The following is a 71551-nucleotide window of genomic DNA, read 5'->3' on the forward strand; positions in this document are numbered from 1 at the left end:
ATACGAATTGTGAGATTTGACCTCATTAAACGCACAAGTGTGATTCAGACTGTACTTCTGCCGCTCTTTAAAGTCCAGGAGACCAAATAAAACTGTGAATTGTTCGAAGCACCACCTGGACACTCGATTTTTCATTGATCCAGTCCTCGGTGTCCAGACGTCTAACCGGGCTCTGATACCAGACACCACCGAACAGATGGTTACTTCAGAGATGTCAAATTTGGGCCAAAAATGAAAATGGAACGTTCAGAGAGGCTTCATTTAGATGAGGACTCACTATTTGGCAGGTGACATTTATCCCAAATACACTTTATCGACATCACAACATAGCACCTAGGAGAAGCATCGTATTATAGATAACATCTCTCTTTGAAGCATAACTTAAATAAAATAAAATAAAATAACGATCTTTGACCGGGTGCGGACGATCTATCACTGAGCTACAAAATGTAATTTTTCTCCCTCTAAATGTTGAATCTGTTGGGATTGTCAGGTTATACTAGTGAAGAAGGGGACATTTTTTAAATAGAAATATTAAATTTCGTGCAGTGACATCTCATGCTTTATTTATTTGCATATCTTTAATTTTTTACCTTAAAGCTGCCCTCAAAGTTGAGATTCGGAGAAGCAGCCACTGCTTGTCGCATACGAAGATCACCTGATCATTAGCATACAGCTTGTTTAGGCAATATTTTGGAGAGTTTATTATGTTAAAAACATAAAGTTTTTATTAAGAATATTTAAAAAAAACACTGTTGTTATCTTAAGTTCATCATATTTGACGGTTTATGACCATGTCTGCTATTCATGTTTATGTTTTAGCTACGGATTCATTTAACATCACCGCCTTTTATCAACAGTATTGTTAACATTACTTTGGAGTTGTTGAATAGAATTGCATAATACAAAATAAGAATATATTTATATGTTCATGTGGATTCCTGCCATCTTACTTTTAACTCACTTTTTATTTATCCTATGTTTGTTGTCCCTTTAAAAAAAGGGGGGGGGCATGCTAAAGCTAGCTTGTTGCCCCTAAACTTTTTTAGTTTTTAAACTTGGTATGCGACAAGCATTTTCCATGTTCTTGCATAATCATGTCTTGTTCTTCTACTCCATCTAATAATTAAAACTGTATGGACTGTTGTTTGTTTGTAGTAGTTAAATGTGTTTTCATGTGTTTTCGTTTTCTACATGTATATATTCCCTGAGTGTCCAAAAGGCAACTTCAAATAATAATGATTATATTACCTTAGCTGGATCACAGCTAGTTAGGGTGAGAGACAGGGGGCGCTCTGGAGAGGTGTGAGGTCTGCACTCTAACACTGGGAACATCTCGTGGGAGCAGGAGGTGGTGATGGTCTGATGAAGCTTCATGAAACAGTGTCATGTTGTTTCGAGGTCAGTAGGTGGCGCCATCTGTTTAATAATGATGTGATGTTTCATTAGAACAGTTTCTCAAAACAAAGGAAAATAGTGCAGAGACCGCCATCTAGTGGGCTCTGAAAATAATGACACTGCTTCATGAAGCTTCATCAGACCATCACCAGCAGGAGGCGATCAACTCTCAGCTTGTGTAAACATCCCATTGTTAACATTTCTTGTCGTGGAACTGCAGCGGCCTCTCACCCCCGTGTCAGCGTGACAGCTTTAATTGCTGCACGCTGATGTTTTCGTCGAACCCTTGGAGACTCATGAAAGTTTCATGAATCCTCTGTCAGCGCATTGATCAGAGCTCGACGGGCTTCACCTCCAACAGGGTCCGTCCCGTTTGTCCAAACGTCTCATTATGTCGGACTTGAACGCCTCAACTCAAGATGGCTCCGATCCAAGTGTTTCTTTTCACCTCGTGTTTCTCCTCGACTGCTTGAGTTCCATTAGTCGTCTCAATACACCTGAACCTGTGGGTGTTTGCTCAAGGTATATGTGGATCGATGCCTCCAAGTTCACTTGTGAGTGAGTCGGTCCATAGCAGAGTGGATCCTAGGACTTGCAGGATCCTGTATATTTTCATTTATATTTTTTTTGAAACAAATAAATCACATGTCACGATAAATAATCTACAAATTCACTTGAATCACAAGGTGTCAATTTAGTGATTTTACGTGGCCAGACGGATGGTTGTCTGAAATCAAAGTGGATTAATGTTCATGTTTAAGGTAAGATAAGGCATGTAAATTATGAATTTTAACAATAATACATAGACTTCTTAATTAATTAACTGATGGAGAAGGAAGATTCATTCGATGATTGTGTTTTGATAAATGTTGACGAACAAATACTCACATTAAGTCAACAATTCAGATCACCTTAACAACACTAAATCATGAACCCTCAGTATGTCACAAACTAAACAAAATGATTTCTTTTTTTCTCCACCACAGCTGAAGCCGAGGCTAATAAAAGACTCAAGATGGTGACGGCAGCGGAAACTGATGTAAAGTAATTGCTGGTTGCCGGTTTTTAATTAGTGCCGGAGCTTATTGTGTTTCTCTGCTGATGGGTGTAAATCCACACACTCCACGAGTGATCTTCATCTCTACTGTGTTTTTTTATGGGATGTTGGAGTTGATTACTAAGAGGTTAATCACTGGTGGAAGATGTTTCGATGACATCCCACATTTGTCTGTTCTTACTCGTGAATATTCATCATGTTGAACGTCCTTTACCCGAGCAGATGTTGGGATCTACACCACAAACGAGAGCAGATGTTGCTTCACCACAGGACTGTTGTAGATACAACCAGTTTGAATAAATCTATATTCGTTATGATGTTTTATGATAATGAAACAAAAGGAAACAACTATTTTTCTTACAAAAAAAAAGTGTAGACCCAGATAGAATTACTCTCTTTTTTATTGAATTACTCTGATTTTCATAGTCATCTCTGCGTATATAAGCGTGTTCTGTTCTTCTGTTACTTCTTGCCGAACCTCTGAGGCACAGCCATGCTCCAGATCTGACCCGGAGGAACCTCCAGGTCGCGGGACTTAATCTGTTCGTCGGGTACCTGCCCTCGGTTGTTGCGTCCAAATCTGCAGAAGACAAACAGGATCATGTTCCAGGTCTCTGAGAGCGCAGACCCCTGCCAAGCAGCAAATAATTTGATATTTCTTTCCTATATAACAGAAACAAATACCTTGTAACCTCCATGTTGCTATTAACATATATATAAGGAAGTAATTCAGTGCCATTCAAATATTAAATGGTTGAATTCAGTGCTTCAAATGTTGAACATTGATTTTTTTATTTATATTCTTACACATAAAGTTTGATGTTATTATCCCAATAATTTAAAAATAAATCTTCTAAATTCTGTATTTTTTAATTTGTAGCCTTTTAAATTCAATATAAAAATGTTGGGATAAATATTTTTTAGTTAAAAAATATGTTCAATAATTAGAATAAGACCATCAAACTCTATGTCAAAAATAATAATAATAATAATAATAATAATAATAATAATAATAATAATAATAATAATAATAATAATAATAATTATAATAATAATAATAATAATAATAATAATAATGATAATAAAAATGATGATTAATGATTCCGAGAATAATTCAAGGCTTAAAAAATATATTTCAATAAAAATATTTGAAATATTAATTTCATTTTCATTAAATATTCTGATGGCACTTTTAACCTTCCACAGAGTCGACTTTTAAGAAGACATTTAAAACGTAACAGTTGATTATAAAACACTTCTACAGCTGAAATAGTGACTCAGCATCTTTTACCGACTGACTTCTTTATCGACTGACGGCAGATCAGAATTAAATAACTGAGACGACAGAATGATAAACTCAACTAAATCCACAAAAGTGATGAGATCATCAACTCTTCCCGAGGCGCCTACTTCTCCGGCTTTGTTTTTTTCTAAGGATAAATGGAAGCATTAAAATGATGAATATGTGGACCGACCTTTGGGGTTGATGGAGGACAGAGTTCCTGGTTTCTCTCTGAGGTCCGAGCAGCAGAGCTTTGAGCAGCGATGGCAGCAGACGATCGTAGGCGTCGCCGTTGATGTGTTCGCTCTCCTGAAGAAACAGCCAAATGATCACATGTTTATTCTTCATGTCTTCATCTCCTCATTGGGTCACAGGGGGCTGCAGCTACCCAGGGTAAGAGGCAGGGGCACACTGAGACATGTAAACAGACAACATGTCATGCACACACACACACTTTAAGACTTTTTAAGTTCCTGAATAATGTGTGTGTGTTTCGGACTGTGTCGGGAAATCGGAGTACCCGGAGTAAACCTACGAATACTGAATCAAACTACATTCTTACTGTGAAGCGGAAGCACCTACGACTATCTCACAATGATGCCCCATTATCATTATTTATTTTAGTTTATTAACGTATTTTCCTTAAAAAAAAAAAAAGAAAACAGAACAAAATTAATGTTTTTAAGGAAATATTTTTTAATTAATAGTACAGTTAATCAGGAGAAAAAAATATTACAAGTAAAAAAAATCTTATTTAAATATACATGAATCTATATAATGGTTTTAATGTTCATTTTTGTTGGGAAATAAAGAATATTAAGAAAAAGTTATTTCAGGTGTAGACATGTAGCTGCAGAATATTTCTTAAAAACACTTTTTAAACTGCTTTTTTTGTTGAGTAAAACCTTTTGTGGCACAAAATAATTCCAGTTAATTATCTTTTCTTCTCAAATGGACGCCTTTATTGTGAAGGGGAAAATGATGATATAGTAAAAATGTACTAAAAAAGTAAATTTTTTTGAACAAACCAAACCATCGACAGAATGTATTTTTATATTCCCACGACCTGAATCCATCCCAGAATGACATGTGTTGCATGTAGAGCATGAATTCTTAATGTGTGTTGTGATTTATATTCCTCCATCACTCGGGCTTTGATAAATCTGTCGTGAAGATCAGTGGAATTTGTGAGCTTAAGTGAAGCGTCGCTGCTGGTAAAATTATTTGACTTCCCTTAACTAGGTTACTCTGATCCAGGCTTTATAAATAAACACATGGCAGCAGTGAGTTGATCAAACTGCTCAGTGCTTCAGAAGATGTTTTTGAGGGAATGAAAACGTGACCTAAAAATGTATTTCCTTCTTAATGACTGAACATCAACCAACTTTTAAACGAGTAAAACTTAATGTGTATCTTATGCTGTCACTGAGTGTGTTGAGTCCAGTTCTGCTAAGGTTTCTGCTTCTTTCTAGCCACAGTTGCGGTGCGACAAATGCGACCAAAAGTCATATTCAAGTCATATTCACTCTCACCATCCCCAGCAGGTGGTCCAGCGCCGCTTCCTCCGAGCTGCCCAGAAGAACCTCATTCTTGTCCAGACCGTTGTGGAGGTGAAGCGCTTGGCTCGCGCCCGCCAGAGCCATCATCACGGCGAGCAGAGTCACGGCGGCCGCTGCGTCCATGTTCCTGACGGGGATCTTTAAAAACGGACGAGGGTTTTTTTTTGAGGCTGGAGTGTCGTGTGCGTGAGTCCAGGTCAGATCTAGTGGAGGACCCAGTTCCAGGTCGGCCTTTTATACACCTAAGAGTTGCCGGTTCGGAGGCCCCAGGAGAGCAGGGGGAGGATGGAACCAGGGACACGACGGGGCCATTTAGCAGATCCAGGGCATTAGTGATGACTGAGCGCTGGGGAGGGTCATTAGGGCGTCCTCTGGGTGGTTACACTTCCAGTTATTAAACGGATAAATCCCTGCAAATGGTCGCGGATCCACCCGTCTCCGAAGTCCAATCTTCTACGATGGATGTCAAATAGTTTACTAATGTTCTTCTAGTTACTTCATTTGCAGACACAAACTGAGTTTTTATGAATAGTATAAATTATTATAGTGTAATTATGTGAGAAACAAAGAATATTTCTGAAAAATAAATCAAATTATTCAATTTAAACATTGTAATAGATGAGATTTAAATTTACATAAAATGTAATGAAAAACTGTTAAATAATTAATAATTTATTTAACATTTATTTCTCAGCAAACATATAATGAAGTAAAAAATACTTAATTTAATGATGATATTAACATTAAGAGTTTGTAAAGTTGCAAACTAAAAAGTATTTATATATGTATTTATTTATTTTCCCAGGTTACCACTGTAGACACTTCTGAAAACATTTTATTAAAAATAAAAGGAGGGAAGTAAGAGCATGATTTGATAGGTTGGTTTTATCCTTTACTCAAATATTCAGACTCAAAGCTTTTTATAATACACACGGAAAAAACAGCTTTTTGTAAATTTTGTATCCATTTATTTTGGTTGAACGATATTATTTATTAACAACAGCAGGAAACTGAAGTTATTGTGAATCTAAAAGCTTAATCTGTTTTTATCGGCGTGTGTTTGTGTGTGTGTGCCGGAGTGTGTGTTGGGTGATAATGAGTCACTTTCCACAATAATGGGGGAGACGTCAACAGATTTGTCTCATCAAAGAAGCTAATGGGTCAGAATCCGCTTAACACCGACCATCGCTGTTTTAGTTGTCGTGGCAACCAAAATGACGTCTTACAGCAACATGTAACAATTAGTATTTATACAGTATTTTAGAATCTGTTCCGAATCTAGACGCAGGATTTACCTGGTGTTTTAAATCAACATGTGTTTGCAACAACCCAACACATACAGTATATAAGAATAAAATTAAACATTAAATTATCTCATGAAAGCTAATTATTGTAGTAAAAACATAAAAGTAACATACTATAATACAAAATAAAGTATTTAACCAGATGCTATCAGAGTTGTAGCTGAATTAATAACAATATAACAGGTAACGAGAAAGAATAATATCTAATATGAAATGGTTTGTGTTTGCAAAGTAATAATATTAAATCAATTACAGGAAAACTACGTTTTTTAAATTTTTATTCCATAATTGGTCCTCAAAAACTCTGCTAAAAATAAGCTTAAATGATTCTATAAAAGCATTATAGAAACATTATTTATTATTTAAAATATTAAGAAACAATAGATATATTTTTACTGTGTCAGATCACTTGCTCGGTTTTATCCTGCCACACACTTTAATAGCATTGTTAAATTAATGGGAACGTATATGGATGGATGTTTTAAAAGACTACTAGACCTACAGGACTCCGAATCTGACTTAAATTTCCAATTTTATTAATGAAAAATAATTTTAAACACGTTTTGTTTCCCTCTATTGGTCACTACATTGAACTGCACGACACTCGCAGTGGGTTCAACATCATTCATCATTGTGTTTCTTCATTTTATTTACAAGGTTAAATCAGTGCAGCCAAACAAAATAAATAAAACACAGAGTCAATGAAAACGGGGAACAAAAAGCGCCATGCAGCTAATACAAGATTGTCCAGCAATAACTTCAGTAGAAACGTCCTCGTGCGTCATTGACCCCAATATTTTAGTGTTTTGAAACATTAAGTGGCTCTTGTGAGTCAGTGTTCTTCTCAGCAGGATTCAATATCAACTCAAATGTCTTGTCGTCAGTTCCGCTCGTCTACTCTTGGATGCGTAAGGCACTTTTTAAAGTAACTACAACAGTTTTACAATATGGACATTGTGTGTAAAAAAAAAGAAAATATTACAATCATGAACTAAATGAGCTGAACAAGTTTGAAAACAATAGTTAAATCAATCTATTTTTAATGTATTTTGCAAATTGTATTCACTTGAGTGGAGAAATTAAATTATATTTTTAAATCATCATTGTTATTTTAAATTCGATTTTCTTCTTTTTTAAGCATATCTGTATTACCTGAAATAGCATATTCTTTATTAAACAGCCATTTGAAGATAATTATTTTTTGGTTAATTCTAATATTAACATCTTAAGTTAAACATTTTAAAAGTTCAATAAAAAATCTCAAGTTACTAAAATAACTTTGTATGTTGTAAAAAGAAGAAAAAAAAATCAATTTCAAGTGAATATAATTTGCTACCAAAATATTTCCTCTGAATTCTTACTTCATCCTATATTTAGATTTGTTTGGTTTTTCATGCTTGAACAGTTCTGCAGTCACGGCATTCTTTCGCGCATTTTTTTTTAACATTCAAGTGTTCTTGAATCAAACATTTGACTTTCAAGGTCATTGAAAATCTCTTTCCATAGTTTACAAAAAACATCCGTTTCAGCCACGAAGCGTCACACTGCTGTGTATTCTACTCAAATAGTGTTTCTCGCCGTTGCTAGCTAGCTCTATTAAAACCCCAAAATATCAGTCGTGTATATAAAAAAAAAGTGTCGATCTTTTCGAAGTTAAGGGCGAAAACGCTCGTCTTCTCCATCACTGTCCGGTCCTCCGCCGCTCTCCTCCCGTGATTGTGCGTTCATGCATGTCGTCGAAAAGCGTCGCCCCCCTGGAACGATCGCCATCGCCGACCCATCAGTTTTTCTCGTCGAGCAGCGGCGTCCAAAAAAATACAGTTCGGCAACTTCTCAAAAGTCGTCAGCAGGCTACGGTGTCGGGTGGTACAGCGCCGCCTACAGGCAGGTGCCAAAACACATCTCAGATGTGCGCACGAGAGTTTGTGTGATCGGGGAAAAAAAAAGAAAAAGAGTCAGGTTACGAAGTGCCGTCAGTCCAGTGCGTGGCCCACTCTTTCTTATGTACAACTCCGGACTTCTCGGTGTGGAACTGCGGTCGGTCCTCGCGAGGGATCTTCACGGCGTGGTACTGAGGAAGCTTGTCTTTGATGTGAGCGCGACGGAAGAAGCCGCACTAGAGGAGGACGGAGGAGAACGTTAGCATTCACGCCGTCCATCATCAGTTCAGAAGACTTTTGTGAGGAGAGAAGTTCTTTCTTGGTTAGACTTGTTGCAGTCTGTGTGTGCAAACATTCACTGGAACATTATCTGGCATCGACCGTCTCACTTTATTGACTTTAGTTGCATTAGCTCGTGTTAGCATAACAATGTCTTTACTAAAAGTAGTTAACAAAACACTTCAAAACAATATTATGAGATAGAAATAGTTCTTATGTAAGATGTAATACTCTATTTACTATATGCATTTACTAAACACCACTATTTTATTTTTTAAACTACTTAAAATAGCCATGGTACTCAAACTAAATAAATTAAAATTGGTTATATTTAAGCATCGTTCAACAATAAGGTAACGTCATGTCAATATTATTTCTTTGTTGTTGTTGTAGTTGTTTGAAGTGAAGTTACTATTTTTTAAATAAAATCTTATCTAAAACAATTCACAAACTTTATTTATAAAACTCACCTAAAAAATGCTTCTTAACTGTGATTCATGTTTTGTACGTCAGTCGAAAACAACTGTTTTATCCTTAGTGTTGCCTTCTTTGGTCAATATTACAATAAATAAATACATTTGCAGTGGTTGAAGTCGTTCCTCTTGACACAAAAGCAACACAAGGGATAAAACAATTGCATTTGTTTTTGGGCCCTCAGGCTACCGTGACCCTGTGGTAACACAAGTAAGTAAGTAAGTAATTTATATTTATATAGCGCTTTTCCAGACCAGGGTCACGAACGTTTAAACAATCAAAACAATACTCAATAAAATATATATATATAAAATATATATTCTTAAAAGGTCAAGATAACTCTGGGAACAACACAGGAGTCTCAGAAAATTAATATATATATTTTAACTTCTGTTTTAATGTTGTTTCCCACTGTTTAAATCTGTCCATGTGAGGATCTTGAATGTTAAGAAATAAGTCTTGAAATACAATGAATTATATTATTGTTATGAATCATCTCACTAAGATTCTCAATAGAAGACGTGAATCATTTCTATTTTAATAGTGACTACTGGTAAATAAGTTTATTGGCACTTACTTTAATAGGTGTTTAGGGAAATGCATTTTAAACTACATCAAATGCTGATTAATAAAATAAACACATTTTATAATGATACAAGATTTTCTGGAACTCCTGTGTTGTTCTCAGTATTATCTTGACTTTTAAAGTATATATTTTATTAAGTATTGTTTTGATTGTTTAAGTGCTTTGTGACCCTGGTCTGGAAAAGCAATCTATAAATACAAATTACTTACTTACTTACAAATGTATTTTAATTGGAATGAAGATAAAATAAAAAATAAAAAGTACATTTTAAAAAAGTGACAAAAGTAGCAAAGGAACAAATCCACTCTGCAAAAACACTGCTTTAGACGATTGGTTTGAAAGCGGCTCATGTGTTAATAAAGGTCATCTCTGCACTCGTGCACTACAGTGAGTCTCACACCACAGCAGCGACAACTTTACCGCTCGGGGGGCGAGGAGGGGAGAGCAGGCCGGACCGTCGGGTCATTATAGCTCCGAAGCCTGCTTCTCCACCTCCGAGGGCTGGACCCCCAGGTGGGCCCGATAGTACTCCGTCTCATAGTGCGGGCGCGGCTGAGTGCGCTTGAAGAACCCGCACTGGGGGGAGTGAGCGAGAGAGGAAGTGAAGATTGGATGCGAGAGGAGGAAGAGAAGGAGGGAACGTTAGAGGAGGGAATGGAATGATGGCGAGGACAGTTAAGAGACTGAATGAACATGAAGAGAGGATGGAAAGTGTCGCCGGGCGTCTCTTTACCTTCCACAGTAAGCAGACCAGCAGCGTCAGCAGAAGGATTCCTGCCAGGACGGCGACGATGATGATCCACCAGGGGATGGAGTACTGGTCCACGAGACCGGGCTCTGGATAGATCATCACTGGAACCTTAGAACGGAATCATGGTTTGAATAGATGAACGGCAGCAAATAGAATACATTTTCTTGATGTTCAGGATTACCATCTGGATCCACAAACCTTTTGAAGAATTTATCAAGCTCTAAATCAAGCTCGCTATATTCTTGGTTTGAGCTTCCATCACCACTGTTTCAGCATGCTGCCCTAATATTGTTAATTTTTATTTAACTTATATTACCATTTATAATACATATTGTACAGCGTTAAATAAACATAATGCTTAAAAAAAATTATCAAATTATATCTACAAAAAATCTATATGACAAGGATGTTAGAGAAAAACAAGAGCCATTTATTTTTAGGATTTTTTTGTAGTTTTTTCGTACACAGTTTTAAGTGCAAAATAAACTAATTGCTTGAAAAATTATATGAATTATATCAATAAAAAAACATGCACAGAAATGATGGGTGGAAACAAGTGACTTGAAGAGGACTAGACTCTCTCATGCTTTTCTTTGTTGAAGAAAAACAAGAACCAAGGTGAAGGAATTTTGTTGGGTTTTTTTGTACACAACTTTAAGCACTTAATAAACACAATGCTTAAAAAATATCAAATTATATCAGTGGTAAAAAAAAATAAAACATACATGATGTAGAAAAAAATCAGGTTGACTTGTTCGAAAATATAGAGCCGCTTTTCTTTTAGGATTTTTGGTAGTTTTTTTCGTAAACAGTTTTAAAATGTTTGAAAAATTATCAAATTAAATAGATAAAATACATTAAGGAAAATTGAGGTTTGGAAACAAGTGACTCGACTCTCTTTTCGGTCTTTATAAGTATAAGTATGGGACGTCAGCATAGGGATTATTTTATTGTAATTCAAAAGATGTGCAATTATATCGACGGGCCAGTTACAATTATATTGTGGGCCAAATTTAGCCTGCAGACCATGAGTTTGATATCAATTCCAACAAGAAATCTATTTCACTTTGAAGTAAATTTTATTTTGATGTTTTTGTTGCATCAATAAAAACTAAAACGTTGTTTTAAATAAAATAAAAATGTTTCTCTTTTGTACCTATATTTAATTCAGTCGTCAGAATTCTAAATGTATTACAACAGCTGACTTATAATACTATATAATATCTAATCTAAGTTTGTATTCTTCTTGAGCATGTGTACCTGCGCAGCAGCATCTTTCAGGACCAGATGTTTGATGCTGGACTTGACGGTGATGTTCGCTCGGACCAACAGCTCCAGAGCACTGACGGCTGGGAAGTCCTGAAGCACAGAAAAGAAGATTTTATTTTAACGAACCAGTTTGTATCGTTTGCCACAAACGTTCCAGATGTTTCACCTCGATGAAGCTGCTGTTCCACAGTCGGGCGTGGATCTTCAGAACCGCCTGACCGGAGAAGCTGTGGAGTGGACACTGGATGAGGAAGCATCGAGCCGATCCCAACAAACAATCCTGCGGAGAAACATGACGAGAATCTCAGGAGTCGAACGAAAACAATCACAGAAAGATGCAACTTTATCGTATGAATCAGTGATTCTCAAAAGTGTGGCTTTTATTTAACTAAACTGTTTATATTGTTCTACATGTGAGGTTCAAACTTTATTTTCTTTCTACAATATATTTTAATATATTACATTTATTTGGGTCACATCTTCTAATTTCTAATTTTGTGGTTTCAGAAACCAGACCAGAACCACAGATTATTTTTCTGAATTGGAAGTAAAAGTGTATCAGTACTAACTATGAATATATATTTTCTTAGGGTTAATTAAAAAAAATATATAATTTCTGTATTGAAAGGTTGAATGTGTATTTTTTATAAATAACTAAAATAAAATACTTGAATACTTTCTAATTTGTTTTTAAGTTAAAGTTTGATGTTGCAATAGTTTAAAAATATTTATTCTAAATTCAATATCTTTAAATTCGTAGTATTTTTAGTTCAATATAAAAATCTATTAATAGTATTTTAGTGCCACCAGACAACATTTAATTAAAAAGGTTATGAATTATAAAGTATTGAATTTATGTGTATAAAAATAATCCTTAAAATATAATTAATTACTATCATTTAATATTATAAATATCATTTTTAATTTAATTGTATTATTTAAATCAACTTTTTACTTTTTAACATAAATCTTTCAATTTAAAAAATCCAACCTTTTAATATTAAAAAAATAGATATATTATTGAATTAAATAACAAAAAAACAACAATTCAATGCCTAACCCTTGTGTTATCTCTTGGTCAAAGTGACCCTGAGGCCCAAAAAACAAATGTGTTTGAGATATCCCTTGTGTTGCCTCTGGGTCAAGGTGTTTTTCACCTAATGGAAAAAAATGTCACAAAACTCTATGAGTTAATAAGGATTAAGGTTCATATTTCATTTTGAAAATGTTTCATTTTTTAAATCAACAGTATATATTTGTAATAAAACTTTTCAATAAACAATGTTTAAACTAAATTAAATTAAATTAAAAACGAATCCAGAATTCAATAATACAAAATAATTGCTTAAAAGCTTTAAAAAATATAAAGTTTTTAAAAACCTTTAACTACAATTTGAACATTTGACATTAAATTAATCAATTAAATATTCCAATTGTACTTATAATATATAACTATTATATTTATGTATTTTTTAACATGCTAAAAATGCAGTAAGTGTTTGTGTTATTAACTCACTAGCTTGCGAGACTTCCTCCTCTCTGAAGCCGCCACAGCCGGAGTGGTTCGTCCATCACTGTCCTTGCTCACGACTTGACCTTCGTCGTCCGGGTGGGAGCGTCGCCTCCGGCCCCCCTGCTGAGAGGATGACAGCGTCCACAGTGTGAGGATGAATCACCCGAGCGTTTGGTCGCCTTTCCTGCTGCTGACCTGCACGGACGTCGGTGGTGGCGTGGGCGGAGGCGAGTCGGGCAGCATGAGTGAGTTCAGGGCCGGGGAACACTGAGCCCCCGTGTGACCTTGGAAGTTCATCCTGGCGGGGTACAGGAGCCACTTCCCGTTGGATAACTCGTAGGGCCACATGATGTTGAGGAAGGCGGATCCGAGGGTCTGCAGAGCTTGACCTGGATTGGACACCTGCAGGTAGAGATGACAGATGATTTAAAGTATTTTTTAAAAATACACTTTTTGACTCTGATTTCCTCCCTCACCACAAACTCAAAGTCCACGGGGCTGCCCACGTCCTCCAGGCTGGTCATGGCACTCTCGCCTCGCACTTCCCCGCTGAAGAACAGCTGGTGAGGGTTGGTGAGCCTGAGAAAACACAAACTCAACATCATCATCATCATCATCATCATCAAAACTGTAGCCAGAAGCGCTGCTCACCCGATGACCGACAGGGGGAGCTCGATCACCACTTTGGCGAAGGCTGCCACAGGAAGCAGGTCCGACTGTTCGCTGATGCTGAAGAGCAGGTTCAAGACAGAAGAACATTGAAGGTTTGAAAACAAGTGGTGGATATGTGTCATAACTTACGTGCTGAGAAGAAGATCTGCCGTCAGCTCGGTTGTCTCTATGGTGATGCCGATCGTGCTCAGGCTTATTGAGAATTTCAGCTGGAATGAAGCAAAACTATCTTCAATAAAAAGATTTTCAAAAGTTCCCATGAGCGAATAAAAGTGTATAAACATAGAATTTAGATTTAAAAAATGTATCTTAAAGTTACAACATCCGGATTTGAACCCCCAGCACTTGAGAGTGACCCTGTTGTCTTACAATTTACACAATGTAACAACCTTAAAAAATTAAATAAGCTATGCCCCTGCAGGCCGAAGGTTAGCTCTTGACAGGCCAAATGTGGCCCCCGAGCCATCAATGACGTCAGGTTATTCTTCATTGTATTGTTTTACATTTCTTCATTTTAACCTCATATGTTACTTTTTCATTATAATAATTGTACTGTAACTTATATTACTTCACGATATTAAGTATATATTTAAGGGGTGTGAGAAAATATCGTTATACCAATATTTCACAATATTTAATTTCACAAGTTTTTTTTTCAAATCATGTTTTATCTTGATCATATGTTTATGGTTTTAGATTTCAAGGAAGTGTGTGTAGTGAATATTTTGAAATTGTTTTTCTTCTATGTTTAAAATTTCCAATCAATATTCAATTATTTACGGCGTTAATTAATAATTTTTGCGTTGCAATTAAAACTTCGACCAATAGATGGCAGCAGTCATTAAGTCTCTACAGCTAAATAAACAATGGAATTCTTTGAGAACCCAGTGATGACTGAGGACTAGAGGATACAGCCGACTTCAGCAGCTTTTAAAGCTGATGTTTGGACATATTTTGGTTTCAAAACAAATGAAAGCAGTTACGACCTCATCAAGAGTCATGTGGTCTGTAAATTCTGCAACACCAGAGTCAAGTACTCGACAGTACTACAAATATATTATTGTTTAAACATTATCAGGATCTATATTTAAGATCATGGCTGAGGATGGATTCAGTTCTTACCGTGGCGTCTCTTTTCATGGGGTTACCTAAATCGCATTCAACCGCCGAACCATTCTGGTTCGCTTGACACCTCATCTGAAATCAATTGGTAATTATTGTTAATAATAATCTTTTTTAGTCAGAATTCATCAGTTCAAAAAAGTCCCTTCATTCCGAACCTGTGGTGGGATCCTGGAACCAGCGTATGATAGAGTTTTGGGAAGTGAAATGAGCAGCTGAGCAGCATGTGCGTCGTCACCGTCCTCGTCTGGCCTCTCGGGGTCAGAGGGCAAGTTGGTGACGGTGATCTCCAGGACCACCACCCGCTGGTCTTTGAGCGAGAAGACCTGGACGTTGTCCTCGTCTCTGCATCACAAGGGAGTATTTGAGGAAACTTGGCATGATTTATCTTGAGTTTTAACTCTTGCAAACTGCACGTCATTGAATTTTGAATCACTGAATATCCAAATAACATGTTTTGGTTTTTTTTAACATGTAATGTAAAAAAATGTATATTAATTGTTAAAAAATAAATAAAAAAGGAAAATTTGGTAGTTCCTTTTCATTTAATTTTCTTTTATATATATATTCACATCATTTGAAGCCTTTGTCTTTGCATATTTATGTAAGATATTTAATTCTACTTTTAACATGTTTTTTATATATTCTTAAATGTTTTGTAGTAAATTATTGCATAGAAGTATATATTATATAATTATTATGCAAATATTTATTATATTTGCATTAATGTATATATTTTCTTTGTCTTTTTTCGTATATGTGACTTGAAATGTATGTTTTTTTAAAACTAAGTACTTAATTTATCATTTTCTTATTAATAATTTTCTTAAATGGTAATCTGTATAAAATGTTTAAAGTATTTAGTCTATTTTTCAAAATAAAGATCAATTAAAAAGAGATTATTAGAATAAACCATAATGTCAGTCGAGCACAGATTAGCATAACTAAATGTATTATTGACATCACAAATAAGATTTGTATCGGGGCTATTCGTCGCTTAGCAACAGTCACGCAGGCAACCGTTAACAGCATCCAAACCAGCTGCCGGCACAAACTGAGCAGTGTGTTACTAACTTTGGCAGAGGGGTGAAGAGGTCAGAGGTCAGAGGCCGTGTTCCAAAGCGGTAGCTCAGCTTCAGGTTGCTCTGACAGATTTTGTCATCACCGCATCCCTCTCGCAGGAAGTTCACCTTCAGGGAGGCAAACGAGACGTTAATAAAATAGTGACTCGGCAGGAAGTTCAATAGACTCAAAAAATCAGTTTGACAACATAATCTCGTATGAGTATGAGGAACTCAAGTTTCCTCCCACCTCAGAGTGCAGCGTGTTGGAGGGAGACACGTTGAGCACAGGCGGAGTTTTCTCCAGATGTTTGGAGTGACGGCGAGGAGGGACGGGTTTGATGGTGTGAGTGATCGCTAAAGAGATGGGCCGGAGTTTGTCACGAATGTTCTCCTGCAAAGAGATGGTAAAAGATCAGTACACATAGTCAACAGAAATATTTTGGTTTTTTAAGAATTATTATTAATACATATACAGATTAAATGTAAAAGGAATTGAGTATATAAAAACATATAATCATAAAGACTACAATCGTGTTGCTTAATAATAGAAACGGTTTAATATACTATAATACACAGTTTATATACTAATAATATATTAAAAGGAAGAAAATGTTGAAGAATAAATTAAGTATTTGGTTTTGTAAAAATAAATATGTCGAGTAACATATGCCTTAAGAAGAATATATATATTATAATACAAATACATTTTAATAGATAAGAATTCTATACAAATATTATTAAACATATTATAATAGTAAGTAAGTAAGAACGTTTTTTTTTTATTATTGTACAGCGTCCTTTGAAGACCAGGGTCACAAAGTGTTTAAACAACAGAACAATACACAGTTAAAAATACTTTGACATTTTAAAGGTATATATAACAGAAGACAATGGATTTTTACACCATGTTTAGTAATATATTGAAATGAACAAAAACAATTAAGTATTTTGTTTTCTAAAAACAATTTTTTGAGTAACAAATGCCTCATTTGAAAATTAATATACATTTAAACATTTGAACATTTATAATACGTTTTACAAAAACGCTTTTAAAACCCTCTAATTGTTTTATAATATTTTCAATTGTATTTCCATATATCTTTTGCATATGTTTGTTCACTTTTACTTTTTCCTCAATAAATTCGAACGTAATCATTTTATTTGATACAAAAAATATACATCTTTATTTTCTTTCATTTGGAAATACAGTTACTGGAAATACTTATTTTTGCTAAACAAAATATTGTATTCTTTATTGTTTCCTTTTTTCATCTAAATGTATTATTAAACATGGTTTTAAATAGGCTGGTCTATATTGTTTTATTCTTTATGAATGTTGTTTTGTTTTAAGATGTTGTAAATAAAAGGGTGTTACTCACATGGAGCTGGAATACTGCGGTGGTGCATCTGGGAACCTGCTGGTGATGCAGCTCCACTTCCTCTGTCTGAGTATATTCCGGCTCCAGGGAGCTGCGACCCAGGAAGTTGACGCGATGAGGAAGACCCAGCTTCCTGCGCTCAGTGTCAGCTTCAAAGTGGACCACGAGAGCTACAGAGGAGAAGACGGGAGAACAAATCTCAATCAATTTAACAATAAAGCATTTTTTTAAATGGTGATGTAGGACGGTTGAGTTTCAGCTGGAGTCAAACCTCAGTACAGTGTCACGCAGCTGTTGTTAAATCCTAATAAACTGTCTTGTTGCCACCCGGTTTGTTTTACTCCGAACTGTAAATAGAATATGAGCCAACAACGATCGTGGAGGGACTTACTAATGTGTGGAGAGTAGTGTTCTGGGTGGGCCGTGAATGCGAAGCAGGCCTTGACCTCCACGCTAAAATAGTCAGCAGGTGAAGAGTGACACGAAACAGGTCTTGTGTTATTAAATATTTTCATTCAAATAAAAAAAAAAATAATAATTATCATGCAAAAGATTTCTTTCTTACCAAACTCCGTCTCTTCCCTTGCAATTGTGCTGCTCCAGATCGATGTGTTGTGGCTCGATGGATATTTCTCTGAGGACGTGGATCACTGGGCGAGACCTTCAGACATGAAACTCACAAATTAAAGATCATAGAAACATAAAGTTTTTGACTTTTGCACGTGAATATTTAGTTGTTCTATTTATATATTACTGATAAGAGAGTTTTCGTGCTATTTAACACTCTCCAGATAAGACGTTTTGATCTAGTATAATGTGGCTTGAAAGTGTACAAGTCTTTTAAAGATATAGTAGCTGAATTACCTGAATAAAACCACAGAATTGTTGAGAGAGCCCACAGCAATATCTGGATATTGGTTTTCATCAATATCCAAACCACCTGAAATTGAGTATCCGAAGCGCGTCACGTCAAAGTCGCGACCGTCCAGCACCTGATGGAACGCAGACACGGTAAAGAGTCAACAAATATTCATGTATTCATATCATATATTTCATACATTATACATAATATCCGTCTGTCTGTCCGGAAAAAAAAATACTCGAAATACTCCAGTTTACCATCTGGATCGAGGGATCATTTGAAGGATTTGTCACTCCTTTATAGAGAGTGACAGCGACACTGTTTTTAGTGTGTGTTACGTGAGCAGGTTACAAAAGGCTGTCCATTTGAGATCATTTTTACCTCAACAATGAATGATGTCAAGTTTATAATAAATGTTTGGTAATGCTAGGTCCAGTTTTGTACTCACCTGAGCTGGTTTCGTTTCGATTCCAGACTCTGAGCCTCGGTAAATAAAAACCTTTCCATTTTCATCAAACGGAGCTCCGACTGCAATATCTGACAAAACAGAAGGATTACTTGTACACGATATATTCATATAAGCTGTTGAATTTATCTCGATCTTCATTTTCTTGGTTTTCTATGGATCAAAGATGCTGCTCTGACCTCCGTATCCATCTTGGTCCAGATCTCCAACGTTGCTGACGGTCATTCCGAACATGGAGTCGTAAGTGCCGTTGAGACGAATGGGTCTGGCTTGGTCGTCCCAATGTCCGAACGGGTTCAGGTAAATGTAGACCGCACCGCCGATCTCGGCCTTGCGGTCAAAAAAATTGGGTGCTCCGACGATCAGGTCGGTCCAACTACGGAGAAACAGTTTGCACCAGAAAATGAAATGATTATTCTTGTAGAGTAGATAAGTACAGCCAGTCCCTTTAAATGCATTTTGAAGAATTAAAGTTGTTGTAAGCTTGTATAACCAACTCACTGCATTACCATAATAATCAAGTTTTTTATCGAACCTAAATTCTTTACAGAGACGACACAAATTTGCAAGATGACTATGAACATGTTGACTAGGGATGATGTGTCAGGGTTACTAGGGCGGATGTGCAGGATGACTAGGCCAAATGCTAAAGGTGATAATGAAGACTGTTCAAGGTTATAAGTGCGGTTGGCAAGATGACTAGAAAAAATACGAAAAGGTGACCACATGACCAGGGGGGATGTTCAAGGTTACTTGGGCAAATGTTCAAGATGACTAGGAATAATGTGCAAAGGCTGGATGTTCCAGGTTAGAGGGGTGGTTGTGCAAGATGACTAGGAATAATGTGCAAAGGCTGGATGTTCCAGGTTAGAGAGGTGGTTGTGCAAGATGACTAGGAATAATGTGCAAAGGCTGGATGTTTCAGGTTAGAGGGGTGGTTGTGCAAGATGACTAGGGATAATGTGCAAAGGCTGGATGTTCCAGGTTAGAGGGGTGGTTGTGCAAGATGACTAGGAATTATGTGCAAAGGCTGGATGTTCCAGGTTAGAGGGGTGGTTGTGCAAGATGACTAGGAATAATGCGCAAAGGCTGGATGTTCAAGGTTAGAGGGATGGTGGTGCAAGATGACTAGGAATAATGGGCAAAGGCTGGATGTTCCAGGTTAGAGGGGTGGTTGTGCAAGATGACTAGGAATTATGTGCAAAGGCTGGATGTTCCAGGTTAGAGGGGTGGTTGTGCAAGATGACTAGGAATAATGCGCAAAGGCTGGATGTTCCAGGTTAGAGGGATGGTGGTGCAAGATGACTAGGAATAATGGGCAAAGGCTGGATGTTCCAGGTTAGAGGGGTGGTTGTGCAAGATGACTAGGAATTATGTGCAAAGGCTGGATGTTCCAGGTTAGAGGGATGGTGGTGCAAGATCACTAGGAATAATGGGCAAAGGCTGGATGTTCCAGGTTAGAGGGATGGTTGCGCAAGATGACTAGGAATAATGCGCAAAGGCTGGATGTTCCAGGTTAGAGGGGTTGTTGTGCAAGATGACTAGGATTAATGTGCAAAGGCAGGATGTTCCAGGTTAGAGGGGTTGTTGTGCAAGATGACTAGGAATAATGCGCAAAGGCTGGATGTTCCAGGTTAGAGGGGTGGTTGTGCAAGATGACTGGGGATATTGCACAAAGGTAAGTAGGGAGGATGTCCAAGATTACTATGGCAAATGTGCAAGATGACTAGGGTTACTTTTCAAGGTTAGTAAAGCGGTGGTGCAAGATGACTAGGAATAATGTGCAAAGGCTGGATGTTCCAGGTTAGAGCGGTGGTTGTGCAAGATGACTAGGAATAATGCACAAAGGCTGGATGTTCCAGGTTAGAGGGATGGTTGTGCAAGATGACTAGGAATAATGTGCAAAGGCTGGATGTTCCAGGTTAGAGGGGTTGTTGTGCAAGATGACTAGGAATAATGTGCAAAGGCTGGATGTTCCAGGTTAGAGGGGTGGTTGTGCAAGATGACTGGGGATATTGCACAAAGGTAAGTAGGGAGGATGTCCAAGATTACTATGGCAAATGTGCAAGATGACTAGGGTTACTTTTCAAGCTTAGTAGAGCGGTGGTGCAAGATGACTGGGGATATTGTGCAAAGGTAAGAAGGGAGGATGTCCAAGATGACTATGGCAAATGTGCAAGATGACTCGTGGTGATGTTCTAGGTTAGTAGGGCGGTTGTGCAAGATGACTAGGAATAATGCGCAAAGGTAAGTGGGGCCGATGTGAAAGATGACTTGGGTGGATGTTCAAAGTTACCTGGTCGAAAGTGCAAGATGACGCGGATGGAAGTGCACGATGACTAGGGCTTTTGCACAAGGTGACTCGTGAAGCTAATTGGAAACCGGGTTGCATTTTTAAGGTGGATTGGGAGGATGCTCAAGATGACGGGGAAAGCTTAGCAACATGTTAAAAGAGTTGTGCAAGGATCTGTACGTTGGAGTTGGAAGTGAGTTGTTCGAAGGACATGAAAGTCAAGAAATTTCCATTTCTTCTCAGATCTACACATTCCTCTCTGACACGCTTTCCTCACCCGTCGTTGTTGAGATCTGTGGTTGCCAGCGAGTAGCCGAATGAAGATGCCAGCTCTTCTCCCCAGATGATGTGTTGGGGCACCAGCCGATACACGTTGTCCTTCCGGAGCAGCACCACGGCGCCCGTGTGATTGGCCCGAGGCGCCCCTGCCAGAAAGGTCAGCTCTCCAAGGCTCATGATCCCCATGGCAGAGTCCACAGAGAACCCTGGGAGAGGAGGGAAGGCGCGACAGGAGAAGGTTGAGGGTTCAGTATCGACGTTGAATCCTCTCAGTGTAGCGTGTGCTGATCATTCTCTCCCTAATGAATTGCATGTCTGAAATGACTATTGATTTTGTGTCCAGCTCATGATTGGTGTATGTTTCCCGCAAAAGAGTGGGTGTCTAGTTATGATGTTACTGAAGGAGATCTATTACGTTACGTTTGATTACTCAAGAGATTCCAGAGTCCACGGCTCGATCCGCCCGACATAGCAACAAGACATTAATCTGATGTATTGCCTGAAGCATCTCCTTGGTTGTGTGCTTTGTGCGTCTCGCTATGTGTGTGTACAAGAATGTCCCTGTGTATAAATCAACAGGCTACAAAGACGACTGTGGAGGTGCCTGAGTTTTTTTTTTGTTTGAATGTTTGTTCTGTGAATTTCCCTTTTACAAGCTGTGAAAAATGGCACAACGTTGAGACATTTCACTCTCAGAAGCAGACATGCATCAGTGCAACATGCAGAAATAAAAGGATTCAAAGAGATCAAACAAACTTATGTGTTATTCCAGCATGCAGACAAAACAGAGACAAACAGCTCCACGGTGGCGGGTGTGGAATGCAACATCGCAGCTGCAGTAAAAACTGACTGACGGAGACAAGGTGCAACTGTTGCCACACATGGAGGCTTTGAGCAGTAAAACCTGAATGGGAAAAGTCGCCCCAGATTACAATAAAGCGGGGGGATGTCGGGTCAACCTACTTGTTAAACTGTTTGCTTTCACTTTATGGAATTAGTCTCGACAAATAAGTGCGGTGGAAAGGTTCTGTTCTGCGTTTAGTAGCCAAACTTCCCTTCAACCGCTCGTGGTGTTTAGTGCTTTATAAAGTTTATGACATTTATTTAGAACTTTGGAAGTTAAGGAATGAGATCCAAGAATGGTTCATGGATGTTTAGAACCGTCTTCATTGTGACTTTACAATTCAAAGACCAGAAATCACGTTATTCACGAGATGACATAAACATGTTTCAGTTTTAATGCCGTGCAATATAACCAGACTGCATTTTTTAATGTGCGGTCATACTGCTGTCATTTATATTTACCGCGTCCACAATCTTCATAAAGCTGATAGATTTTACTTTTGACACTGTAGGAATTATGTCCTTAATTTAACCGTGTTTTTAAATGAATGAGAAATAAATATAAATACATCGGAAAATGTGAATTTCTCTTAAAGGCGAAAACATTAACAGAGTTAATTGTTAAATTTGGCATGTGCTTGCAAGTGTTTTTTTTTACGGCTGTGCATCCAAGAGATGGTTTTCTTAAGTTTAAGCAGCAAATATATATAAAAGATTTTACGCGAATGAGCACGACTTTGTGATGATTTTCAAAGTAAAAGAAACTGGGCTATGACGTTATCAGTCTCTAAATGTTGTGGTTTTGGTCTAAAAAGTAAAAGTTGTGAGTCCAGTGTCTAAAAAAAACACTCTTTGGACTGGCTCTTATCATCATGAGCATATTTAATCAAGGTTGTCATTTTTTATTTAATTAAAAAAAAAAAACAATATATCTTTCCTGGTTGAGGAAAATAATATTTTATTGACATTTGAAAAAATCCAGTGGGCTTTCTGTTTTTGCTGTGTAAAATGGTTGTGTAAACATGCTAATGTGTAAGTTATTGTTAAGGATCAATGAAAACATGTGAGCGTTAGAATGAAGGCTAAAATGTCAGGAGGGTATTAGCGTTGTCAAGGAGACGGCTCTATATGGCAGGGGTTAGAAGGCAGAGAAGGTATGTGTATGAGGAGATGCATCGTCTACACACTCAGTGGGCAGAAAAAGCCAGAAATATTCAAAAGCAAAAAGAGGGTTGTGTTATGAAAGGCTAGGAACACTTGACTGGAAACAGATTAGTGACACATCGTCCGTCAAAACTTCAAACATATAACTAATAACCCGGATACTCTACCCAATGTTAGTCGGCCACTACTTAAAACCTCCGAAGCTATTCAGGAGAAAACTAGCCCGAAGAAACCCCAAGGAATTTTTCTCAGAGAAACACATGCAAAGGACAGACCAAGAATAGACAAACTGGACCATGAAAAGAGACAGCTATCGATGCCAGGAAACCATCATAGCTGCCTCTTAACACTTGAAGGTCATAATGTCTGTAAATATAGATCATTTAAATCTATATTGTTAGGTACAAAATCAGGAATAACAGACAAAGACAGACAGGAAGGTTCCACTACAAGCCCAGTCCGGTTGAAACAGTAACACCTCACGCCTACAAACCTAAGTAGCTATTATGAGCTACATCCTCAAAGGGTGTAGGTCGACTGGACGGCTCCAGAGTTTTGTACAGCAGCGCGTCCTCAACGGGGCTAGCCATGAACAAGAGCCCTATGGCCCAGGGCGGCAACAAAAAAAAAAAGGGTAGGAAAGAGAGATGGGAGGATGGTAGTGGAGGGTAGTGAGGGGGGAGGTGAAATGGTGAGGGGTGAAAAGAGAGGAAAGAGGGGAGAGGAGGCGCAGGTGAGACAAGCTGTGACTGATTCGTGTTTCGCCTTTTCAGGTGACAAAGTCGGTTCTATCTGCATCAAAACCGTTTGACACCTGCTGGAGGGACGACGAGTCGGGCTCAGACCGGCCGCTTTAAGAATTGTTGGGTAGGATTTGGCGTCAAACATTGGAACATATTTGGGTCTGAGCCCGGGTGTCGTCCTCCAGCGGCCCTCTCTCTTCCTCGCCTGTGCACAAGCAGCAGTGAGCGAGGAGGGCGAGTCCTACCCAAGTAACTGTGGTAGGGCAAAGGGATCAGCTTGGAATTGAGCTGTTTCTGATCGGCCACCTCGTAGGGTCCGTCGTCATAGAAACCCAGGTCGAGGAGGGTCTGGTTAAGAAGCTGAACACGCATTTCACCTGGAAAATAAATGGGTGAGGCAACAACATGGTGATTGACATGCACCGGCGCGCCACGAGAGAAGTGGGAGATTTTATTTTTATAGTTATAGGAATTATTTAGGAGGAAATTTTAGTAGTTCTGCAAATGTTTTAACTTATAATTGCCTGCAACATCTATTTTATGTTGTTTTAACCAACATCCGGTTAAATTGTAAACACGCTAACTAGCTAACTTAGCTCCAGTCCTAACAAAGCTAAAAGCTTTTCCATGAGTTGTGGTCAATTTTAAAACAAGTTGAGGTTTATTTTGCTCGGAATAATTTACTAAAACTATAGGATTTACATCTAAAAAAAAAGGAGGTAAAATAGTTATTGTTTTTATTGTGAAGCCCAAAGTTGCATAAGATTGGGTGACCATATCTCCTCTTTTAATAAGAAATGTATTTATACATTTTAAAAATGGTTCTGTTATCAAAGAACATTGTATTCATGGTAAATAAACCATGTATACATTTGAATGTATCTCTTACGATCTGCTATTGTCACCAGCAAGGCTAGCTAGGCTTGTTCAGGCATTATTTACATTTTCTGCATTGCCATGAAAGACATTATTTTGAGGAATGGTCTAAAAACACATTTTCAAATAGGCTACTATTTATTTTTTGTTGTTTGTTTGCATTATTATATATTATATATATCGTTAAATAATGGACACAAGAGAGGTTTTTTCTGAAGAAGGTACTACATCAGTTTTTCCTGGATTAGCTAGACGGGAATAGAGATATACAATTATATTTTGTTGAAAATCAGAATATTTATACAAACCTATTACAGACCATGATTGTGCTGAAACTTGTTGTAAAATGCTTTAGATAAATGGATATATTGTCTAAAACACAACTTTGTTTTCCTGATTAAGTGTCTTTTTGGTAGTAGTGTGCTGATGAAACTTCATGAAACAGTGTCATGTTGTTCAAAGGTCAGTAGGTGGCGCCATCAGTTTGTAATTATGTGATGTTCCATTAGAATAGTTGTTGAAAACAAGGGGAAATAGTACAGAGACCACCATTTTGTGGACAATAATGGCACTGCTTAATGAAGCTTCATCAGACCATCACTAGTTTTTGGGTATTCAGAATATGCAGAATATTGCCTCGGTTAGAAATGCAACTACACTCAACGTAGTAGTGTCCCCTTTTAAAGATTGGTCACCATACATTAGAGTTATTACCTATCAACTCCAACAGGAATTTTTCATAATGGAACGACCTTCACACAAAGTCAAAAACAGAGGTCAATGAAGAAGTGGGAAATACTGTACCTTTCCAGTTGTATGTTCCAGGAGCGCCAAACAGAATGAAGTTTTTGTCTGGGGTGAAACTGACTGAGAGACCCTGCTGACAGAAGCCAAACTGCTCGTGTCCCTGAGGGCGACCCTCGCAAAACTTCCACTCCCCTCCATCGAGGTCGTCTCGCTCCGTCAGGTCCTCGCTCAGGACGTAACACCGGCCGATGGGGTCCCGCGTCTCCGAAGGGAGATTTACCCGCTGTCTAAGCTCATAGAGGTGAGCGCAGGTCTGGTTCGAGGCGGAGAGATTGTCTTTAGTCAGTTTGTCTTTGTAAAAAAAATACATTTTTAAGTGTCAGGACTCACCACCACCTTCCCACCAATGCCCTGGCTCTTGACGGTGACGCCCAACCACTGGTTGTCTTTGCTCTCCCGACTCAAATTCACTGTAGGGGAAAACATCTCAGTGAGCTGATCAAGGGATGAACATTATACAACAATTTAAAAATAAAAGGCGTGATCTTGACTCTTACAATCCCCGTCGATGTCCACTCGCTCACAGTCGTACTCCTCGGGTGTGATGGGACACTTGAACAAGGCTCCTGGTCTCGTCCCCCTCAGCAACCCTCGTCCCGCCGCCCGCGGCGCCCCCACCAGGATCCTAGAACCACATCAGACATATTAACCGGGGTGTGTTTTAAATCCCCGGTGGAACGGTTTGTGGCAAAGACAAAAAAAATCTATTTGTTTAGTGGTCGGAAGTCACCAACGGGTTTCATTTCCTGAGAGGCAGAAGACAATCCATCACAGGGGTCGCTGAGGGACGGACCACTCACTTTAAACAATTCATTTAAATGTATGCTCTTTGGAAATGACAGGAAACCAGTGTTTGCTATGAAACAGGTTCTGACCCCAGGCATCCTTATAAGGGACCGGATTTTCGGCAACCGGGCATTTTCCGCCGAAAATTGCCGAAAAGTGTATTTTCGGAATTCCAAAACCCAAATAATCTTATCACTGAAAAAACACGGCCGAAAAAAGGATGTTGTAATTACGCAAAACCGGATATAACAATCCTGTTTCACGGGTGCTGGTCTATTCGTTAATAAGTCAACACTGTACTGTAATCGTACCTGAGTCACATTATACCTTCCTGGCACCGGGTACTTTTTATACAATACAATTCAATTTTATATGGTGCATTGTTGGAATGTCAGTGCCAAATAAATGTTTATCATTTGGTAATTGAATTATTCTTTAGAGCATTTTAAGTCATTGCAGTAACTTGGTTTTAGTGTGGTAAGTACACGGTAATAGCCGTACGTGGAATTGAACCAATTATTTCAGTTCTTAGCCTTGCTTACCTGATTTTGATTGATGTCTTTGCATCCCTAAGACTAAAAACATACATTTTCTTTTGCCTTGTCAAACAACAAACATAATTTAATTGACTTCCTATTTCCATAATCTCAGTTTAATTGAAAAAATAGAGATAAAACTCAAAAAACTTAAATATATATATACTATATCGATGTACATTGAAGTACATCTTGTTTTTTCGCTCACTTTAAATGAGTATTGCATCCAATTCCTGAGCCAGCTGGACACGTTCAAAGATCTTGTTGAACATATTAAACACGTCCTTGAGGAAGAACCGTTTGCTGAAAGCGATCAGAGCCTGGAACAGAGCTGTTGGCCGACTAAGATACTGCCGAGACCACCTGCAGTTGCTACACACACTGTCATGTTATCTTGATTTAAAACTCCACGTCAGCGCCACCTGTGGTATCTCAGCCGAGCCGAGTCTCTGCAGAAAACACTAGCAGGGGTTTCAACGGCACATTAGATACCAGCGGTGAAGGAAACACTTTCTTCTCGGAGCGGCGGTTGCTGATATTTCAGGGCTGGAGTTACTGCCCTCGGCCTTATTAGGAGTGGCTGATTCCGACCAGGATGCTATTTAAAAACAGAACATTCCACCTCACAGTGTCAGCCACGGCCAGTGCACAGGAGCCGCAAGCAACAGAAGAGACGGTGGTGTCGAAAAATCATTGTGTTTTTATCGTTTAGAACGCACTAATGAATATGATGAAGGCGTTCTAAGAAAGCTCGACGTGTTGCCGTCCGGCACCGACTTCCACCTTCGTTCTGAATGTGAAGACTTTCAAACATCAGCTCCGGTCGCCTCTGGGAAACTATTCTTGCCTATTAATACGAGAAGGGAAGCTGATAGCAGAGGAACCCAAACAGAAATGTGGACACATAAGCGCTCAGACAGGCCTCAGTCAGCTGCACTGGAGTGGGAAGCAGCAGCCGAGTGACCTTCATGCGCGATGATGGAGACGAGTGTGATTGATGCAGAGCATTATTTGAAGCTTATTCAGACTCGAGACTTCAAACTCAAGTGCAGATGATAATCCCAGCAACTTAAACACTCAAAGAAATATTTTAATTGCTGTGTTTATTTTTGATATCAGAGAGAGAGTTATATTTAAGGTCCCTTCCATAGCCATGTATTAGCCTTCCTTCCATCCATCCATCCGTCCGTCCATCCATCCATCTATGCATCCATCCATCCATCCATCCACCCGTCCGTCCGTCCACTGACCCATCCATCCATCCGTCCGTCCATCCATCCATCCATCCATCCATCTGTCCGTCCATTGATGCCCAGTCATCATCCATTCATCCATGCAACCATCCATCAATCCATCCAGCCGTCAATCCATACATCCATCCATCCATCCATCAATCTAATCTTCCATCTATCCATTCGCCACACATCCATCTCTCCATTCGCCATCCACCAATACATCCGTCCAACCATCCATGCATCCCTCGATATCCATAAGCCCTACATCCATCCGTCATTCCATCCATCCATTCATCCATTGATGTTCATCCATCAGGAAAAATGGTTCATAATGCTTGTCCCAAGCTGCTTTCATGTTCTTGTTTTTTATTTCTTTAAAAAAAAAAAAATTAAATGAAACAGAATCATTTTTGGTCTTTCTGTTTGTTGTTTTAGTTTTGAGGAGCCACTTGTAAAATTTCTCACAGGATAATTGACAAAACATTGTTCATATTATTCCCCAACGGATCCACATATATTGTTGAGCTGATTTTGTGACTGCCTACTTTAGTTCAGTTCAGTATATTTTAAAAGGAAAATGTGCAGTTACATTAAAAAGATAGCTGTACCAGATTTAGCACCATGCTACCTTACCATTGAAATTTTGCATTAATTTCAGCAATGACTTAAGAAAACTTAGTACTTAACGTAGGTTTGAACTTTACTGGTTCATTATCATCTTCCTGTTTGGTGTAGCATTAGCAATCTAACTATATATCTTCCTGCACTATTTTTGCCACCCAGTCGTTTCTTATCCTTCTCCCTGTTCTTAACAACACACAACGTGAGAATGTTATCAAGCATGAATCCCCTTCATGTCACCTCTGCCAAAATAAGTAGATTTTTTGTTTCAGTTGATATATAAACTATTTTAATGCTGCAGAAAATATGTATAAATATATAACATTGAATAAAACTTTATTCATGATTCAAAATCTTATGTCTTTAAGTGAGTAAAGTAGTTATCAGTTAAAATAAACCAATAACATCAGTTTGTTGCTTAACATTCCTTGTTGTGAGCTCTCTGTGTGTGTGTGTGTGTGAGAGAGAGAGAGAGAGAGAGAGAGAGAGAAAGAGAGCGAGAGACACACACACACACACACACACACACACACACACACACACACACACACACACACACACAAACATAAGGGTGTCAGAGTTTAGGGTTAAGTGTTCAGCTGTTATACTGAGTGGTCCGAGAAGTTTTTTTTAAGAGTATCCAACTCAAGAGGCTCTAGATTACATCCTAAGAAATATTCCAAAAGTACCAACGTCTTCAGTGGACGGAGTAGTGGACTAGTTCATCGATCACAGTGTGAATGGATGAAGTGTGCAGATGCCCTCAATTGGACACGGATAAAATGTCACGACTGAGTCAACACAGACACCTGTGGCGGTTCATTGTGTCGCACTGAGTCAGAAAATGTGTCATCTCCACTCCTGAGCTCATCTTTCCTCTTGTGACGCTTGCAAACACAGCTGCAACAGGTGAGGGAGAGACTGACTTTCAGCTTCAGGGCGTCAATCACACGTTTTTTATCATTATCATAATTCTACTGAATCAAATTGTCCACAAAAAAAAAACAAGCTCCCACGCCAATAATATAAATATTGCTTATTTATTTTTCTACATTTTCAATCTAATGAGACAGAATCGCTCCTTTTGGTCCTTATTTCTCCCTACTCTCTGTAGTACAGTCCGCTGTCCCAGTAAATAAATGTTTCTTAAAAAAAGAAAAAAACATTTAAAATATATACAGATTGATTGTTTGAAAAAAATAACTCATTTAAAAGAAGAAAGAAATTAGTATTGACCTGTAAACCCTTTGCTTGTGTTAGATTGTACAGTGATAATTTATTTATTGTTAATTTATAGGATTAGCTTTGTGTTTATTAGTATTTATTTAATATGTAATTTGCTTTAACGTGTCGAATTTCATCCCATTTATGTTTTTTCTTGACTTTTATCATCATTCAACATTGAAGCGCCATTAAAACCATATTTTTCTCCTGTATAAAAGATTCCCGGTGACCACTAACCACCACTAAACACAGCACAGACTCTGGATTCTGTTCATTGACCCAACACTCATTCTCCTCCGTTCCCTCCCCCACTCCCTTCTTGTTCTCCTGCCCTGCACCCCCGCCACTGCTCGGACCCTCAGACAAAGTGTCGGTAGATTTCATATATAACAAAGAAGCTTCAAATCACTGTCAACTTTTTTTTTTTTACTTGCACAAGCAACATGTCAAAGGGACAGTTTAGAATTGTCAAAAGTCAAGATTTTCATTTTAACCACTTTCCCTCTTAATACCAGTAACTTTTTTCACTCATCAATTCATTCGTTTCTTTGCAACCTTTAAATGAGGACCGAACTCTTGTGGCCGCGAGGAGACACTTTGAAAACCCCCAGGAATAAAAAGTCAAGCATTTGGTATCTTTAAATTGCTTTGCTTTTTTCGAATCATTGTTTCACAATTTTCTATTCTTAGAAATACTAGTTAGTTTTCAGTGAAAATGTTGAGAATTTGGCCCCAAAATGGGTCCCTATATTTTATGAATTGACTTGATATGTAGATGCCTTTTAACCTACCTTGAATAACGTGGGTTTATTGTATCATTTTATTTCATAAGATGGTAAATTTGATTTTGTTTTTTACATATTTTCAATAATACATATCATTTACTTGTCTGACATCTGATAGGTACAATGTGTTCTTGTAGGACTTAAAACAGTTGCTGAACTTAAATTGTTTTGAGTGACTAACGATGAGAAATGTCAAATAAAACCATCCGACAAGCCTTTAAAATTAAAAAAACGAGAAAAAAAAACATCCAAATCCACGACTGTCTATCTCCATAAACACCATACGACTTCTCAACTCCCTGTATCTCACTCCCTCTCATTGAACTCATCACTGCAGCAGCATGTGTTCAGCAGATCTTTACCATATATATTGCTATATAAATATATATATTATTATATTATTATATATTATTATTACCATCAAAGCGCACATCGTAACACATAATATTAATAATGAATTTCATTGAAGAGCTACTTTCATGACTCTCAAAAACACTTTGCAGCTAAAATGAGAAACAATACAATGAAATCACATAATGCAGTAAAAACGAATGGTTAAAAATCTGTAGAATAAAATGGCAGTGAAAGTGAAAAGAGGTTACAGTGAAGATGTTTTGCTTTTAGTTTCTGATTCTTTTACTCGTGTCCATTAACAGCTTTTGTACTGATAAACCAGAAAACTTCTTGAGTAGCTAACAGGTGAATCTAGTCTAAGTTTAGATACCTACTGCAGAAGTTATCGTAAATGTTCATGGTTCAATTCTTATTGTGCAATATAGAGTTAAAACAAAGACTGTAGGAGTCTTTGTAACTTCTGATCTCAATATGGAGAGTTTAAAATAGGATACTTTGTCTAGCAAATGTTTGGTTCTCGATTGGAAATTCAAACTCATGTTGGGAAATGTTTAAAATAACTTCATGAGTCAAAAAAGTTTGGAATGCACGATAGAGCTATTGACGTTTTTAGAGTTACGTTACCATTTAAATAAAAGAAAAATGTTGGTTTTTTTCTCGAAATCCAAAGAAAATTGCCCACTATAAATGGATATCGATCACTGCGACACTGAGACGCCAGAGAGGCTGATATATATATCGACCAAGATGTTTCATTTTAAAAGCCTTTTTTTTGAAGCTCTGAAGAAGAATCATCAACGCTCCTCTAAGACGCGTTCTTGATGCCGTGGGTCGTTCACGACGCAGAATTCCTTCCGTCACATTTCAATGTAATCTCTCTTCACATCCGTGCGTCCACGAGGCTGCGGCTCTATAGGCCGCCGCTCTGTGGGATCAGCGTGAGGGCGAGACGCTTTAGCGCTTCTGTTGTTCGGCCGTGACCTCTGACCTAGACGCACAAACGCATACGCGCAGGAGGACAACACGTGCAGGCATGCGAGAGTTAAGAATAGTCCAGAAAAGGATAAAAAAAAAATGATTTCACGATGAGATGAACCGAAGGACACGCGGCAACTGTGCAAACGCAGGATCAACGCGGTGAGCAACCAGACGATCCCGCTCGTAAAACATCCCAGAGTTGTTCACTTCCACACCTGTGACGAGGGGGCAGCAGCTGAGAATGAGGTGAATCATCATGTCCACAAACATCTCTTTTGTCACACCACACGGGGAGGGGAAAGTGGTCGGCTGAAGCGCGACGAGGTCCGGCCATGAGAGGGACGGAGACAGCTGCCCGTGCAGAGCCCTCGGGACCCCATGGGTTCAATGCCCACGTACATGACTCAACTTCCTGTTTCGAGGTTCTGCTCATTGTTTTGTGTTACGTTGGAAGATTATCTGAAGGAAAGAGAAGTTCTCTCTTGCACATAGACTCAGGACAATACAAAGTTGACATGAAATAAATAAAAGTGTTGAAGTTTGACTCCAATATAGTATGAATAAAATCAAAATAAAACAAGAAAATAAGATATAAATAAGTTAGTAAATAAAACAAATAAACCCTAATGGTATTGTTACATATGTACAATGTATTGTACATAAAGTAAGTAAGTCATTTTTATTTGTATAGCGCTTTTCTAGACCAGGGTCACAAAGCGCTTAAACAATCAAAACAATATTCAATAAAGTATATATTTTAAGGATCAAGATAAAACTGATAACACAACAGGAGTTCCAGAAAATCAAGGAAAAGCCTGAACAAATAGAAGTGTCAAATTTATACACAGACATATCAAAAGATAATACATTCACTTCAACAAAAACTGTTTTATCAGGAATATAAGTTAGATTTTATCTTCCGATTGTAACTGTTGCAATACAGAATGGGACTGTTGGCGTAATGTGTTAGTAATTAGGAAAGGATATCAATTGGTATATAGAATTATATCAAAGACAGGAGCTGCATTTTCCCATTTCTACCATATTTTATAATATATTGGATTTTAAGCTGTCTTTTGGGGGCGCTCGGCGGCGCAGCAAGAAGGTTGCTGGTTCGATTCCAGGCCGAGACAACCTCTCTGTGTGGAGTTTGTATGTTCTCCCTGTCTTGTGTAGGTCTACTCCGGGCACTCCGGTTTCCTCCTACAGTCCAAAAACATACAGAGGTTGATTGATAACTAAGTGTGCGTGAATGGTTGTCTGTCTTTGCGTGCCCTGGGACAGACTGGCATCCTGTCCAGGGTGTCCCCTGCCTCTCGCCCTATGTTACTGGGATAGGCTCAATTCTCCCCACTACCCCGATAAGGGATAAAGCGGTGTGTTTTTTTTACCTCAAGTTGTGATTTTTTCTTCGACTTATTTGAGCGACCAAAGGTGGAAACAACTTAAAGAGTAAGTGTGCCGTGAATTTCTCGAAAATCTTATAAAATTAATCAATTAATAACTAACTATTACGTAATGTCCTTTGGTTTCCATTTATTTATTTTTATTATTTATGTTGTTGTTATTATATTTTGGTAATAACTATTATTGTGACATTATGTATTAGTTCACTATAGATTTGATACAATAAATGTTTATTTTCATGATGTGTAATACACATATAAATCATGAAGTGAGTTCTAAAATATGTTCTTATCTACCATCAACTAATAATGCGGTTCATGTCTGACCCCAAAACCCTTGAAACCAAACACTGCACATCAAACCAGCCTCCTCCAGTATTGATCAAGTAAGTAGATGTTTCCAGACATGTAGGAGCTTCAGTGACTGACCCTCAGAAACAACCTATGAGCAGAACAAAGAGTCACATCTGTTTCTTATTGATCCTGATTTTCTTCTTCTTGAATTACTCATTGAGATGCTTCTTGCTCTGCGTGGAAATATCAGGGCAAAGGTGTGTTGAGAGAATAGGAATGAATCAATTTGATTTTTAATTGCACATCTAGGGAGGAGGAAGCTACTAATGGATTTCAATATATTCCAGTCATACTGTGAATTCACAATATCCCTGATGTGTGTTTTCTTTGTCATGAAAATCATCTGACTTGTAATATCCTGATGTTTACGGTCGTCCACTGACCTCCGCACTGCCATGAGTTTTCATCTGCTAATTGATTAAACTGCGTCTTTATCAGGCACACACACACACACACACACACACACACACACACATTTAATCAGAGGGTCAGCATGTCGTGATTTATTCATCCCTGTAGCTTGTGTGTGTGTCGGACCCCTCCCCCCCGTACGCATGATATGATATTGGGGTGATGCAGGAGTCACCTCTGGATACTTTAGGAGATTTGTGCCTATAGATGAAGCTGAATCATGATAATTAAATATATCAGGACGTGATTTATTACAAAGCTAAACAATCGTTTGACGATTAAGGGGAATGTTGATGTCAAACCGGTACTTCTAGTTAATTGATTACAAAATATTTTTTAAGTGTCACAGTATAGCGTTGTAAATATCCAATTCAGAAATACTTTAATTGCCAATGTAAACACAACACAGTTTTCATAATGATGACGGAATAAAAATAATGAAAAAGAGATTTGACATAGATTTGACATAGATTTATAAAATAAAATAAACTATATAAGAGACTAGCATTAAAGTGGCATATCTAAAAAAAAAAGAAAAAGAAAGAAACTTCCTTTTCAAGTCATTTTAAATATAGAGCTACTCTTTCGACGATTTTTCCTGAACATGGAAAATTCCAAATATTCGGAAAACCACACATAGTGTTGGCTCTTAAGATATTAATGTCAAATTCATATTCAACCACAGGTAAAAAAGTTCATTATGAAATGAACACCCTTGATGCTGTAATTTATTTTGGTTTCTGTTTTGCTTTATCATCAAAAATGTGCTTTAAACCCACAGTCTCTAATTCCACACTTGCATCTTACAAAGACATTGTTTCTTTACGTGACAACCCAGACAGAAGATGACATTTGTCATACCCTTGCAGGAGCCATGGTCTGAAGCAGTCAAAATTATATTTAATTTACATAGAAGATCCTAACTACAGTCACTGTAACACTTTGTATCTTTGTATATTTCTAGAATGTAAAGTGTGTAAATCTCCAATTATATCCCAAACCTACAGGTTAAAATGTCAAATTTAAGATATTTTAAAAACATAAGAACTTGTGTTTTAAATGTGTACATTAAGCCTTAAATGTAGTGCATCCAGTCTAAAATGTGTTGGGAAATATAGTCTTCTCCATGAGGAATATCTAAGTTCTAAATGTTTGTTCAAAAGCTGCAGAGCACACGTGGTCGACAGAGTAATACTCCTGAAAGCTGTGGTCCAGGACCGAAGAGCTTCCCACCGAGCTTTTGTCCTGGTCAGGCCCCGGGCAGTGGTGGAATGGTGGAGCCAGAGGGAGGGAGTAGTTCCGTCCCCTGAATGTGTGTGTGCGTGAGTGTGTAGCCAATACACTTAGCCCTGACTGATCTCTCTAATAAAAAAAAAAGTGGTGCAATTGAAGAGCTCCTGCATTTACAAGGCTTTCACGTGAATGGCCTCCATAGAGGTTCAGCAGCTAGAGTTACTGTGGGACAGTCCAGGAGAAACCATGAATTGAATTAAGAGAGGGCGAGAGGGGGGAAAGTTCCTCTCGACTCTGAGGCGAGGGGTGGAAAAGTGTCTTTTATTCGGCTATTTAAATGCAAATTAGCCTTTAGAAATGTCTCATTGTGCGTTGAATGTGCAGAGGAGTTATGCACAGGCTTGTTGGCACACAGATGTACAAGACAAATGAAAACTAAACGGAGCAGCTATTGATAAGTAATGCTCTGTAGTTATTAATAAAAAATAAACAAAAATATATATATCGTAATAAGTCATTGTGGTAAATGCTGTAAGTGTTAAAACTAGAACAAAACCTCTTCCACACAGTTCACCGTGTTGAATATAATACAATATTTCTGTCCTTCTCTTTCTTTAGTTACATAATTCCAATTGAAATGAGTCTCATGGAACATCAGGAGGCAGTAGCATTCCAGAGCTAGCTTGCACATCATGCTAAGTAAACAAGGAACGCACACTCATGTCAGAGACTGAGGAATGGATCAAACTTTGATCTCTTGGGACAATTTTTTGTTGGGAAAATCCATTATTTCTGTTTCAAATAAAGTCTAGATCACCCCTTATATGATCTTGTCTTTTGGTTTAATTGCAATCCATTCCTCTTATATCAAGATACTTTGGTCACAGACACATAAATGACAATAACAAAACCTCCTTGACAGACTTAAAAAAAATAGGTAGCACGTCTAAATAGCGATGCTGTGCTTATGAGCCTACATTGAACAGACCCTTGCTAAAGATAGCATTTATTTACTTTTGCTTGGTTAAATCGAGTTCATTCATCCATCAACTGAGGATCCTGAAAGTTTAAAAGTAAATATACCGTTGCAATAAAATGTACCTGAAGTTTGTTGCTTCATTTCTATATTAGCGTCACATAACAGAAAGGGATGACGCTATGAAGAGATATTAATCATGCAAGACAAGAACACGGGAAGAAACACAAGCACATTGTGATCTGATCTGAATGTGCTCGTTCGGGGATTACAGCGAGGCAATAAAAAGAGAGCTTAACTTAATGATCGTCCTGGAATAACATCTCGTTATTCTGCCACAGTCCTCACCATGATCGTGTCTGGATAAAATCATACGTTTTTAATGTCCCTTGTGTCGCTTGTAATTCATTCTATGTTTTTATTTATGTTGTGATGGTTGCTTTCCTTAACTGCCTCCTGGAATTGGGGCGTATGGAGTTTCCTTTAGGCAAACATCAGGAAGACCCAGAAGGAAATCCCCAACATAAATGATAGTTTGTGATTCCCAAGAAATGTATTTCAAGGACATGTATTCATGCTTTCGTTGGCAAACAAGTGAAGAACTGGTGAACCATCTCTTGACTTTTCAAAAGAAAGTAGAGCAGAAACTATGACTATAATAAATAATTAATAATTATCGGATGACCCATTCATTCATTAAATCACACATAAGTGGTTGCAGTGATTGACAGCTGACGGGTAAACCAACTCCACTTCCTGTCCCCACAGGTCAGTGAACTATTAGAGGAAGCACCGCTCATCGCAGTATTAATAGCGGTTGCGCATAACTGAGACTCAAATGCCCTCGAGTCTGTGTAACAGCAGCGAGAGATCCACTCCGAGATTATGTTGCCTGACGACAACGAGCAAAAGGGTTAATGTTTACAGGCGTCAGAGACGCCACTTTAGGGATACCTACCACTCCGAGTGCAACATACCGACACCTACTCCAGATTTAACAGTCTTGAGATAGGCTCTGGTCTTGAGATAGGCTCTGGTCTTGAGATAGGCTCTGGTCTTAAGATAGGCTCTGGTCTTGAGATAGGGTCTAGTCTTGAGATAGGCTCTGGTCTTAAGATAGGGTCTAGTCTTGAGATAGGATCTGGTTTGAGACTAATGCTAGTACCATTGCACACAAGAAGAACAACAACACAAACATGGAAAGGTTGAACTGTTATAATGCTAACTTGGTTTTCCATAAGGACTAAACCTCCAACCAATACAGAGCCTTGCACCCTTACAATGGACTTGATATCCACGTGGCCCTTTGTTGGCATGAAGAACTTCGGCCCCTGACTTCTCCGGCAACACTTGTCAGAAGCGTAGGAGGGGTGTGTTATTTTGCCAGAGGCAACTCTGCATAATAAGCAGAAAACGATATAATTCACAGAACTAGTTACCATTAATCTGTTACATTTGCTTGAGTATGTTGTTAAAGTTCTATGAGTAGATTTTGAATCACTTTACTTTTGACTTTTACTTGAGTAAATTTATGAAAAAAAAAAAACAGTACTCTTTACCCCTACATACGCCTATACTAAGCTTGTGACTACAGTAATGATGAAATAATAGACAGGGCTGGTTAGGTTTGCTGCAGTATATATGATATCTACCTACTTTTGAGTCAAATGGCAGAACTAATGGTCGGCATGGCAGACCAAGAAGAGAAATAACACTTCATTTTTGTTTTTCGCAGCAATGTTTTTCAAAGCAAACAGAAATGTTATTGTGTAAAACGTTGTCAGTTACGTAACTAGCATGAAAAACCAATAAAAACTCTATAAACTATTAGCAGTTGTGAAGTGAGGAGAAAAGTGATTTACAGATATTAGGGCAGAAGGTAAAACACAAAAATAAATTAAGCTACGTTAGCTATGCTAACCCTAAAGTGTGGCATTAGCAAGCATTTGGCAGAGAATGTTTTTTTGGGAAATCATAGAATTCCAAGTATTGGGTGGATCTACTTTCTGTTCACAAGTCCTGGACAATCAGGACAATATCTCTAAAATAACCTTGTAAAATTGCAACGCTGAGTACGGGGATTGAACCAACGTCTTCGATATCCAAAGCCATCCCGGCTTGAGATGAAACTGAGGAGGATCGTGAGAGATAAATTAAATCATTTAATGTATTTGGTATGAATTAGTATTTGATGTTTTAAGCCATGACTGAGCCAAGAAACACCCACTGGCCATACCAACACTTCTTTGATGTCAAGCTTTCAAGTATGTTGTTCTGTCTCTAGTCAGGGCGTTCTGTTACCTCCTTGTAATGTCTTGACACAATAGAGTCTGGCCTTTTGTCTATATAGTCTACATTCGTGGTGGGCAGTTCAATCTCCTTAGGGGCCACATTTTATACAGAGGTTGTCGTGAGGGGCCATCAAGCAAAAATAAAGGAGGGAAAAGTATAAAATCCAAATCAAATCAAACTGAATAAATCAAAATAAAATAGTTTAGTTTCTACATGACCTCATGGGGGCCACATAAATAGAGTTGAGGGGCTTCACTTTGCTAAGGTCTAGACCAGAGTCTACTTTGGTCTCAACACTAAAAAACGTTTGTTGCTTCTTTTCTGTTTGGTCTGGTCTCCCAGCCTTTCAACACATCCCTGAAAAGCTGTTTTGTATTTTGACCTTCTCCTCTCTCCTTGAATAGAAGCCGAGTCGTAACTGTAAGACAGATCCCGGAGATACAACCCTCCAGCTGTGTGGGAGCTACATTTATCTGCCACAACAATGTGAGGTTTTAAGATGTCTGCCTTTGATGAAGCACACAGCGCTTCTCTGATCCTTCATAATTCTCTCCTTGTGCCTCCGATAAATCATGTGGCGCCCGGGCCGGAGAGGGCGACACTCCACCGATGACGAAGCCCTTACAGTAACACTCTGTGCCGGGAGTGACACGACGGTGAGTAAGCAGTGGTCACATCATCAAAAGCAGCAATATCGTTTTCAAACACCGAGTCAAATGGCAACAGCTTACAATGAGATCGACACAGAGTCCACAGGCGACGCAGACGCCGTCCTCTTCACAACTAAGAGTCTCTTACAAGCATCCCGTTACAAACAGATTCAGGCAAATGGTTTCATGACGTGTAAGTGAGCAGGGATGATGACCAGACCTGGAGTGAAATAAAACACCCAGATCTGAACAATAGAAGAGCTCAAACATGAAATGGAATCTTCTATTCATTGGGGAACAATATTTTGCAAATGCATGAAACATCTCTTCCCGTATGAAAGAGCAACAACTGGCATTTGGTTCCTCGAAATGCTGAGATCTGTGGCAATAGTTTGTGTGTTACAGGTTGATTTTTTTTTGCAGCTTTACTCCAAGTTGTGGTGCGCTGATGAAGCTTCATGAAGCAGTGTCAAGTTGTTTAGAGGTCAGTAGGTGGCGCCATCCGTTTAAAAATGATGTGATGTGCAGAGGCCTCCATCTAGTGGACACGGAAAATAGTGACACTGCTTCATGAAGCTTCATCACTAACTCCAGTGTCCGGTTGAAGGTTAGCTTATTTACCAAGAAAGTTTTAGTGCGGAACGGAACAATGATGTAGAAAAAATACATGAATCAATAAAAACCTCAGTAGGAGAAGAGATTATTTATATTTGTGTGAGCAACAAATACAATTTAAAAACTCATTATATATTTATATTATATAGAGCAAAACCACAGCTTACAATTCTCCTACAGATTTATATTATATATATGTATTTATATATATATATACTGTATAAGTGCTAAAAAACTTAAATATTTCAAAACAAATCTGGGATGGAGGTCTGTATTTTTGGTCTTCAAATGTTACTTTTGTAAGTAGCAATCATTTTTAGAGCAAACTCATTTAATTGTCTCTTCCCAAAAACAGCAAACAATAAAAAGCCTGTAACATAAAAAGGCCCCAAACATGAGGATTAAAAAAATGGAACTAATACAACAGGTGCATCTCTACCTCTGTTAACATCGACAACTATAGGGTCAGATGTTGGTCTCAATCTACTGCTATGGTAGAAAAACCAAGGCCCCCTAAGTGTTAATCTTAAGGAATATTTAACAATTTTTTTTATTATTTTTTAGCTGCTACTTTAATACAGGATGAGTTAGATCTTCATCCCAAGAAAGATATAGTGCGAGCAAATGTACTACAAGAAATAAACAGGTTAGTGTATGAAAAATGGTTGATTTCAAGTGAAAAACATACAAATAGAACAATAAAGCTATTCAAAGTGATCTGATTAAATGCTGAAAACCAACATCAATGACATAAATTGTTAAAAACTATGACAAAGTTTCCAATATCTGGGCTGAGAGCGGGTTTTGACTTTGTTTTACAGCAGGTATCTTTAAATAATAAGCAGGAATGAATTTTCTAGAGCAAACTTAATGCATGTTAAAACTATTTTCAACTCTTTTCCATTGAACATAGAAATGTTTATTGAATTAACAATTTTTCATTTGTTTAGTTTCTTAGCTTGGCATTGGGGAGTTCTAACAATATCACTGTCGAAGTTCAGTTCCCACTTTAATAAAGACAAACAATTGTGAAAAATATTAACAAACTTGTGTGATTCACACTCTAAGGGAAAGTGTAATTATCTGTATTGGAACTCAAATCATGATGACATCAGCACGATTATTCATTTCTCAACAATGTGACGTCACCGTTTTTCAGCAGCCACTTCCAGTTAGCATCCACTTATTGAGCACTGCTGTGTTTTTTAATGCAGCAGATGAACAAAATACTCCAGTGGTCAGCCTTTTTTAAAAAAAAGTACAGTGTTTCTATAGAGGCTCCTCTGGAGGTCTGTGATGTCATAGCTCAGCTCACATCGGGCGACGGTGAGACTGGCACCACGTAAACTGAGGAGACACCGGTTAAATTTGGAGTTCAAGAGGTGGAAAACACAGCAATATTTTTTAATTTGATGTTATTTAGTCACATTGTATCACAGTTATTTCCTAACAATAAATGTGTTAAATATATATTTATTTATTTTTTCAACTGACTTTTTAGTGGGGATCTACACCATAAAAAAATACATTTTTACAGAGTTTTGTTAAATGAAAAAAAATTAAGGGGTAAATACATGTTAAAATACTTCACTATATTATTTTTAATATATAACCAGCTTTTAAATTTGTGGTTTGGTAAACATTGGTCGATCAAAAAGTAGACATTTTCAAATGGATTTGAATTAGAAAATATGTGTGAATGATTACTATCATTTTTGTATATTTATATAAACTGTTCATGTTGTATTCATTACATTTTTTTCATTTTATGTTGTAAAGTTTTAATGATGTTTAAATGTGCTTTTCAGATTTAAAAGTACAGTGACCTTCGGTGTCCATAGAGGCACCTTAAAATAAAATGCGCTATTATTATTAATACATTTTTTCCAATATTTATGTCATTTATTTCTCGTAAACTATAACACTCATTTACCCTGAATTCCCAAGGTTAAAAAAACGTCTCTTTTTTTAAATGTACAAGGAGTTTTTTTTTCTATTTTTAATCCAATAATATTTTTAGTTTTGCCCAATAAAATACTTAAAATTAACTTTTTCTGCGAAAGTACTTGATCATTTATGCTCGGAAACTGATTGATGAGACATTTGTACACAATATAGCCCTTTGCTCTTATTTTATTAACTGTCGATATTTGGATTTATTGTTTTTTTTTATGACTTTTCTTTGCAATGGTGGAGACATCTGGTGTTGTCCATCGCTGCACTTGCTTGAGAGGAGGTTAATTTGGGCCACTTTACACAGATTTAGTGTCATCACTTATTCATGATGGTATCTGAGAGGACCTTGTGATTGATCCCGACTCACTCAAAGACAGAGAACAGCTGATGTAAATACTCAACAACTAGATCAGCTTCGCTCCGGGACGTCCCAGGAAACTGCTTGTCTGCAGCAGCAGCAGCAGCAGCGGCAAGAACCTGCTCTTCTGCTATGATCAAGCACATTTTTTTCTGCTGCGGCATAAAAGTCTGCGCCTTCTTCACACTCACCAGCTCTGGGGGTCCGGCGTTAGCTGCTGATGAAGTGCCAGAGAGAACCCGAAAAAGGTTCCGGGGTCCCCCAGCTTGTGGAGTGTGTGCGTGGTGTCCAGGTTAAAGCCGCAGACCTGCTGGTGGAGAAAGAGTGTGCAGAGAAGGATAGTCCAGCTTTGAAGGGTGCAAGATGAGAGTGGGACGCTGCTCCCGTCTCGTCCCACGGGGGCAGCCATGGCAGGTTCAGATCAAGAACTGGATCAAGAGTGGGTGATCAAAAAAAAAAAGAGGTACAATCCTGATTTCCTTCCTTCCTGTGATCTCAGATCTCTCTGTCAGATTGGAGAACAGGCTGAGAAAATGTGCTCATGTTGGCTTCTGGTGCAAGTGTGGTCCTCTTAACGTCTACGCGCCTCCCCCTACTCCAGTGCTCGCGGGGAGACAGAGGACAAGTGCCTTGAATAGCCCGCTCACTCCTCCCCCTCCTCACTCTAGCCTTCGCCTCCCCCTCCTCTCAGCTGACATCAACACTCAAGGGACTGCTGCCAAAATGCCAACAAGGTTGTCAAGGTACTTTTTTTGAATAAAGGAGGAGGCGAGACCGTTGAGTCGAAGTTTTTACTCCTCGAGAAGTTGCTCCTTAAAAATCTCAGCCGGCGCTACTTATTGAGAGGACTTTGAAGATAAATAAGCTTCTGAAAAAGAATCCTTAATCTGGGATTTAGCGCGCTGACTTTTGACTTTTCCCGGGCGAAGGAATGAATCTGGGAGAGGCAGAAATGTGTTCGGTGACCCCCGGGTGATTTTAGAAGAGAACACAGGAAGGACGACGGTGGAAGACGTGACCATGAAGAGCTTCTTCTGACCTTAAATCATGTGGAAAGTGGGATTTTAAAATGTGAATGTTTACAGCTGCTGGTTTTTGGCGCCGGCTCGTGAGTCGCAGCTGTCACCTCCACTGTTTTGAACGTGATAAAACACAAACAGTTGCACTTCAGCCTCGTCCAACAAAGTGAAGAGAAGTGTGACAAAGTTTGTGAATTCGACTGACATACATTGACGATCCTGGTCTGTTTGTGTGGAAGTACGTCTGTGCCATCACAATTTTGAATGGTTGACTTCAATAAGTTCCACATTGAATGGTTAAATATAACGTAACTTTGACATATTTTATTGTATTGAAAGCATTTCATTATTATTTCTTTCAAATAATTGCTTCTTTTTTTTCTTCTTTTAATAATGATTTATTAATTTAATTAATTAATTTTCTTTTACACAAAGAGTTTGAGAATCTTATTCCAATAATCAAAAAATAAATGTTCTAAATTCAATATTTCTTAATTCGTAGTGTTTTAAATTCTATATTAAAATGTTGGTATAATGTTGCCATCCGATAATAAAATCAATTTTATTTGCTCATTTAAAAGATAAAGTATCCTTTCAATATACAATGATTTAATTAAATTATTAAATAAAAACAAATCAAACATTTTAATATAGAAATGATTATTAAAATAAATTAAAAAATGTTTTAATGGAAAAAAAACAGGTTGAAAAAGGTTTGGAATGTTAAAATAAACCATTGAATATTTCCGTGGCACTGAATTACTTAGTTTACTTTGGAGACAAATAAACATAAAGAAACTAACAAAGATTATTTTAAGATAGTCAATGCTACGCTAAACCAGGAGACTAGCTACATGAAAACAACAAACATAATAGTGATACAATCAAAAGTTATTTATACATTACTTCTACCATTTAAACAGCAATGAGGATGGAAGCCATTATAACGTCATAATGGACTTTGCTCTCGTAACCTCTTGTTCGCCAACATATCAGACGGGGGGAAAACTTTATAAAGTAATAAATTCAAAACATCATCATGATGAGTGACTTACTGCATCTTGGAGAGGAAGACTTTTACATTTGAAACAAGTGGGTGAGTCAGAAAGAGTTTGACATTAGATTAAAGATGGAGGACTGTCATAGGTCATCATTGGTCCAAGACTAGCAGACCAACACATAAGGGTCTGCATTGCCAATAAAACAAAACTTTTCGAAATATTTTGTCCTTCCTTGCTGATCAAGTCCTTTCCTTTAGTCCTTTGCTGTGGTCTTGGTTATCTCTCCATTCCTGTCTAAGTTCATTCAGCCCAGCGTTTATACACCCAAGTATCTCCATTCTCCGGGTTTACTTCAAATTTACGACGTACTGTAGGTGAAAAACCCTCTGTAGACTTTCTATCATCCTCTTAACAGGACCCAAGATTGGTTCCTATAAAAACTAACAACAACTACTGGCCTTGGAGTTCCTTAAAGTCCTTCCAAAAGTGCTGGACTAAGAAGCAAAGGAGAAGGAAATCTGGGCCTCCTTGCTGAGGCTAGACCACAGCCTGGACCAGACCTGTAGGTCAGATGGATATATGCACTTAAATACATTTAATGAAAGGGTACTTGGGTGATAGACGGGGGACACCCTGGGCAGGATATAGAATACAACATCTCACGATAGATAGTTAGCGTCTGTATGTTTCTGTTTGTGGGATGAAACTGAGTATCAAGAGGAAACCCATGCAAGTATGGAACACATACAACACTCTACACAACACTGGCAGAAGTTTATTTGAAAATATTTGTGTACAAAAAAAAACATAGGTCACTGTTCCTCCAAGACTCATTCAATTAATTCAACGAAAGAATAAACCTTTTGTACCACAATTAATGCCCTAAATGTGCATTATCTTTATAATTAGATCCATTTTTTAGCATTTGAAATAACCCCATTAATATTTCCTTCATATTTTCTCAGCAAACATGTTACCGTGTCTGAAAAACAATTTAGTGTTGCAATTATAGAAGATGTTAACTATAGTCAAATTATTTGGATGGCGGATTCTGGAACTAGCCTAGAGGAAAGAAAGAAGATCACTAGCACTGCTGATGTGTATCAACAGCTCACTTCTTCAAGGGGTTCGTGGATCCAGATGGTCACCCGGGACAACAGCAAACGTTCATCATCTGTTACTTGACCCTTAGATATTGCAATATTGAAATTGATTCATCTAAAACAGCCTGATAGATAGATGTTGGTGATTATAGAACTTCTGTTGCAGGAAAGAGTAAAGTTGTTTTTTTTTTGATGGGGACCCAAAAAAATTGTTTTATTACTTTAATGCCGACATTTAAGTAGCGTGCAAACTCCAACATCGAGATAATTCTGGGATGAGTAGCTGCACTAGCTTGAGCTTGGTACGTTTTGTTTTGAATCATTTTTGAATTATGATCATATTCCGAGCCATTAAGGACAGATGTTGAGCAGATTTTTCACGTGATATTAAAATAGCATGTTTGTTTAGAACCAGTGGGAACTTTTTGGCATCTTGGTATCACTTGGGAGTATCTGCGCTGGGAAAAAATGGGGAGTTCACTTCTTTTATCATCAGATCCTCCCACGAATCTGCGGCTCTCTCACTGTGCCCGGATATTTATCAGGAATTTTGGATCAAGAAAAAAAGAGATAGAAGGCCTCTTGTCCACGATCCGAGGTTTTGGCATTTGGGTTAAAAATACCATGAAGATTCCACAGAAAAAGGGGAATGATGTGGGAGACAACGTTGTAATGGCTGCTTGGGCAGAAGGCCAGGATAGACAACAAAGAGCAGTTAGTGGGAAAGATGGATGGAAGAAGGAGAGGAAGGAGGAGAAAGGCAACTCTGTCTGATTCTCAAGCATCCTCGTACGGGACCCCATTAGCAGTCAGAGCCACGCTTCAAGGATAGATCTTATTTTAGAGCGGGCCCGCTACAACAGCGTGGGGCGTTCTGCCGGTTTTAGTTCCTTCTATGACCGATATATCCTCAGTCAGCAGAATTACTGTATTGATTAATGGACGGCGAGCGGCTGGTGGAGGGCGTGGAGCTGGTTATTATTGGATTAAAAGCAGGCACTCCCACCCCGGCTATTTAAGCGAACAGATTCCCGGAGGATGGAGATATGAATACATTTCTGAAGATGTTGTTTTGAGATGACGTGGTGTTCTGGGTTGGTGTTCCTTCACCGGTATTAGGAAACGAAACATTGTACGTCTGATCTTTTCCTGAGATTAATGAAACTATCTATCTATCTATCTATCTATCTATCTATCTATCTATCTATCTATCTATCTATCTATCTATCTATCTATCTATCTATCTATCTATCTATCTATCTATCTATCTATCTATCTATCTATCTATCTATCTATCTATCTATCTATCTATCTATCTATCTATCTATCTAACTATCTATCTATCTATCTATCTATCTATCTATCTATCTATCTACCTAACTAGCTATGTATCTATCCACCCATCCATCATCCATCCATCTATCCATCCATCCATCCATCCATCCATCCATCCATCCATCCATTTGTCCATTTGTCCATTTGTCCATCTTTCCATATCTATAGACCAATATTATAGAGGGATCAATGAAGTGTATCCATCTATCAATCTATCCATCCATCCATCCATCCATCCATCCAACCATCCATCCATCCATCCATCCATCCATCTATCCAGCCATCCATCATCCATGCATCCATGCATCCATTTATCCATCTTTCCATATATATAGACCAATATTATAGAGGGATCAATAAAGTGCATCCATCTATCAATCTATCTATCTATCTAGCCATGCATCCATCCATCCAATATCCATCCGTCCATGCATCCATCTATCCATCTTTCCATATCTATAGACCAATATCATAGAGGGATCAATAAAGTGCATCCATCTATTCATCCACCCATCCATCCATCCACCCATCCATCCAGACAGATGTAAAATAATTTGATCAGTATGGAACAGAGAAGACATGGAGCATGATCGCACTGATCTTTGGATATTCTGTTTGTGACTTTTTGCCCATTCCTCACCGGCACCAAGTAGCAGCATAATAGTGGTTGCTAAATTCTGACCTCTCGTGGCTGACTTGTGTTATTGCATTTAACTTCATTCAATACTATGGAGCAATCATGAAACATTTTACAGCAAATGTAAAAAAAAAAACTTTATTTTTCTCCCATGTTTTACAAAAATAAAAACAAAATCCCACATAATCAATCCCATTTGATTTATATGATTTAATCCTATGGTATATGTTGTCATAAGTCATCCTCTGGTTCTCTCTAGAAGCCAGGGTTGTATGAAGGGTTGTACGGTGGCTGCTTCTGGTCCTCTGGACCCTGCTGTGGATGCGACGCTCCGACAGGGCTGAGGGGGTACATGGGTTGTCCCGGGAAGAACGCTGCCGAGGGGCTGCGAGGATCCGCTACAACAGTAACATTAGAACCATTAGAAGAGGACAGAGGCATCACCTAACATTCATTTTTGTTGTACTTTATCTGGTGTGATTGGCCAGGACTTTTAATGCATCAGACATAACGATCAAGAGTTTTTCGTAAATACAATTATCAGGCTTATAGTAGTACTTATACATCAGCAACGAGTCCTCATGCTGAGGAAAACTTCTTAACCCGTTCTACCTATATGTACTCTGAATGCTAGTTGTATATTTTATGCTATGTTATCCATTTATATGTTGCATGAATAAGATTTAACAAATCTTGACATATTCATCCACGCTGCAGCAAGGAGAGATTCTGCCCTCCTTATGTTTTTTGTAATATTATTTATAACTTTCTTCCCTCACTTCTGAGCTTCTGTTTGCATTTAATGCTGCTTATTGTCGTAAATGTGTTATGATGTTTTTTTGTTTTTTTTGCGCTTCTACTTATATAACTATTATTTTTCGTTTTTTGCACTTATCTATCTATCTATCTATCCATCCATCCATCCATCCATCCATCCATCCATCCATCCATCCATCCATCCATCCATCCATCCATCCATCAATGTTTAATATAATATTAACTATTTTAAATATTATAATATATAATGTTTTGAATACTTAAATCAAAATATTTATATTTCTTTACTTTATTTGTATAAATTCTTCATCCTATGTATAAACAAGATTCACATAATAGACTTTTGTTTTCTATTTAGCATAACACACATCCGTCATCCTAACTTTCTTTAAACTGCAGTTTTCAGATTTGAGGTTAAAATTTGCCGCTAACATTTAGCATTTAAGGCTTCCTGGGCCATTATAATAGGATAGGATATGTGCCCCAGGTCTTGAGTTTGATTTTTATATAATTAAAATCCCTGCATTTTATTACACTATGACGTGTGAAAAAATATCGATATACTTAAATATTGCAATTTTTTTTTCACAATACTGTATCGGTATTTAACAGCACTGTATAGATTTTCATTTTAGTTTATCTATCTGTCTATCTATTTTATCTAATATTATTATTTATTATGTTTGGCTTTTATTACATGTTTTATTTTAATCATAGTAGTAATCATAGTTCTTCTATAGTGTATACTACAATAAGTGTGTATAAAATAGAATAATTCATTTTTTTATGCAGATGCGAATATTTTTCTTTCATTTTGTGTTCAAATTAAACCTCCGACCACTAGATGGCAGCAGGCATTACGTCCTCCGCAGATAAAGGAACAATGAAACCAGGCGGGATCCCAGCAATGACTGAGGACAAGAGGATACAGTCGATTCTAGCAGCTTTTGAAGCTGATTTTTGGGCATATTTTGGTTTAAAAACAAATTAATCCGTTACAACTTTGTCAAGTGTCATGTGGTCTGTAAATTCTGCGACATCAGAATCAGGTACTCGGACAATACTTCAAATATACCCTTTGTTCCGACAGTATCACTATATACCTGTATATTGTATCGACTGGTTCTTGCTAATACAACGAGAAAGTCATAAAACTATTGCAAAATCATTTTAAACATTTTAAAACATGACTCACTAGCTTCTAAATATGTCGGTGGAGCGGCGGGCATCGAGGGAGGACCCATGTATCCATGCTGGGCCGGTACAGGGTTGTACCCGGGATAGGTCGGCTGATAGATAGTAGGATTGGGCTGCTGGGGCGGGTGAATGATCGTGTTCACCACAGCTGCTTGAGGGTTTCGTCTTTTCCGGCATATCTTGTAGCAAATGCAACACGGAGCCACACAGCAGATGATCACAGTCCCAACAAGGATCATGAAGAAAATGCCCCCCAAGACAGGCCCTATGGGGAAGTGCCCCCCCGTGGGGAAGCTCACCTCAGAGTGAGACCTGTCGACACACAGCATGACTATCAGTAAAGGTGTAACACTTTTAATAATATGTAGGTGGTGTGGATTCACATCTGGATCCATTCATATTTTTGCAGAAGCAGAGAGGTACAGAGCGACTGCGTATGTTTCAGAGTTCTTGGAATGCTACCGCCACCTGGTGTTCAATAGAACTCGTTACAATTGGACTCACACTTCAAATAATACAAATCAAATCAAGTTCGAGCAACAAAAACTCTTTATGGATGAAATTTATACTTGCGCTCAATGAGAGCTTTGTTATCTATTAAATTAATGCTTCACTTATTATTTCCGTTTTTTAACCAAATACTTTTATTTTTAGACAAATATTTAAGAATATTCCTCCTTGATTCGTTTTTAAAGTTAACTTTTTTATATATAGTTGTCAAAATAATGTTTATTATTCTTGTATTTTTTTAAAATAAATAATAAAAAAAACAAAAACATTACTACTTCTATTCAAATTATTGTTAAAATATACATGTTTTTAAACCAACTTAAACAGTTTTACTAGTTGGACTTGTAAAGACAACACAAACCGGCCACATGAATCCTGGAGAAGGACTTTCTTCCTGATTTTGCAGCAGTATCTTCGGCTACACTTCCCACAGCAGTATTCATCTCCACAATCCTGATCCTCTCGACGTTCTCCGTTGCTGGATTCATACTCGTAACAATGATCCGCTTTAGAAAAGACACAAAGTCTTTAAGGAAAGTGAGCTGAAGAACAAGGAGTGTATAGAGAAAGTAAGGTGACTGGGTCTCAGACTTGCTGATCAGTTCCGGGTCAGACATTCCAGAGTAGAGGAGAAGAGCTGTTGGATCAGACTCACCTGTGACCTCAGGGAGGAGGACCACACAGAGGACAAACACAAGGCCGGCTGAGACCATCGACACCATCCCTGCTCCCCTGTGAGCCGCTCAGGGTTTGTCACTGTCCGCAGACGCACCCAGAAGAAAGCAGCCAAGCAACATTCCTTGCAGCACGAGAATAACTCACCTTGATCAGGACAGTTGCAAAGACATGCAGACTGTTACACCTGCCCCCTCCTCCTTCTAACCGAAGGACTTCCTCGTTACATTGAGTCATTGCTGAAGCGATTCTGAGTAAGTGAAACCATTTTGAGGTGTTGGTTCTCACAGATGCCAACGTGTCACACTATCTCATGGAGGTAGATTGTTTGTTTATTATTCCATCAAAAAGTAGCTTCAACTAACACATACAGTTGCTTCATTCATAACAATGTCTGGGCTGCATTTTCTTTCTTTTTTATTGAAGTCAATAAAGTTGTTTTTTTTAATTGAAGAAATGTAGTAGTTTTTTAGTCTTTTATGAAATATATTGAAAATAGTTTATTTATTGAATAATAATCCAACTTGATACCATCTCAGTTAAGTTTATATATATAAATAAATAACTTTAATTCGAATCAGGCGTTGACGCAACAGAAAAAGTGTTATCTCAACATAAAAAACTGTTTTAGAAGTTTCCAGATTCCAATATAGGGAATTTGATTTAATTTTGCGTCACATTTTTTTGAAGTCGCACGAAAATTCAAATTTTCAAAATAATTTTGTTGAAGATATGCTGCAAACTTGACCATGCTTTTCTGGAACTCCTGTTGTGTTATCAGTTTTATCTTGACCTTTAAAGTATATATTTTATTGAGTATTGTTTTGATTGTTTAAGCGCTTTGTGACCCTGGTCTGGAAAAGCGCTATATAAATAAAAATGACTTACTTACTTACATGAAAAGATTGACATTTTGTGATAAGATTCTCTGAATAAATCACAAAACTCACTGAATTAATGAATTAAAGTATTTATCTGTTTAAGAGAACAAGTTCTGCAATTGAATTAAGGGAGATTTTTAAACAATAAAATTAAGTTCCTTAAGACTTTTGTTATAATTGGGTCAAGGTGACCCTAAGGCCCAAAAAACAATTGTGTTTGTGGTATCCCCTGCGTTGTCTCAGGGTCAAGGTGAACCCCAAAAAGATTTTTCAGGCCTTAGGGTCACCTAGACCCCAAGGGTTAATAAATTTAATTGAAAATCTTTTTTTTTATTCCGAAATAAATGAAAAATCAGCCCTCATGCCTAGGCAGAAGTTTTTGTAATACTTTTTTTTTTTTAAATGAACAAAATGACATTCCTGATAAGGTAAAATAAATGTTTACATTAAAATATTTTTAACGCTTAATTAAAAAAAATGGTCGGTGAGCCACATTAATGGCGACAGCTTGAGTTGAACTCAAGATAGAATTATGATGGAAAAAAACAAAACCTCAAATAAGTCACTCAATTTAAAGTCGAGATGGGAAATCAAATCACTTTAAAGTTGTTTTTTGTTTTTATTAATGAAAGACACATTTCAAGGATTTGAAATATAAGTTCTGAACATCCCACATGGTATGAAAAAAAGATAAGTGTAGGTTAACTTCAATAAATATTCACCAGCCTGGACGGGACTGAGAAAAAACACCCAACGAGATGACGCAATGACTGAGTGAAATGAGTGGACCTGGGTCAAGAGGTCAACATCTCCATAGGTTCAGATATTTTCATAGAAATTTTCTGCAAACACAAATTGCTACATAAGCAAATTCCTCCTGAAGACTCTCCCGAATGTAACAATGATTAGAATATGAAGGAGTTGAAGGCAGGCAGTTGCATTCGTTTCTAGATCAGAAGGCACATGTGACGCTGGGAAGCGGAGTCGAGGCATTTTCAGACGAATATATACGTTTTGCTAAATCCTTCTGAGCGGCCACGATGACGGGCATGAAGAAAGCGGATAAAATAAGTTCCTGTTGCATTCCGCTTGACGGAAGTTCCCTTTTCTTACGGGCACGGTTGAGCTGCTCACAAACATGGGTCGACTCAGTCGGTGAAGTAGAAACACAAAACCCATGCACACGATGACCTTGACGGTTATTCTCTGGTTCTCACCGACGACAAAAATATGGCGCTTAAGGTTGTATTCACACGATGAGCACACGAACGAATGAACTAAACGGTTCCAAAGTGTCTATGCAGACCAGCCCAAGTGGGTTTGTTTTGTTTACCCAGAATGCTTCCTTGGCACTTCAAGACTAGAACGCATGCTCTAAATAAAACCAACAGATGACTCGACAATACACATTTGAAGCCAAAAAGTCCAAGAACGTGAGAGCCCGGCATTCATCCGATCCTGGGCGGGGCTACAAAGTCAGGGTTGAAAGCCGGCTGGGCCAAGAAGTCGCCCATCGGGCTCAAGTGGCTGGGCTGCTGCTGCTGCGGCGGGAGGGGGGGCTGAGTGGGGTACGGCTGCTGGCCCGGGGTGAACGCTGCCGAGCTGTAAGGCATCGGCTGGGGGGGGTAACTGGGGCCGGCTGGGAAGGAAGGAAAAACACACGTCAAGATTTAGGAATCGGATGCACTTTTCGCCATTTATGGTCAACTTCCTGTTCCACAAATGTATGATTATAATATGAACACAGAACAACCTGTCATTATTTCGCCCCCGCTTACAGGATGAAGCCATTCTGGAAAACCAAACATGTGTAAATAGAATATTTGACCAAGTTACAACAGTGTTGTGTTTCTACACCCACTAGGAAACACTGGTCCTTCTCTGTAGCTCATTATTTAAGACTAATGTTGTGTATGCATCTTGTCTTTTATCATATTGTTCTGCTTCTTAATGTATTTTATTCTTTAGAATCATTATTGGGTTTTTTTCTGTTTGCAAGTATTTTGTGAATACTTCACATGCTGTATAAATTGAATTACTTTCATACATTAAAAGACTTAAATAATATTGATACTTTTTTTTTTTTAATCACTGGAGCTTATGATTTTTAACGTTATCAATTCATTTGTTAAGCCGCTATATTCCGTGCTGACCAGGACTCAGACACATATATTGCTTAGTTTCCAGCAGATGGAATGAAAAATAAAAGGCTTTGTATAGTTCAAGCGATGACCAGGAGGTGAAGAAAAGAGTGCAGGCTGGTCGTCGAGGTCTGTTAGGGATGACATTGGTTGATTACTTCACCGGAACCAAAGGGTTTGTTGGGCAGTTTTAAAAAGTGAAGCCAATGTGGTAGTGCCAAAAAACTGCAGTTCATCAACCGTCCACTTGAGGGCGTGTACTGCATTCCGAAAAATAATTGACACTACTTTTGATTATATTCTCACTTTTGAGTTTTCCTGAAGATACAAAATAAGGGGGGGTTGACTGTCTATAGCCTTGATGATAATAATACATTTTATATAAAGGCGGCATTCTAAGCACTTAATGTCGCTTCACTAAGAAAACAATACAATAACACGATACAATCAGATCACATAATACAATAAAACCAGAAAGTCACTGTGTAAAAACAATAAAACTGGTCGGTAACATCAGAATGAAATGGGTCTTTGAAGGTTATGCAATGCTACATCTGTGTGCGACTGAGCCATAAGACCACATTTCCAAGAAGCCCGTAATCGTGGATTGGCTTCAAAGACGTGATTTAGTAACACCAACCGTACACCCATATTTTATACAAGATATATAGGAGATCAGGAGAAAGATCGTGCTATTACAACTGTCCCAACTCTGGGACAAATCTTTTTTTTGGGAACATCTTTCAAATTTCACTCATTTTCAACTTGCTCTCATGGCGACTAAGGGTTGGGATTATTTTCGGTGTAATCCGTGTCTTTTTGGAGGTACAGGCTGAAATGTAGGTCCGTATGACTGTTGCAAACAATATTCTTTGTCCAAAAAGACAAACCTAAAAACATCCAAATACTGCTCGTCTGTAATGCCCCTCTTGTATTGAAGCCTTCACGTGAGAAATTGTTTGTCTATAGTTTAAGCATGTTTGCATCAGAAGGTTAAGCAATAACATGTTGCACAAACGGGAAGTACCAGTGCTATTTGTAACAGGATTAGCTGCTGTGTGTGCAGCATTTTAGCCTTTAAGCTTATGCTAAACAATAAAAACAAATTGTCTATAACTCTAAAAAAAAAAACAGATAGCTCTGAAAATAATTCAAGCCTTAGTCGACATGATGGCGAGTAGAAAATGAGTGACGTTTGAATTTTGTGTGAACCATCACATTAACACGATGTAAAAATGTAAAGAGTGAAAATGGAATTCTTGGTAAACAATCCCTTTAACAATGCTTCCATGAGCAGCTTCCTGAACTACATGACTTGTATTCATCCCTGCAGCTGGAAATAAGGTCCACTCACTGGCTTCCTGATATGTCGGGGGCGGCCCAGGCACGACCGGTTGACCAGGATACGGTGCCGGCCCGTATCCCGAGCCTGGTTGGACTGGCATGTGATGGAAGGTTGGATACTGAGCTCCCTGGTAAGGGTGACCCGGGCCGGAGGTGGGCTGCTGAGGGTAAGGGCGAGCCGTGGTCACGGTGGTGGTCGTGGTGGCCATCACGGCTGAAAGAGAAGAGAAACAATGGTTGATTAACAAATGATTGGATCGCATTGGACACACAAAAATAACATTATTGTGAAAAATTGAATGACCAGAACATATTTTTTGAATTGAAAAACAGACCAAAGTTTTTGTAACATGAACACAAGTGTGATATGTCAGCAACAGTCATATAGTAAGAATGAAAGACTTATATTATTTTCTCCCACGTGAGGGAAAATGGCTGCATGTCTCGGAGTTAAACTAGGTTTCATTTTTCCTGGAAATGAATCATGCGGGTCTGGGATTAGTTTTGTCTGTGGCTGTCATGGAAACAATAAGTCATAGAAGAAGACACTAGAAATGAGGTCAAACTGTATTATTTATAATGTCTCGTCATCAAGACACAATACCTGCGATAGTTGACATGTAGTGTATATATATATATATATATATATATATATTAACCAGACGAAACGACTATGAAAAACGGGCTCATTTAAAAGAAAAATAAAACGTGTATTTTAATTATTATTAAAAACCTAGGCACATCATGACAGGCCTAAAGTCAAGCTGGCAGGAACCTTTTGATCTTAAAATATTCATGAAACCAAACACAAGTTCCCTAAAAAGAGGATGCAAAGTAGTGGTTTGAATTTGGTTAATTCTTTCAACAACAACCAAACGAAAAAGGGGAAGTGGTTGTTGATTCTCAATATTCCTTATCTACTTTAAAATCTATTTTTCCAATAGTGACCTGCCAATCGAGTTGTTGCGAGAGTAGCAAACACTCTCAACCACACAAGTAGCCAAAATCAGTCTTGGTTGCGGTCCAAACTTAATCTAAATTTTACAAACCATCTGTGAAAGTGTCTGATTGTGACATTTTTTATTCTTTTAGGCTCAATATATCTCAATTATCCCCATGTATGTTCTTTTATCAAACACTCAACAATTAAATGTACTTGTTTTAGCATCATTTTCACTTGCAATCGTGAGCTTCTGTATAATTATTGACATTGATCATCCATGTTCCTTATCCAATATTAAACACAGGTCACCGTATCAACAAGAACAATAATCTACTTCGATCTGAGCCGACCATCTAGCAGACCACATAAAATGACTTGGTGGGCCTTTAGTTTGACACGTATGATTTAGAAAGCTTGATCCAGTTTAGAGACACCATTTTGTTTTACATAGTAAGGCCAACAATAATTGGTTTAGCAGGGGTGTCAAACCGGTCCAGTAAAGGGCCAGGGTGGTGTAGGTTTTTGTTCCAACCAGTCAAGCACACATGAGTTAACCAGTCAGGTGTCGGCTTAACAAGCAACACCTCACTGACAATTAATTGATTACTGTCTTCAGACGCCTGATTGGTTCAACTCATGTGTGCTTGACTGGTTGGAACAAAAACCTACACCACCCTGGCCCTTTACTGGACCGGTTTGATACATGTGGTTTAGAGGTTTGAAAGATACCTGGCTAGCTATTTAAATCAGCTTCTTACATGCATATTATTACTATTATTGTCTTAGTACATTTAGTCATAAACATGTGTAATGAATAAACACAAAGTCAAAATAAAACATTCCAAAAATTCTGTTGCTACCCCTTTATACCCCCTTATTATTATTTCTATGACAGGAATTGTCTTATTTTGTAAAGAAACATTCTCTGGAATTCTATTAGTTTCTCTGAGGAGATCCTGTATCAAATACAAATTCTAGAAATGCATCAGGTTCTGTAAAGCAAAATCCAGACTTTAAAGCAGAACATGAAGGGTTATTTAAATGAAGTTAATATTTTTCTAACCAAAATAACAGGTTTGCAATGACACGATCAAATGAGATGCGATTAATATGCCAATATTTAACTAATGCCATTAGTTGGTTGATTCTGTGCCACGAGTTTACAACGATATTTGATCTTGATCTGTTAATCTCCACCTTTTTTAGACATTTCATCCACTTTTCATTGCTGCTGCTTGATATGTTTTAATGTGTTTCGGAGTTCAAGATGTATATTTACTGTGATCTTGAGTGTCAAGAAAGGCTCCTTCAAATAAAATGTATTATTATTATTTAATGCATTATAACTTCATTTAGTTAAGATAATTAAAACAGGTAAAATGTTTCATTGCATTGTACAGGATTATAATTACTTTAATCACAACTCAATATGCAGCAGATTTAATTGAATCACAAACAGCCTGTTGAGGTTGAACTTCAAGAAAACAGTTTAAATAGATCCATACAGAACTGCCCACATTCCAAAAACTTTCCCACATTTGCCCACAAACATGCTGACTACAAACTTGTGGCAGGAAAACGGAAGAGACGATGATGGAGCTGCACGGAATCAAGACTTAAGAGACACAATGGAACAGAAAATCTATTTTTAAGTGGCGATTCCCCGTCAACTATTCTTGACATTGTTGTTCGACCAAGCCATGGGAGAAGAAGTTTTTCAACCTTGTTTTGAAACACAATCAGAATATATTCCAAACGCAAGTCATTCAATTAGTCAGGAAGTTCAAAATGAGAGCATGATCCATCGCAGGGGAAGATTCAAGGGAGCACTGCTTGTTGAATTACACACAAACCTTCAAAACAACAAATCCAAGTCATCCGTCCATCTTAAGTCATTGAAAACGCAGCAAGGACCTCATCTTAAAACAGGATAGCACATTTTCTAACCGTTTTCTCATCCATTGATCACACACCATCCGATAAAACATCCGTGAGTTAAATCTCTACACCCCTTTTACCAATTTATATTTGTAAAAGAAGACATCTGGTAACAAAAAACGAAACTTACGTTGTGGTTTTCTGCAAGTCTTGTAGATGCAGCAGCAGGGACACACGCAGCAGCAGATGACTACCAGTGTGAAGGTGATGGCTGCACAAACACTCAACACGATGGAGAGCGACGAATCGAACGACGTGGTAAAATCGTCGCTGAAATGAAACAAGTTTTTAAAGATCAGTCAGTCGAATTTTTCTAAAAAAAAAAGTAAAAAGGACATTTATTTCTCAGAAGATGTATATTGCAAAGAAAAGTATCAGAGACAAATACCATTCATCTTGGTCATCCTCGGTTAAACGCTGAAAGGGGCTTGAGCAGCAGTATCTCGATTGACACGTTCCACAGCAGAAGTTGAACATGCATTTCTGTGGACCATAGTACCTGTTGCTCAGGTCTGTGTAGGCTTTGCAGTGTCTGTCCCCGGCTGCAAGAGATCGCAGAGGAAAGAGTTCATCAACTTTTGATCAATTACCAAGTCAGACTGAATGTTCCTATAAAAGTAAACAATTAAACTTCTCAGAAATGAATGCCTGATAAGTAGAGGTTCAGCAAAATTGTAAAGGAGGTTACGTTTTTTTTGACGACGCAAGAAAGGTGATTACAAGAAAGTTAAATGTAGATTTGTTCAAAATCTCACAGACATATAGAATATTTGCATCATTTATATTTGGATGTTTTTAAATGTGTCTTTTTTGACAAGGACAAAGACAACTAACTGAGCATCAGTAGCTTCATTAAAAAATATGGAAATACATTTTTGTCTATAACTCTAACAAGTAAGAGATTACTTCGAAAATAATCCCAACCCATTAGTCGACATGAGAGTAGAAAATTGGTGAAATTTGTACAAAGAACGCAAAACAAATGTATGGTAATGACAGGATCCATGTTTTAGATAAAAACACAGCAATCTGAAAAGTTCCTACTGGCATTTTAAAACATGGACAAGAACTTAAATGACCCCAAAACAATAGCCATAAGTATAGAACAAATCAATAGAAAAGCTCCTTGAAATAGATCTTTTGTGTTGTTTATTATCAGCGATCTGCAGTGAAATGATGCTGGTGACAAAACATGTGCCTTCGCACTTCCTTATTACACTAGGAAAAAATATGAACGCAATAGAAAAAGTACTTCCATGAATTCTGTCTACAAAGCAGCGGTGCAGTTTATCTAGGGCGGTGTGTCATCCATCCCATGATACTTTGAGCGAGGTACACGGACAAGCTTGGCGTCAACAGGACTGTAGTTCGAGCAGATTCAGCAAACAAAGCATTTTTTGGCTAAGATCATTTTTTAAGCTACATTACTTCGCTCATCTTACCAACACTGAAGTTAACTTTTAAATACGGTAAAAAAGAGTTTAGGTCCACTTAAAAAAGAATGGATGACTAACCCCAAAGCCTGAAAATGGTTGCTCTGAAATCAACAATTTGCTTATTATAAAGTTTTTTGGGTCAGCTAATAAACTGATGCGTTCATTCGCCAATTCATATCCTTATTTGCCCTTTTTGTCGGTGACACCTATATTGACCTTGTGTAGAATTTCATGCGAGAGATTAATTGATGTACGACATGTTTGCTCATGAGAGTTTGATCAGTAGTTTACAAAGTGAAGGCTGATAGCAAGATAAACAGACAAAAAAATGTTTTCCTCATTGTGATTAAGGACAAAAAAGTAATTGAGGTATTATTTATAGGTGTATTAATAAAAAACACCCGGTCTATGTGGAATATATAAAACTTAATACTTCTGTTATTTTTAAAACTTTTAATAAGCAGGTCTGTGGTTCTCTCTAAAGCCTGACTCTTTTTAGTCTGATATTAAATCAAATAACCATTATTAATGTTAATTATCTTCAATAACCACTTTTAAAGTAGTGTGTGGGAAGGTTTGTCTTTAGGGGTGTATATGGCCAACAGTACTATATATTCTGATACTGTAGGAACAAGGATATATTTGTAGGATTTAGTATTGTAGGACTGGACTCTGGTGTCACTGAATTTACAGACCACATTACTCTTGACAAAGTCGTAACTGCTTTCATTTGTTTTTAATCAAAAATATGCCCAAACATATAACTTTAAAAGCAGTTGAAATCAACTTTATACTGTCATCCTCAAACATCTTGCACAAATGAACTGTTCTTTTGGCACAAAATACAATGTAATATCTCTCCTCTAGTTGAACAAATTATAGAAATACTAAGGCAGAATGAACTGACCTCAAATATGTGAGAATATAAATAAAGTATAAACAAAAAAAGAGTTACCCTTTGCTTCAAGCTTAGTTCCTTTAAATAATCTTATTGTGACTCATTATTTACTAACCACAAATGAATTACTTTTTACCATGTCTGGGGGTCCGCAAATATCAATGCAGTATTGTAATAAATAAAATATAATGGGGAAACATACTGTAAATTATAATAACAGTGAAAAAGACAACAGTATACAGAAGTTAAACTTAAGTTCATTATTGTTTTTACTATCGTTATTATCATTTGACTAATATCATTGGTTTTTTTTTGTTTGTTTGTTTGAAGTCTGCACATGTTTATAAGTAAAGTAAGTAAGTAACAGGCATTCAAAGAAAGAAGAAAGCAAGTTAAATTCTAATATAAGAATGTAATTACAGTTTAAAAAGGTGAATCTGAGGGTGAGTTTTAATAAACGACATTTTTATAAACATTATGAGTACAAAGTTGATTTCAGTGTGAATTAACAATGTTTTTAAATGTACCAACATGTAGTCACCATCACGAATACTGAAGTAACATTGGGGATGTTTGTTTGAAGTACCACGTAAAAGGTGGAACACAGTGAGTACTGAGCAACTTCCGTCTTAAAGAGACACATGTAAAAAATGAGAAGCAGACACTTGAACATGGATCAACCAGTTGTATTTTCAGCAAATGAAGATCAGATCGTTGGTGAAATCATTTAAGTTTCTTCTGAATCAAAAATGAAAGTGTTCCAGGCCCTCATTCACACTCAACACGAAGACATACTTTCATGTCCATTTGTATTTATTTAGGGTTTCCTCACACCCGTGACAATAAGTGGCAAATCTTCGTCCATCAATGGCGGCTCATCCTAGTTGTTTTTAACCGAATTCAGAAGCATTTTATCTCGGACTTGAACGCAGCTGGTGTGTAGCTTAGGTGGGGCTTTTTAGCCTCTTACGACCCTGACTCCAGGCGCTTTTCTCGCACGCATTATAAAGCGTTTTAAATGTCAACACGAGTACATTTAAACGTGTTTTTATGTCACTTATATCACCTTCAAACATGTCGTCTCTACGTTAACTTAAAAAGCGCTGAGACATCATCGCCCTCGAGCCGCGGTCCGGTCCGCAGGCAGTGACGTCAGTTCGGAGACGAACCACACACGTGAAGAAGAACCTCGAACGGAACCTACCGTACACCGCAGGAGCCAGGGCCAAACACAACAGGACGACACCAGCGGGGAGGCCCGACGCCATGACGACTAGTCCAGAACTAGAGCTGCTCGTCCGGGACAGTGGTTCGGCTGGCGAGCGCTGACGTCACGTCGCGGAAGTCCCGCCCACTCCCGGAAAACACCTTCGACATCAGATGGAAGACAATGTTTTTCAGATGACGTCAAGCATTCCTGGGTTTATTAAATCTTACAGATTTGATTTTGTTTTTTAATGCAACCTATTTTAATCTTATTCTTACAATGCTAAATATTTCCATATGGATTCTTCTAGCTATTTAAACACACATGCTTTTAGTTTGTATAATTCTTAGGTTAGGTTAGGTTAGGTTAGGTTAGGTTAGGTTAGGTTAGGTTAGGTTAGGTTAGGTTAGGTTAGGTTAGGTTAGGGAGAACTTTATTGATCCCTCTGGAGGTCTCCTTCGGGAAATTGTTTTTCCAATTGGACACAGAAATACAGACGATTATTCATAAAAATAAAAATAAGAACAAGAACAAAAAGTAATAAAAAGAAAGAACAAGATGATACAATCTAAGTCTAAAAATAAAGAACATAGATTAAAATACAAATGACAAGGACAAAGGATACAAAGATTAACATAGAATAGAATGTCAACATACAAGAAGAATTGTACAATCTAATAACACCAGGAATGAATGAGTCCCTGAGTCTATTAGTGTTGCATCTGGGAAGAGCATTCGTGCTCCATCTGTTTCTCTGCTCACTGATGACAGTGTTCAGAGGATGACTGTCATCATCCATGATGGACAGTAGTTTGTTCAATGATCTCAGCAACTGTCACCAGTGAGTCCAGCTTCATGCCACTGCAGAGACAGCCCTCCTGATCAAACTGTCCAACCTGTTGACACTCCTCTTGGACACATTTCCACCATAGACTGGTAGAACATGCAGAGGAGTGTTCTGCAGATGTTAAATGATCGAAGCCTCCTCAGAAAGAACAGTCTACTCTGAACTTTCTTATAAACATGGTCTGTGTTGCAGGACCAGTCCAGTTTACTGTCCAGCCACACACCGAGGTACTTATAGTTGTCAACTATCTCCTCCTCGTCGCGTCTGATGGACACTGGACGTGGCTTTGTCATGGACCACCTGAAGTCCAAGACCAACTCCTTGGTCTTTGAGGTGTTCAGCTGTAAGTGGTTCCTCTCACTCCAGTCCACAAAGTCACGTATCAGACTCCTGTACTCGTCCTCGCTGTTGTCCCTGATGCATCCAATAATGGCAGTGTTGTCAGCATACTTCTGGAGGAGTCTCAGCTCTGAGTTGTAGCAGAAGTCTGAAGTATAGATGGTGAAGAGGAGAGGGGCCAGTACTGTCCCCTGAGGTGCTCCTGTACTGCACACCACAGTGTCAGACGTGATGTCCTTCAGCCTGACATACTGTGGTCGATCAGTAAGATAGTCCGAAATCCAGGAGACCAGACCAGGGTCCACATGCATCTGTGTCAATTTGTCCTGGAACAGAGTGGGCTGGATGGTGTTGAAGGCACTAAAAAAGTCCAGATACAGGATCCTCACTGAACCGCTTCCTTTATCCAAGTGGGAGTAGGGCCGATGCAGGAGGTGAAGGATGGCATCTTCCACACCAACTGCTGGCCGGTAGGCAAACTGCAGGAGGTCTTGCGCGTGCTGGACTTGTGGCCTGAGATGTTTGAGGACCAGCCGCTCCAGTGTCTTCATCAGCTGCGAAGTCAGTGCCACCGGTCTGTAATCGTTCAGTTCGCTCGGTCGGATCTTTTTCGGGACTGGAACGATACAGGAAGTCTTCCACAGGGTTGGTACTTTCCCCAGCCGTAGCCTGAGGTTGAAGACATGCTGGAGTGCGTTAGCTAGTTCAGCAGCGCAGGTGTTTAGCAGTCGAGCAGACACCTTATCAGGACCAGCAGCCTTCCCTGGACGAATCCTCCGAAGTACCTTGTGTACCTGGACTGAGGTGAAGCTGAGGGGGGAACAGGAAGGTGGGGCAGGTCCTGAAGCGGGCAGCAGTGAGGGTGAGGTGACCTGCTCAAACCTGTTGAAAAAGTTGTTTAGTCCGTTTGCCTCTTCCACCGTGTCCACTGCAGTCAGAGAGGCCTTGGTCTTGTGTCCAGTGATGGTTTTAACACCATCCCAGACCTCTCTTATTTGTTCGCCGCTCAGCTTCTCCTCCAACCTCCACCAGTAGGTGTCCTTTGCCTCCCTCAAGCATCGCTTCACCTCCTGCTGTGCTGACCTCATGGCGTCCCTGTCTCTGCTCCTGAAAGTCACCTTCTTCCTGTTAAGGACATCCTTGACCTCCTTTGTTACCCACGTTTTATTATTAGGGTAACACCGGACAGTCTTAGCAGGGGCGACAACATCTAAGCAGAAATTTAATAAATAATCCGGTAGACAGTGTGTCTGACCCTCGATGTCCTCACCATGAGACCTCAGCAGCAAATCCCAGTTTTGTGATTAAAATGTGTATTTTATCGCCACTGTAGCCATTGTTCTTTATCTTCTTCCGCACAACGGTATTTTGTTTAATAAATCATTACAGTAGAACGCCAATTAAAAACTGCAACACTAGGTCCTGAATTTTAATACGGCTGATGTTTAGCTGCCTGTGTTATATTGTCGTAACCATTGAGTCAAACAAAAGGACTATCATATTTAAGAATAAACATTTTGAGAAAGTAACTTCTTTCTCGTGTTACTGATAACTGTGTGATTGAGTAAACATTTTCAAATTGATCTTCAACACCACAAGACTATCTTGAGAACAATTTAAAAACACATTCAGAATTGAAATCAATATGAATTTGTATTTCACGTTAAATATTATTTTTGATTGCCATCATTTTAATTCGAGCAATTGTAATTTTTATAATTATATATTTTTTAAATTTTTTAATCATTTTAAAAGATGTTAGAACAAATGCCTTTCACAGGGGAACTAGTTAAATTATAGATTTAGTATTTCCTGTTGAGCAGCTGATGTCGATGGCTAAAAATAGACATTCAGTTATATTTACGAAAGAAGGAATAATGGGGGAACAAAAAACGTGTTACGATAATAAACCGATGATTCGAATAAAACTTTTTTATTTTTTTATTTCTTCCTTCAAGGTCGCTTGTATTTAATAACTGTCATATACATCTAAATCAACATTTCATAGAATTTTTGAGATACGAGTGCATGTTATATTTAGGCTTACGGTTCTCCCCTGGGTTTTATGTTAGACTAACATTATTCAATTGTACACCACGTCGTTTTACATACAGTGTCAAGAACCTCCTCTGGAGGGCAGCAAATCATTGTAATTCAAACTAAAAGTGACAACATGGTCCTTAAGATGGTGCAGAAATCCGGGGCAATAATTCAATAAAACATCTATAACGTCCAATACTTGATTGTTATTATTACACATATACAGAAAATGATTAATTAATGTCAGTTATGTTAGAGTTGCTGTTGTAAATATCATTTTAAATCACATCTATATATGTGTTATCTTGCAAAGTTCTACCTACCATTTCACTGTCGTCCTGCTTAATGTCAGCAGTATGTTATGTTGCCATTTTCCTTCAGTCTTTGGCCTTACTTGTACCCAGTATGTCAACCTGTAACTAAGACAAGTTGATATGTTTAAAGGAAACGTGCCTTTAAAAATAATAGAGGTGTGTGAAGGGTTATGATGGACATGGACTATAAAACAATTGACAGCATTCCCTTTGTTTCTTTTCTTGTGATTATTTAGATTACCACATTTTTTTAAGTAGGAGTTTAAAACTTCATCTAGCATCTGAATTATACCAAATTAATTTTTAAATGAGCTGCAATATCAGATCAAAAGTCAACCTTGACTTTTGAACAGTCCTAGACCCTAGCGAGTTCATCTGGCAATGGGACCCTTGAAGTTTATTTGGATAATTTAAATGGGGATCAGGTGGATTTACATTAGTTACTCGGGCCACTTCAACTTTTATTAAGCTCCTTAAGATAATCCACACCGTCCAGGGACGCTGTTTCAGCTGCGTGTTTTCTTGAGCTGGATGTGATTCTTGACCCAGAGTTCAATGCTTTAAATGTGATGAAGGGTCAGTACAGACCAACTTGTCTTTGTTTCTGCGGTCAATTTAATTCTTTGTTATATTTTTTTTTCCTAAAGTTTTACAGTGACGATAGCAAATGTGGACACATATTGCAGGTTTATTGTGGCAGCACTTTGGGAAGGTCGCTGGTTCCATGGTGGCTTATCTTTGTGGCTTATTTAAGTGGATTATCTTTGAAACTCTCCACTATATATATATAAAATCTTATTTGTGCAGGCTTTTCCCTGATTTTGTTTGTCTTATGCGTCTTGACCTTTTAAAGTATATATTTTGAATGTGTTTTGTTTTTGATTGTTAAAGTGCTTTGTGACCCTGGTCTAGAAAGACCCTTTACATATTATATATTAATATATTTAATATATTTTTTAATATATTTACTGAGTTTGGGGGCAGGGTGGAGCGAAAGTATCTTCACATTCTATTCTGTTAATCTTTGTATCCTTTGTCTTTGTTAATTGTTCTTTTTATTTCTCTTTATTGTTCTTATTTTTATTTTTCATGAATAATCATCTGTATTGCAGTGTGCTAATTGGAAAAACAATATCCAATAAAGGATCAATAAAGTTCTATCTGTCTATCTATCTACAAATAACCTTTACTTTACTTTACAATGGCTGAGCTTCTCACCCAGTCTCAGAAGGAGAGTCCTTGCGTGAGTAGGAACATAGAAGAACCTGGAAACCAAGAGCTATAGCCTTTTGCTTATAGTTTTTAGTTTCACCAAAAATAAATAAACACATGTTTAACAAAACCATATTTCCTTATTTGGTACTGGGAGTGACTATGACTCATAACACAAGACACTCACGTTTCACCTTGAAACACACGAGCACTTTCTTATCTACACAATAAATTCCTTCTGTTGACTTTTCCTTCTTGGACAAGTTCCCAGATTTATTTTCGACATTTATAATCTTTCATTTCCAGGAAACCGAAATGTAAAGATTTACATCTGCCACGTTTTTGGGTCACAATACGGGAATGATGGCAATGTTGGAGGTGAGCTAGATTCTAGACTATACCAATTCTATTTTTTTTGTTAACATTGTATATTTAAGGCTCTTGAAGCCTTTATGAAAATGAATCGACATTTTTTTAATCTTTTCAATATTTTTGACATTGAATTCAATTGAAGTTCAAGTTCTTTTATTGTCAAATATACTTGTATCAAGACATACAGCATACAATTCTAGTCCTCTCAGACCCACGATGCAAAGCATGAAGGCGGTTGAAAGGACATTAAATAAGACATTCAAGAAAATAAATAAATAAAATAAAACAAAATAATAAAATAAATACAAATAAATAATCAACAAAATGAAATAAATAATCAACAATACTTTAATATCAAAATTATAACCGAATTAAATCACATTTAACAGGTACATGTATCTTTTGACATTATTTATTTAACGGTCACACCCTCTGGTCGAAAGTCTCGACAGCACTGACGTCAGTGAGACGAGTCTCGCGAGATCTTGAGCCAGGCGTCGTGCCTCTTATAACCAGCCTCAGCGCCGTGTCCTCCTCGTTCGTCCTCAGTGCAGGATAACGTCGTTACAGTCTAAGAGCACAGCAGTTCTGTTGTAACACCGTCTCGTAACATCTTCCAGTCGACCGAAGGACTTCTTCTACGGACTTACAATCAACATTTGACGCATTTTTCAAGGTAACGTATTATTATTTCCGGGTCTTTACCTTTTTTAGTTTTCTCACTTGTGGGTGTAGCTTCCCGGCTAACATTAGCCATCACCGGGGTAGGTCATCCGCTCAGAAGCCTTCGATCCTCGCTTCTTCCATTCACTTCTGTCTGTAGTTGGGCTTTTTGACTGAATGAGGGAATTTCTTCATCGATAGATGACGTTTTTACTTTGTATTTAAACCGTAGGTGTGAGTAATAGTAACTATAGTCAACTACTGTGGTGTAACCACGTCAGTTCACACTAGTGATCACCTGTAATGTATTTTTTTTAGTTGTGTTTTTTTTAATATAAATATAATCCCACCGTGTTAATTCGTTCAAATAAATAACTTTTATATAATATTGTATATAATGTTGATCTTTTGTAACTAGTTTGAGAATAAATGTCACGTGATTTTAATAGTTGTCCCCGACAAACTGGTTGAAGGAGCCAAAAGGGCAAACAGGCTACAGGGTGACATTTCTATTAGAAAGTCAGATTTGTGTTTATTCTAGTTTAATTGTATTTATCAATAAATATTATTTCTATATTCGGTATTTCATACTACTATGCTACTAACATTTACTGGTGTTTACCTTTTATAGATGAATGACTTGTTTAAGGTTCTTGGCTGAAATATATTTGATCTCCCCCACAGACAATCGTCATCACTCATCATGGATGTGATCGTGCGTCGCTGTCCCTTCCTGGCTCGCGTGCCTCAGGCCTTCATGCAGCAGCCTAGGTCATCTCTGGCCATCTACGCCCAAAAGTGTCCCCTCATGATGGAGTTGGCTTCCAAACCAATGATGCCGTCAATAGCACGCGCCCTGTGTTCGTCCTCTTCGCACCAGAAGAGCGATAACCCTACACCTGAGGGTCAGTAATGAATAAGATATGATGGATAAAAAAAACTTCATCATGCTGACTTTCTTTGTATGTCATTCTAGTTGAGACCAATCTGCCACGTGGACACGGTGTGCCTCCCTCTGGCCAGGTTGTGGGCTCTAAATGCCCGTTCCTGGCAGCTGAAATGGGCCAGAAAAACAGCAGCGTGGTACGACAGGTTGGAATGGAGTTCCAAGAGGATGTTCAGGAAGTTAGGACAGTCCAAAAAGGTCAGACTTGGTCATAAATTGTTAATTTATTGGTTATTTTGTTTGTTCGCTAAATATTTGTTTTTCTTCTGTGTAGACGTCCCTCAGGCCCAGGCTAACAAGCCACCCACTGCATTGGATGGATCAAAACTGATGAAGACCCTCATGAAGCAGCGTCCAAAGACGGTCTCCCATTTGCTTCAGGACAACTTCCCTGGAAGCTGTATGTCACTAAAACTAGCCATAACAATGTGAACCTATTCGTTTGTTAAAATACGTTGTTTTTTTCTTCTTTCCCAACAGTGTCCCGCTTCCAGTACGATGAATTCTTTGAGAAGAAGATCGAGGAGAAGCGAAATGACCACACATACCGGGTTTTCAAAACTGTCAACCGCAAAGCCAACGAGTTCCCGATGGCAGATGACTTCACCGCCTCCTTGGATGAGAAAAAGGAGGTTTCGGTGTGGTGCAGCAATGACTACCTGGGAATGAGTCGACACCCTCTGGTGAAGCAAAGTATTATGTGAGTCCTCTATGTATTCTTTTGTTTATCCGCAGAAATGTTTTCACTGGACCATGTTTACTTGTAATCTAGGCTGCCCTTGTGTTTTCCTTTATTTCATAAACTTCTCAAGAGAGAACATTGCTGTAACATGACTCATACTCCAGATACCGTCATTTGTGTGGCTGCTAGATAGTCTTACCTTCAGTGGATACTTAAGTCCTCGTGGGTCTGCATCTAAGGTGTGGCTGAAACCTGCCTGTATCAACTTGCTTTGGTCTCTGGAGTAATAGCTTTTCCTACAGCAGGCCTGCTAACCTTGAATGAACATGTTTACTATTAGGTTAAATAAATTAACTATTTTCGGTTTCTTTATGAAGTTACTCAATGCTACTTTTTTTTTTTTTTTTTTAGGGAAACTTTACAGAACCATGGATCAGGGGCTGGAGGTACCAGAAACATATCTGGAACCAGCAAGTTTCACGTTGAGCTTGAACAAGAACTGGCAGACCTTCACAACAAGGACGCAGCACTGCTTTTCACTTCCTGCTTCGTGGCTAACGACTCCACCCTTTTCACCCTCGCCAAGATGCTACCTGGTAAAAAACAGAATTTCTTGAGTAAAATTTCTGAGATTTTTATTTAAAAACTTTCATCTTTGTTATCTCATTGTAGGTTGTGAGATCTACTCCGACGCAGGGAACCATGCCTCAATGATACAGGGTATCAGAAACAGCGGTGCTAAAAAAATCATATTTCGTCACAATGACTCGTCTCACCTCAGAGAGATGCTCATGAAGGGCGATCCTAACAAACCCAAGATTGTGGCCTTCGAGACTGTTCATTCCATGGATGGTAAGTCCAACTGAACTGATTAAATCATTAAAGTGAAACAATAATTTTACTAAAATGCTCTGTCTTTATCCCAGGTGCTGTGTGTCCTCTAGAGGAGATGTGTGATATCTCTCATGAATTCGGCGCCATTACATTTGTTGACGAGGTCCATGCCGTGGGCCTCTATGGTGCCAGAGGAGGTGGAATTGGGGATCGGGATGGCATCATGCACAAGATGGATATTATCTCTGGAACATTAGGTTAGCATGATGTGATATCCCTTTATTCTTACCCTACTAGAGACATTTAAATTGTCACAGAGGTTGACAACATTTTACATGAATATACAGTATATTAAAAACATACAGGACACTTGTATAAAAAAATAAACCGTAATATTTATAGTAAAAACTGATTATAAACTAATTATACAATTAAATAAAATGGTGATACAGAAGTGGGAGGAGAAAGTAGTAAAGCTAATTAAAACATTTATTTATTTAATATTGACCGTGGTAGGCAGAAAGGTGCTGCAGAATCTCCTTCCTGAAGGGTGACTAATTCTAGCATTGAAGGTGATGTTCAGTTACAACATATTTGCTGTAATGTTTTATTGTTGTTGTTTTTTTTTGTTGCATTATTCACATCTAACTGTTTTTTATATATATATATATATATATATATATATATATGTGTATGTGTATGTATGTATGTTAAATTAGTTTTTGGTTAATCATATGATCCACAATGTCTTCATATGGATCAAAGTTATATAACTAAAAAAATGTTCCCTAAATAGCCTAGATTTGAAATAGCCTAGATTTATCTATATAAATGCAAATTATCTTTCCTAACACTTCAGTTTCATTCGTGTCACTCAATATTCCAAAGGGCTTACAGAAGCCTGAGCAGCTCCGTTGTTGCTAGGTGACCGTGGGTTCCTGTTGTGCGCCGATTGAATTACTGTGTCAAGCAGAAGAGCATGTTATGTCTCACCAGCTCTTGCAATCTGTCCATCAGAAATATCTGTTTTTCTGAGCAAACTACACACAGACAATTATATTGCTTAAATTATGCAAGTAATCAGATTCAGACCAGGGTCAAAAAGCACTTAAACAAATAAATACCATAAAATGCTAAGACAACATGGAGACAAACACAGCAGCCCCATGTTAAGTTAATATCTAATGTCCTTCCAGGAAAAGCGTTCGGGTGCGTGGGCGGCTACGTTGCGAGCACGTCTACTTTGGTGGACATGGTTCGCTCATACGCCGCAGGCTTCATCTTCACCACATCATTGCCTCCAATGCTGCTGGCCGGCGCCAGACAGTCGATCCAGGTCCTTAAGGGAGAAGAAGGCCGGGCGCTCAGACGCAAACATCAGCGCAACGTTAAGCTGCTCAGGCAGATGCTGATGGACTCTGGACTGCCTGTGGTTCACTGTCCAAGCCACATCATCCCTGTCAGGGTAAATGAACCACCGCAATGTGTTTAAACACTCAAAATGTTCTGGATCACACAATAACGCAACGTGGTTTTCTTTCAGGTGTCGGATGCCGCAAAGAATACCG

General features: G+C 38.1%; 5 protein-coding genes across 11 annotated transcripts in view; 1 reads left to right on the forward strand and 4 right to left on the reverse strand.

Moving 5' to 3' along the window:
• Positions 1–2838: 2838 nt before the first annotated feature.
• npffl (neuropeptide FF-amide peptide precursor like) lies at positions 2839–5480 on the reverse strand. Its single transcript, XM_087801149.1, has 3 exons — positions 5270–5480; positions 3931–4046; positions 2839–3035 (listed from the first exon to the last, which is right to left on the reverse strand). The coding sequence occupies exons 1-3, from the start codon at positions 5417–5419 to the stop codon at positions 2918–2920; spliced, it is 384 nt and encodes a 127-aa protein (XP_087657275.1). The 5' UTR covers positions 5420–5480; the 3' UTR covers positions 2839–2917.
• A 1751-nt stretch (positions 5481–7231) lies between these two features.
• On the reverse strand, positions 7232–43334 carry itga7 (integrin, alpha 7). Of its 6 annotated transcripts, none has more exons than XM_087800723.1 (26): positions 42884–43334; positions 26420–26547; positions 26253–26332; positions 25920–26175; positions 24485–24616; positions 23990–24097; positions 21488–21695; positions 19097–19293; positions 18900–18988; positions 18454–18581; positions 18155–18250; positions 17981–18042; positions 17590–17759; positions 16458–16601; positions 16221–16336; positions 15305–15491; positions 15147–15221; positions 14154–14233; positions 14004–14081; positions 13829–13931; positions 13548–13754; positions 13356–13472; positions 12006–12119; positions 11831–11929; positions 10553–10678; positions 7232–8716 (listed from the first exon to the last, which is right to left on the reverse strand). In XM_087800723.1, the coding sequence occupies exons 1-26, from the start codon at positions 43099–43101 to the stop codon at positions 8561–8563; spliced, it is 3474 nt and encodes a 1157-aa protein (XP_087656849.1). In that variant the 5' UTR covers positions 43102–43334; the 3' UTR covers positions 7232–8560. The 6 variants fall into 6 exon arrangements, with proteins under 6 accessions (XP_087656849.1, XP_087656847.1, XP_087656846.1 ...); XM_087800722.1 differs by lacking the exon at positions 23990–24097 and adding an exon at positions 10240–10395 and having other exon boundaries at positions 8650–8716; positions 13356–13475; XM_087800721.1 differs by lacking the exon at positions 24485–24616.
• Positions 43335–47911: 4577 nt separating this feature from the next.
• Positions 47912–51068, reverse strand: LOC148071196 (protein shisa-5-like). The gene is made up of 4 exons (XM_087801041.1): positions 50927–51068; positions 50633–50777; positions 49760–50073; positions 47912–48185 (listed from the first exon to the last, which is right to left on the reverse strand). The coding sequence occupies exons 1-4, from the start codon at positions 50991–50993 to the stop codon at positions 48043–48045; spliced, it is 669 nt and encodes a 222-aa protein (XP_087657167.1). The 5' UTR covers positions 50994–51068; the 3' UTR covers positions 47912–48042.
• Positions 51069–52426: 1358 nt separating this feature from the next.
• Positions 52427–61887, reverse strand: LOC148071197 (protein shisa-5-like). Of its 2 annotated transcripts, XM_087800350.1 has the most exons (6): positions 61732–61887; positions 58582–58735; positions 58324–58463; positions 55323–55526; positions 53581–53619; positions 52427–53466 (listed from the first exon to the last, which is right to left on the reverse strand). In XM_087800350.1, the coding sequence occupies exons 1-6, from the start codon at positions 61793–61795 to the stop codon at positions 53276–53278; spliced, it is 792 nt and encodes a 263-aa protein (XP_087656476.1). In that variant the 5' UTR covers positions 61796–61887; the 3' UTR covers positions 52427–53275. The 2 variants fall into 2 exon arrangements, with proteins under 2 accessions (XP_087656476.1, XP_087656477.1); XM_087800351.1 differs by lacking the exon at positions 53581–53619.
• A 5502-nt stretch (positions 61888–67389) lies between these two features.
• alas1 (5'-aminolevulinate synthase 1) overlaps positions 67390–71551 on the forward strand; it is a 5003-nt gene continuing 841 nt past the window's right edge. The window contains exons 1-10 of the mRNA XM_087800665.1: positions 67390–67534; positions 68206–68426; positions 68498–68665; positions 68742–68867; positions 68948–69167; positions 69561–69745; positions 69822–70001; positions 70076–70240; positions 71180–71448; positions 71527–71551. The exon at positions 71527–71551 is cut by the window's right edge and continues 138 nt beyond it. Of these exons, the coding sequence (XP_087656791.1) occupies positions 68225–68426; positions 68498–68665; positions 68742–68867; positions 68948–69167; positions 69561–69745; positions 69822–70001; positions 70076–70240; positions 71180–71448; positions 71527–71551 (1540 nt within the window). The 5' untranslated portion in view covers positions 67390–67534; positions 68206–68224. The remainder of the gene's footprint in view (positions 67535–68205; positions 68427–68497; positions 68666–68741; positions 68868–68947; positions 69168–69560; positions 69746–69821; positions 70002–70075; positions 70241–71179; positions 71449–71526) is intronic.

The sequence above is a fragment of the Callionymus lyra genome, chromosome 10, assembly GCF_982586985.1.
Source record: "Callionymus lyra chromosome 10, fCalLyr1.hap1.1, whole genome shotgun sequence".
Taxonomy (NCBI): Eukaryota; Metazoa; Chordata; class Actinopteri; order Syngnathiformes; family Callionymidae; genus Callionymus; species Callionymus lyra.

Bases quoted from the DNA above. Each gene is read 5' to 3' on its own strand.
- LOC148071196 (XM_087801041.1), bottom strand. From the start codon at position 50,993: ATGGTGTCGATGGTCTCAGCCGGCCTTGTGTTTGTCCTCTGTGTGGTC. The intron at 50,778-50,926 runs GTGAGTCTGATC...TCTTTTCTAAAG, and splicing joins CCTCCTCCCTGAGGTCACAG to CGGATCATTGTTACGAGTAT. The intron at 48,186-49,759 runs GTGAGTCATGTT...TTACTGTTGTAG, and splicing joins ACCGACATATTTAGAAGCTA to CGGATCCTCGCAGCCCCTCG.
- itga7 (XM_087800723.1), bottom strand. From the start codon at position 43,101: ATGGCTGCCCCCGTGGGACGAGACGGGAGCAGCGTCCCACTCTCATCT. The intron at 14,234-15,146 runs GTAAGAACTGAA...GCTTCATTCCAG, and splicing joins CCATGAAAAGAGACGCCACG to CTGAAATTCTCAATAAGCCT. The intron at 13,755-13,828 runs GTGAGGGAGGAA...CTCTACCTGCAG, and splicing joins CCGTGGACTTTGAGTTTGTG to GTGTCCAATCCAGGTCAAGC.
- LOC148071197 (XM_087800350.1), bottom strand. From the start codon at position 61,795: ATGGCGTCGGGCCTCCCCGCTGGTGTCGTCCTGTTGTGTTTGGCCCTG. The intron at 58,464-58,581 runs GTATTTGTCTCT...GTTTCATTTCAG, and splicing joins GAGGATGACCAAGATGAATG to CGACGATTTTACCACGTCGT. The intron at 55,527-58,323 runs GTAAGTTTCGTT...CTTCTCTTTCAG, and splicing joins GACTTGCAGAAAACCACAAC to CCGTGATGGCCACCACGACC.
- npffl (XM_087801149.1), bottom strand. From the start codon at position 5,419: ATGGACGCAGCGGCCGCCGTGACTCTGCTCGCCGTGATGATGGCTCTG. The intron at 4,047-5,269 runs GTGAGAGTGAAT...CTGTTTCTTCAG, and splicing joins TGGACCACCTGCTGGGGATG to GAGAGCGAACACATCAACGG. The intron at 3,036-3,930 runs GTCGGTCCACAT...TGTCTTCTGCAG, and splicing joins GTCCTCCATCAACCCCAAAG to ATTTGGACGCAACAACCGAG.